This window comes from Chiroxiphia lanceolata, chromosome 9 (genome assembly GCF_009829145.1).
Source record: "Chiroxiphia lanceolata isolate bChiLan1 chromosome 9, bChiLan1.pri, whole genome shotgun sequence".
In the NCBI taxonomy this organism is placed as follows: domain Eukaryota; kingdom Metazoa; phylum Chordata; class Aves; order Passeriformes; family Pipridae; genus Chiroxiphia; species Chiroxiphia lanceolata.
This window is the reverse complement of record NC_045645.1, coordinates 10,763,157-10,833,565: the sequence shown is the minus strand read 5'-3', so window position 1 is coordinate 10,833,565 and position 70,409 is coordinate 10,763,157. Positions and strand designations below refer to the sequence as shown.

The window sequence follows — 70,409 nt, the reverse complement described above, 5'->3', positions numbered from 1 at the left end:
GAGGCTGATTAAAAAAAAAAAAAGGAACTATTCTGCCTGCCTTCAAGTAAATTGTGTATGTACATATCTTTTTTTATTTTATTTTATGAAAGTTGATTAATGTCAATAAACTACTTCATGACTTTGTAAGTTATTTTTATGTTGTTTATTTGGGCACTGCCCAGTATTGTTTGTAAATAAGAGGCTTTTTTTTAGCACTCTGAGTTTACCATTTGTAATAAAGTATAATTTTTTAATGTTTCTGTTTCTGGAAAAAATTCTAGAAGGTTCTATTATATTTAAGAAAAAATAAAATAATTAAAATGTATTTCCCCCTCACACTTTTTTTTTTTGCTAGTGGCTGAGTTGGGAAAATGCCTTTTGTGCTGGGCTCTGAAGGGTAGGGATTGTGCTGAACTTGCTGTCTAACTCCAGACATGTCCTGGAGAAAGTGAGAGGAGATGGGGAAAAGCCAGATCGTGGTCACTAAAACAATACAACTTTTTGGGTTGTCCTGGAGTTTTATTTCCCAATTGTAGCCTGAGTGCCTTGGCTGCCACATTCCCAGGCCCAGTTCAGACAGCTGACTGACTTCAGGCAGGGTTGGAGAAGGGTAGAAAGCCAGGGAATGAAACTGTTCCATAACTGGAGCAACTGGCTACTTGATCTGACATGCTTTTTATTAAATTAATGCCCTCAAGAAGATAAGGCAAGCAGTTGTACTTCAAAAAAAATGCTGTATGCTTCAAAATAAAAATATTCACCTTTATTCCTGTGTTTTTTCCCAGGTGGGAGGTGATCCTTGTTTGTTAATATTTATGGCAATGCTGTCAGCAGTAAAATAATTTTATAGCCCTTCCCCTGTCTCTAAATCCTTTCCCTTTTGGGTGTTACTCTGGGTTCTAAACTTTTTGGCAATAGAAAAGCTGGGAAAACTGAACTTAGTGGGAAATAAAAAGAGCAACTTGTTGAAAAACAGCAACTCCTGTTGCTTGTTTCCAGCAACTTGCTGAAAACAGCAACTTCTCTAGCACTTCCCAGGGATTTTTTATAGTGTAATCTTAGTTTTTAGTACAATGACAATATACAGATATAGCTTAGAAACCTGCTACGTTGCTTGAGAGGGGGAGGGTGTGGAACAGTTTTATACCAGGATTTTCAATATGGTACCCAATTCATTTAATTTAATAAACATATTTAAAGGAGACCAGATGTTTTCCTGCTTGCTGTTCGAAGCCTAACAGCTAGGAGGAAGTAGATGATACGAAAAGACAGCCAGAAAATATTAGAAATTCATTGTTCTCAAGCAGGTATTATTCTAAGGAAAAAACACTTTTTTCCTTAGAAGATGAATAAGCGTAATTTTAATTGAAGTGACAGTGTTGCTTAAGGTCACTTCACAAGATGACTAGATAATTTTATATATATACATACCTTTACTGTTATCAAAATGATACCCTGAACCTTGCAACTACTGTGGGTCAGTTCTTTACAGGAAGCATAGAAGTATCTTCCCTTTAACTTTTTTTCCTTGAAAACTGTATACATTTTATCACAAGGGGTTGTTTTAATGTTCAAAATATGGTAATCACCTTCCACATCCCAATCCAAGTGTCAAGGTAGGCACTGCTGGGCTGGTGTTTGCTGCTGTCAGAGGAATACAACTGTAACAACACCAACCAAACAAAGGGTTACTAGGAGGATTCTGGAGTTTGCCAAGAGTACATTTTGCTGATGTCAGCAACCCGGAAGGTAAGTTGATTTTGACCATATGTAGGAATAGACAGCAGAGGGATAATACACAGCACTGCTGGGTGTGGTTTTACTGGGATTTAGCAAGTGCCAACTAGCAAAATAAGCAGGGCAAGGAGATTAATTACCTGCAAAGGTGCATGTTTAACTCTCAGCAGCACTGGGTTATGGAATAGATGTTACTAGCAAGCATTCTGCTTAATCACCTAATTACGTAAAAAATAAATACATTATATAAAATACTATGTTAATTAAACACAGCTGAGTGACAGTCTGCTCCACCCTGCCCTCATACACACACAGACATTGCAGTTGTGTGTTTGCTCCCAAGGGTGACATTCTGTAGCAAGGGCAAAAAAGTCCCTGAGCAATGGTTGGTTCCCGGGACACAAGCAGTTGGTGGCCAGTCAGAGAATCTCCCAAGCAAGGTGGGGTTTAGTGCCAGTTGTGCAGTTTCACAGGAGACCAGGAGCAATTTAAGATGAACCTTTTCTTTGGTCCCACACCAAAACTGAGGATCAGGCCTAGGATAGGGCAAAGTAAGTTTATATTCCCTCCACCTCCATGTGTTTTGTAAACAGCGTGGTGGGCCGGGAGCCTGTTGCTATCTGGTTCACTTCAGCCCAGATTAGAATCCAGCACTCTCAGGATATTAGCAGATCACTCTGTGATCAATACCCACAAGGGCAATGAAAGCCCTGCCTGCCTTTATATGTGGTGAAATGCAAAGTTTTAACGCTTACTGAACTGCCAAGATTTAAATTGCCTAATGCACTGTGGGCCTTACTTCTATAAGGAATAGTCAGTTCTCTCTGAGATTCAGAGAGAAACTCTTTTTGTTGCCCCAGCTGTACTCACAAGGGAATATTTTGCAAATAACAGCATTGTGAACATGTATTTTGTTTGGCTGTGAGTGTTGTCAACGGATTCAGGAAGTGAAGTCAGAAAAAGGCAGGGTTTCAAACAGGGCAGGCTGCACAGAAATGCCTGGGCAAAGAGCCTCTAATCAGAACAACATGTTTGGGACACAGAATATTAATTAGAATTTAGGTCTCTATTGAAACCAACAAAACCCTCACACTTCTATCGCATGAACAGAAGTGAGCTACAAAGGGGGGTTTGACAACCATTACTCACTGTACCATTTTAAATCCAAAGTACTTGTCATTATAGGAATAACAGCAAAATCTAACCTATTCTACAGTGGGACAGAGTTACACACCAGCCAGTTTCAATCTCAGAACACAGAAGTTACTTGTATGTACTTCTATGTACTCCTACTTCTATGTACTCCTACATATCTGTAGGTCTAAAAAATACCAACCTCAAAACAGAGCACTTTAAATACCAGCCTAAGGCAGCACATGCCCATTCAACAGTGAAGTCAGGACCAAGAGATGCCTTAGCTGTCTTTATTTTATAGGAAGCTGTCAGGAAATCCAGACAATATCCCTCCAAACCTGTGTGAAAAATGACTGGCAATTCTGTCCCACGCAGAAGTCTAAGAAATCCATTACAATAATTACTTTCTGAAAAAGCAGCTTGGGCTGGGACAAGCTCGGGTGCTGCTGGAGAACCCCACGCTGTGCTGTGTGCCATGGCCAGGAAAGTACAAGGCAGAACTGAAAAACCCCCACTTATCTTTAATATCAAGCCTAGTCCTTTATCTGTTCTCCACCTCTTCCTCCCTACTCCTATTCCCAAGATTTTGGTGTACCAGCATGGAGTTACTCACATCAAGAACTAAAACCAGTTCAGGTAAAGCTGGCTAAGTAAAACAAAAAAAGTTGCAAACATCAAGAGTGAACACCAAATATTGCTAACAGGCAGCTGGACAGCAAGGAAATAATATTGGAAATTACCATATACACAAACCCATCGTGAAACAGAATATACCTTCGGAACATCTGGCATTAGGGACAGGGAAGGAAGGTGGTATTAGCTTTGCAAGGAAAGGAAACTTCCAAGATGCAGATGGTTTGCTTTTTGGGAAGAAAATTCTTCCAGAGAAGTGCTTGTTCCTTAGAATTACATGCTCTGCCAATGCCAGACCTGCACCCAAGGGCTGGTGGCAACCCTAATTCTACACATCCACATCAATGGTGACACGCACAGTATAAGGTGTCCCCTGAACAGAGAATGTGCCTCTCACAAAGAAAACTTGTAGAAAGTCATCATATAATTCACCATGAAAGCCTCTGACTACTGAAACACTTCTGGAGTGGTTTTGCACAGCAGGGCCCTCTTTTCCAATTCTGCACATTATTCCTTGCAGGACATTTTTGTTAAGAAACAATGGAACTACAAAAATCAAATTAGACTTTCATCAAGGTCCCTTCTGTCCTTGAATATTCTGAAACACTAGAAGCACAGTTACAATGGGGAAGAATGGCGTTTTAAAAAGTTAATTAAATATTGAAAACACTGCTAATTTTTTTAGTTATAGAGTAACAACAGACATGGGGAAAACAAAACAAAAATCTAATTCAGAAAAATGAGTGAGTGACCTATTTTTGAAATCTTTTACAAAACTTGATAGGTCATGACTGACCTGATTAATCCAAATCTCTATAAAACACCTAGAAACTAACTCTGTAAACAAAAGTGGAGGAAGAACTAATATTTATTTTCCTCAGCCTCACAGTTATTTTCTGGTTTGAGTCTTACATTCTCCAAGCAATCTTCAAGTTGAATCCTTAAACAAAAGTACCAGCAACTTGCTGGAAATTCCTCTGAACTGTGAACTTTATTCCTTATTCTCTTTTAAATTAAAGCCCATTCCTGTGAAACCTGGCAGCATAATAACACCAAAGATGTGGGAAACAGGATACAATTCCAGCAGATGGAGCTCAAAAGCAAACAGTCCTGGAAGCAGCTGCACAGATGCCTGGAAGACGAGCCTCTGCTCAGGTGGTGGAGTAGCCAAAAAAGACTTCAGATGAAACCTGTTATCATGTACGTGTAGTAAAACCAGAATAATGTTACCACCTTCCCTGAATTCTTAAAATAGTCACTGGCATGGATAGGGAGATCCTACATCATTTTAGTAACAGAATATCCAGTTATTTCAGGGGACACTGAGTGTTCAAACAAAGCATCCATGGTTATTTTTCTGAACTCTCATCCCCAGGGATAAATTAGCTGGTGTGGCTTTTAGATGACTGCTGTTATCACACCTTTGTGTCCCAGATAACAAGCCACGAAAACTTGCACCATGCAGGGATTATCCAATACATGTCACTGCTCAAACTCACAGCCTTTCTTTCACACAGCACTTGTATTGAGAAGAGATAACTGAAGGAGTTGTGAATCTCTGCTGAATGGGTCACTGGTAGGTTTAAAAGCAGGGCCTGCCTAGTTCAAGTGATGCAATTCTCCAAGTGTGCCTGCAAATCAAAGCACCTTGGCAACAATGGAAAGATCATTTTCATTTGTGTCCAAAAGTAGTTCTAGAACTTTTAAGAGTAGAGAGAATTGTGAGCTGCTGCATCCACCTTGTGAGCTCTGCTGGTTGTTTTATTTTCAGCTTGGAAAGTGAGACTTAAAAATCCACAACACTTTACAGACACAGCTCAAGAGTTTAACTCCTGACATCTAACGAAGTGAGCTGGCTCAGGAGGCACCACAGGTTCTCCCTATGGCTCACAGAAAAGCACAGGCCTCTCCAGGGTGATTTGGATAAAGTAAACTGCTAAGAGAAGTGCCTGGGCCCCAGCAGGCTGCTTTTTTCAACTTAGGAGCCTCCAGTCAGGATGAAACCAGGGAGTAACGATTACCTGATTAGAATCAGAGACACTCCCTTTCACTAAACAGAGAAGTTCTGCAAACATCCACCACGTGTTTGTGATGAACAATTTCCCTATGCAAAGTTGTACTCTCCTGCAACCCATACATAATGTACACTCTTTTTTCCCTATCCAAATACTATGGTTCCCCCAAACATTAACTGTTCAAAATTCCTCACAAGAAGTCATTAAAAACAAGGCTTACTATGAACCCTCCAGTGGTGTCTCAGAGCCCAATCAAGATATGATCTTTATCACGTTAATAATCACCAAGTGTCTGACCCAAATACCTGACGGGGAGAAGAAGAACTCAAATTCTCCAGGCAAAATCCATCTCCGGTTTTCTTGTTTGGCTTTGCTATCATACAGACTGTTCCCTCTGCTTCCTGACTGAACCAGGTAAAGTATTTATAAGTACATATATTCTAATCAGTTAACAAAGTGCTTTAATATGCAGAATTACATAAAGACTATGTAAAACCATACAGTAATACAGCTGAATTCAGGACTGGCACTACAAGAGCTTACAGTTAATCTCCAGCCAGGTTACCAACCAAAGCCGAACCTTGGGAAGTTAACAGCAAATTTCCTTCTTTAGCTGATGGATTGTAAGGAGATTTTAGTGCTCTTTGCCCAGGTCCCTCCTCCTTGAAGCAGAAATTTCTAACCAGTATCTCTCCAGTGCAGCACTTGCAGGGAGCAGCACAGTTTCCAGGAGTGTGACCTGTGCAAAAGCAAAGCAGCGACTTTCCTCTGGGCAGATGGGTCTGTGCTTTTAATACATCAGCTCGGTTAGAGACTTCTGGATTTTATTTTCCACTTCTGCACTCCAAAAACCACCTAAGCTTAGTATATTTAGGGAAGTGCCCCTGACTACACTTCACAACTACTGACAGCTTTTGCTTCCGTGTAATTTTGCAGAAGTAACAATAAATTTGACCACTTTGGTTGTTTCTCAAAACACTAACAGTTACCGAAAAACATAGCATGAGTCCTAAAGATGCTGAATATCCCAGCTTTGGAAATCAGGCCACTGATAAATATTGGAAAGAAAACATGCTTAAAAACCATTGTATTTTTTTATGCTGGGAAATGGGGATGTCAGAATTTCCAGACCAGAAAGAAAGAAAGGAAGAAAGAAAATGCACAAGGGCAAAACATTTTGTACCAGGAGTCTTTTTTTTTTTTTTTCTTATCTTAGCCTCAGACTAAACTTTTATTTTCATAGGAAGGTTACAGAGCTCCAGCTCTTTCAAAGGGATGGTTTCAAACTGGTACACAAATATACACAGTTTTACTTTTTGATACAACTTGGGGCCTCGCTGCAGGACCTCAGGAAGCTTTAGCTGTGGTGCCTTATGAAGTTTCCAAGGAAGCAGTTCAGGTTTCTGTGCCAGTTTCGGGACTGCAGGAGTTAAAGCATTTGGCCACTACTGCTACAAGGGCTGCTGCTGCCAGGTGAGCACCCACAGATCCTCCTCCTGGCCTTAGGGAGCTCTGCTTTGATGTGTATAAGCATTTTTTTTATACAGTGCCAGCCTGAGCAGCCACCTTTTCCCTCTTCCTTTGCTTCTTCTTTTCTGCTCCCTCACTTGTGCTGGTAGTGCTTTTTGGAATATTGCAGGATACTTATTTTAACCTGCATTGCTTCCCTTATTCTGTAAACTACAGAGCTCTATGAAGACCAGAAATGATGGGGGGCAACAAGGGAGGTGGAACATAAATGCAGGTACAGGCAGTGGGGATGTGGCATCTGCTGAAAGAAATGCTGACGACTGCCACAGGCAATCTCCAAACTGCCACAGACCGAGGCAGAACTCCTAAATTCATCCTTCCCAATTTAACTTACAGCACAAAAATGCCCAAGCAGATTTTGCACCAGTTTTACTCCAATTAATTTGAATTCACACTTTTGGTTAAACAAGCTCAACTTTCCATATGGACAAAGCCATAAAACGTGGTTTGACTTTCACAGGGAACATTTTTCATGCACCCATTAACTTGAACAAGAACTGTGAGACCTTACTGTACCTGCTTATGAAACTGTTTTTGCAAGATGACTAACTTTATGCATATATATTTTAAATTATTTAAGAGGGCAGTGAGGTTATTATCCAAAGCCTTATAAATGGAATTTCTTGCACGTGTTCCTGATATTGGCTTCCATGTCTGTTTTGAATTTACTTACAAAATACTCTACCACACCCACAATTAATTTCAAGCTGTTTCCTTGGCCCCCTCTGTTCACTGCATTATCATTCTTATGTGCAGAAACTGCTTCTGTGTTTTCCCTGGACAGGAAATGCCAGGCTGGCAACACGAGAAAGGGTTGGATTTTAGCTAAATGTTAATGTTTATTGCTGTGGGTTGAATGTGGCAACTTGGTTAAGGAAATGCTCTCCCAGTCAGGCTCCGTAACACCTATTTGCTACTACTAAAGCCAGTTACAGTTCCAATCAAACTCTAGAGGTAACAGTGACAACATGTGGTGACAAAAGCAACAAAGTAATAAGATCAGGGAAGGAAAGGTCTTATGAAGTTACTCTTTTCCTGTTACAAACAGCCCAATTCCCAAGCTGTTGCCAATTAGGAACACCGGCAGCTCAGTTGCAGAAGTGTGGGCACTGTAGTCCCACCTGATTTTCTGTAGCCTTTCTAATGGTGCTCTCTCCTGAAATTTAGTTCTCAGTGTTTTGGCACATCTAAGAAGGAAAAGCTCACATTTATCCCCTTGGGAACATCCCACCAGAACATCCATGGAAGCAGTGCCACCCATCTCACCCTTCCTGCCCCTTCAGGAGGGTCTGACTTCTACACTGGGTCTGGTGACCCAGGGGAATCAGGAAGAAATAAAACTCTTTTTCTTTACAACTGTGTAGAAACAGGAACAAGCGAGACCCAGCAATCACCATACAGAAATCAACCCAGATTCCTCAGTGTTCCTGGGGTTCAGCTGATACCACTTCAGCCACCAGCACAATCAGTGATGAATTTCAGTTCTAATTCCACCTACAGCTTTACATGAGGAGCTGCTTCTTAGTCCCACACGTGATTTTCCATAAGTGCTGGTTGAGATCTACAGTGCAGAAGTGCTGAACTTAATTCTCCTTCTTCCAGGCACTCCATGTCTTGGCTTAAAAAACAAAACCCAAATGCCCCAAACCAAACAACTGTGTCTTGGCCTAAACCCTCCCTCTGGTTTGGATGTTCAGAATAATACTGACTTCACAGAGATTTACTGTCTGATTTCAATGAGTCTATGAGTTAAAAAAAAAAAAAAGTTTTTTAAGTACAGGTTGAAAACAAACAGAAAATCTCCATGTAGCCAGGAAAAATTGCCACTTTTTCCTTACAACGAAAAATGATTATTTGTAATGATGGAGCTCCAAAAAATCTATGAATGGCTCTTGCAACTCATGAGAAGAGTCAGAATAAAAGCAGAGCTCTCAAATACTGAGAATTTTTAATCGCTTTCTATTTCCTTTATGGACATCCATCAGCATTTGCAGTCTAAAGCCCCTCACATACGAACAGTGATAAATTGAAATGTATTTTGATTTGTTTCTTAAACTGTATTAAACTATGTTTAAGTACTGCTGTATTTTGAGCTAAAACTGGAGTACTGTGATTCACCACATTAAAAAAAAGCTGTGATTCTTTAAGTCCATTTGCTAAGTCCATACCTAACATCACAAGCCTCATCCCAATGTTGAATTTAGCTATTATTTGATACTTTATGCTCTGAGATTCCTTCCTTAAATCTGAAGCTTTAATTTAAGCCAGCTGTTCCACAATAACTCAACATGTGTGGGATTTTCTCACTAAATGAAAATGATAACTAGGACCTTTTTTATTTTTAAAGATATATTATGTCCATTGAGAAATGGCCCCTTTGAAATAAAGGCAAGGAAACTGTCGAAGTTGGTTCACCCCTGGAATGTGGAAATGATCCTGTGCAACACAGCTGGGTTGGTGCTGTTATTGCCTTGACTGTGTTATGGTTTAATGTGCAAACTTACGTTGGCTTTTTTAGCTTTCCATTTTTACTGACTTATACAGTTTCACGTATAATACACACAATATAATATTCTAAACAAATATTTCTATTCAAATTATTTTTCTTCTGATTAGCAAACACTAAAGACCATTTGTGTTCATGAGGGAAGGTGTATACATGTACATCTGTACTGTAGAATGCTACTGGTTTAGTACTAAAATACAGACAATTTTAGCATCGAAATACATCAGTTTTCAATACCATTTTGATCACAAGAAAATGGGAAATGGCCTCTAGAAAAAAAAGCCCTGCCATACCAGAGGCAATGGCAGGTAGAGGGTTAAAATCAGTGCAGTATTTAAGAGTAACAGAATGTTTCCCTGCGAACTCCTTCTATGGTGTGATCCAGGGGAAGGTCCAACTTAAGTGCTGGATGTTCATACAGGATTTCCTCTGACTAATGCTGTCAGCATTCAAAACTTTGAATTTAAAATGTGGGTGTTCTGCACAGATAGGAAATTTACCATTTACAATTTCTAAATCGAAAATGAATGGAAATGACTCTGATTTTCGGATTCCTTTGCTGTACGTGGAACGACAGCAGAAAATAAGGAAGTCACTCAGTGGCATATGCTGGGACTGCCTGCCAAGCTTTTACACAAGCCTTTTATATCTGGATGGGATTCACAGGAAGCTTGTACAGGAAGGCCTTTTCCTTCCTTATTTTTGAAAAGCTTTGTTGGATTGAAATTATGCCAGTGAGTAAAAGAGGGGAAGGGGGAACAAACCACCATCCCGGTGGTTTTGGCGCCAGTCCATACAAAACTGAAAGTCACATCTAGACAACGTTAATGCAACCTGTTGTAAAATAAACTAACAAAACCAACTCTGCAGAGCATAAGGGATGTTTAATAGTTTCTGATTTAAAAGATTCAAAAAGAAAAAAAATAATGCAAGAACTAAACCAAACAGTATGGAAAATGCAAATCTGAGATGGAATCTGCTACAATTAAGCTAAATTTGCCAATATTTCTAGCAAACATGCCATGGCCACATACACACTCTACAGGTTTGCTCTAAATTCTACTGCAAGCTCTGGCTGCCTCAGATAATGTTTAAATAGAGGTATTTTATTGAATTAAACATGAAGTCACTAATAGCACTTGAGCTGTCACTACAATATCCCTTCTATTGACTTCTTAATGTCACGTTTATCCCATTTTCATGACAAAAATATTAACTTTTAATTGAAACTAAGCTTTCCCTCTGTCTTGTGACACAAGGGAAAAAGAAGGTTGATTCTAGCTATTAAAAATCACTATTCCTTCCTTAATCTGTGTCTTCTAAAATCCCTAGTGAGCATATTACTGCTCTGTGTACTATTATACCTACTGAGCCAAAGATTTTGCTTCACTGGGAAGCATGTAATACAAAAATATACCTACAGGTGGACTTCAGTGGGTCTAGATGCATCCTCAGCATCTACCACATCACCTGGCAGGAGTCCCACAAGTCTCAGAGAACTCAATTTAACCCTGAGAGTCTTATAAACCCAGAACTGCAATTTAGGCAAGGAGGAAAAAATACCCCAAACCAACCAACAAATATAGAAACAAACAAACAAACAACACCAACACCACCACCACCCCCAAACTTTAAAAACTTTCTCAAATAGGGAATGCTTCAACTGCACAGTTAAGGAGACTGGATTTGTAAATGAGTGGGTTGATGACAGAGGGATAATGGTGGAGGAGGAGACTCAAAAATGCATAAGGTAGCAAAATTCAAAGGATGAAGAGGAAAGTAGTGCATGGACAGTGGAAGACATCAAAAGCATTAGGAGGGAAGACTGAAAAGATGCAGCTCTTGTAAAGACTGTTGGGGGAAGTGTGCAGTTCTCTGCCACTGCACAGCAGAACCAAACATTCAAATTATGAAAGCTATTATTAAAAAAAAAAAAAGGATGCTGGAATAATGATTCAAACTTGTGCCTTGTCCACAGAGTAGCTCCAGCACAGGTACCCCCTCTGTGTACCCATATTGTGAGAAAAGGCATTCCCAGGGAAAACAAAATCCATACTGGTGTGTTTGCATTGCTCCTGTGACCAAAACTCTGTGCAGCAAATATTTCTCTGCTCACAGTGCAGACTAGAGGAGCAAGGAATAAGAGAGTCAGGAATGGGAATGGAGAAGTCTGAAATGAAAGCTCTGGTTCAGATGAGACTGCACATGATCTGCAGAGCAATGGAAACTGAGGGGGCAGCCAGGTCATGCCTTTCCCCTGCTGCATGAATCACCCTTTGAATGGAAATTTGAGTAGGAAGACATAATGGCTTGGGAACAAAGGGAGCTGCTGGAATATCACAGGTGCAGCCCAACAGAGAAGGATGTTTTGGGACGTGCCAAGGAAAGCAAACACCGTGAATCTGGAGGAGTTGTCAGGACTTTGTGATTTGGGGAGCTCTCCAAATCAACAAGGGTGCTTCTCGTGGAGTCAAAGAGACAGGAGTGGAGCTGAGGTCCAGATTCAGTGCTCCAATTAATCAATTCCTTAATGCTAAAGCAGAATTCAGAATTCAGAAATGATAGGAGGTGCTGATGTCCTGCTAAAGTTTCCAGGAGTCAGACTTGTACTGCACCGAGGCACCTCCCTGCAGTGGTGGATGTGTAAGTATATACTTTGCTGAACTGGAACTAAAGTGAGGTGCAGGAATCCAGATCCTGACATATAAGACACATTCTGGGGGAGCCAAAACAGTCAAAGCCAGAGGATTCAAACAGAAGAGAGGGGGAACTGTCAGAACTGGGAAAGGGAGATAACATGGGAAAGAATCAACTCTAAATGCCCCAGAAAACCTTCCAGTAATGAGAAATACTGTGAAACTGAGCAACAGGTACTCACTAAAATACAGAATTACAGGCAAACTAAAACACTAATATGAAAGAAACAATTCCATACCCATGACTTTCTAGCACTGCTATACCAGGAAAGTCAAACCTCATTTTGATATACAACAAACATAGAGTGAATGTAACTGAAAATCCAAGATGATTATAACTAGTTGATCAGGTTGGAATACAACAAATGTTAATAACCAGAATAAATAAATAAATAAATAAGTGCTTCTCTTTTTCCTGGAGAAGGAAGGAAAAATACCATGTGTTTTCTAAAATGTGGTCACAAGGAAGCCCCTTGAATAATCTGAATTGTCTAAAGACTGAGATAATGCTATAGATAGAACAGTGAAGATACTGGTGATAGATTTGTGTAATCACTAAGAACCAAATTCTGCTTGTGTACTGCTGTAAATTCAGAATAGTAGTCCACAAAGCAAAGCAAATTTGGCCAAAAGGCTTCTGTGGGAGTGCAGTGGCACTGCCATCCCCAGCTCCTGGGGACAATGCTGCCAGTAAGGTGAGCCCATGGGGTATAGGGGGTTTGAGGAGGATCCTGGTCTTCAACAGCTACAGAACTTCCATAAAGCATTTTCCTCTGTAAGATTTCACTGACAAAGTTTCTGTTCCTGACTCAAAACCACAAGGGCTTGTTTGGTTCAAAAGAGCAAAAAAAAATCTGCCCATTTTGGAGAAAAACCCTGGCCCTCTCTCCATTTGGTTCTGTTGATCCTCGAAGCTGCCTCAGCATTTGGTAACTCAATACTTTCACATCATTTACATTTTCTTCTAATGATAGGAGGGCTCGTGTTTTGCCATAACTGCTTTCTGTCAGCCTTGATCTGGAAGGACACATTTAAAGCTCTAAAATTATAAGATAAAAATCATGACACTGATACAACTTCAAGCCAGTTAACTGGAAAATGGTAACTCCTTATTAGTAAAATCAGTATTAATTTCCATGTTTAGTCAATAGATTGACAACCAAAATAGTTCTTAAATTTAAATTAAGCTTGTGACAGTACAGACTTCTGCAGAATAAATATGTATAGAAACAAATAACTAGTAATACTTATCCCTTAAACACAAAAATTGTAATATTTCTTTTTTTAACTTTGTATTATGAAAATTGCTAAATAACTAAAGATGTATTTCATCACATCACAACTAACATTTTTTTTGCGTCTTTCAAACCAACTTTTATTTATTTACTATGTTCTGAAACAAAAACATTGCTTTTCTTTAGCTCTGTGAAGCTAAAATAGAAACGTTTTTTTTTCTTCTGCCTCCACTATGTAGCTTTTCAGAAAACTACTTGGCAAGTAATTCCACGAAGAACTTTGGAAAAATACTTAAATTTAATTATTCAAAAACTTGAATGGCAAAAAAATAGTTTCTAAGTAGTTTGGTCACTCTTCTTAAATTCACTGATATATTCATGGTTAACTGGAAGACAATCCTAATCCTCACTTTGGTGAGTTTTGTTCTTTAAGCCTCATTCCTGCAGCCGGATCCAGCCCTCCTGCTCTGTGGGCATTTCCAGCCATCAGGGGCACTTTGCAGGTGTGTGTTATCCACTCACAGTCACCCCAGGTTGGCAACTTAATAAAAGTACATGTCAACCTTTGGAAAAAAGAACAGTTTGCAATGCAGGGGGGCAGGACAACGCGATCTTCGTTTGGTTATGCCTGAGGAAACAGCACTACAGGGTTGGGATAAGGCTGTGACTTGCTTTGGAAATGGAATGAAATACCTGAGCTGTTACACCAGCTGTTGCATTGTCAGTACCTGGCCAGCATCCCTGAGCAGTGGACACATCCAGGAAGCTGTGCCTTCTGTAGGTCACTGCTTCCAGCCCCATGCCTGGCACAGGCCCCACAGCGGGGGCTCTGTCCTGCCAAGGAGCCGCAGGAGGAGCAGAGTCAGACACAGAACACGAGGCTGAGCAGCTCAGCTTTCCCCTCCTCAGCAGCCCCACTCAGGCCCCCTGATCCACATGTCCTGCATGTGCCAGTTCCACTCAGGGGATGGCACTTTCCTAGGGAACACCTCCCATCTAAATACCAGCCAGGGCAGAGGTTGCTCAGCCCCAGGAAGGCCCCAAGCCTGCTCTCTACAGAAATATGACCAACACAAACTGATCGCTCAGCACCAAAGCTCCCCTTCTGACTTGCCTAATTTACTGCACTTCATCTTTAGGCAAAACTAAGCACCACATTTTGCCTCTTGCAGACATTCTGACTAGTCAGCCTCTCCTCCAATGTTATAATAAGTCAAGCTCACTCTAATCATCACCATGAGCACTTGTAGCACTGCTGTTTCTCAATCCAGCTATACCTAAATATAGTTCGACCTCAACCAGCTCAGCCACACTCAGATTCCTGGTTATCCAAAACAAAGCTTTATTCGTGAGCCATGTTTAATAAGGAAAATGCCTTGATTACCCGGAGATATTTCTCCATCCCTCATCATGTCTGGATAATGCAGTTGGCTTTATTATCTCTTTCAGACTGGTTATTCCACAGCGAGATACGCTCCCAATAACCAGCTCGGCGAGAGCCTCGGTGGAGGAAGGGTGACCTCTGCAGGTGCCTCACGTCCCTTCTCAGTCCCTCTAACCACACTCGAGGTGTCCTTTGGGTTGCTTTCATCTTGGAGAAATTAAAATAGAGAAAATGAAACGTATATTTGATGATGACATGGCAACATAAAATAAGCCAGAAAACACGGGCCCGCGTTAATTTAAGAAATAAATGTTCATCGCTGAGAAGTCAGAAAACAATACTTCAAAGGACAGAAACTTCAAAGCACTCTATAACTTCAAAGCACTGCTCCAACAGTAATAAACACTGAGGACATGTCTGTGAGGTAGAAAAAAAATTTCCTTTTTTAATGCTTGTGTAAACAGGGCACAGGGATTAAGGGATTGGCCCAAGGACACAAGTTGGTGGCAAAACTGAGATTGCACATCAGAAATAACTGGCTCAAGTCTCCCAGGAACAGCTGGATTGAAACAGTTCCCTCCATGGCCACTCAATCAGCAGAGGCAAAAACTGAGATCTTTCCTATCAGTAGCATCACCTGTCCTTCAAATCTGTAAATTTAGCAAAGCCAATCATTTGCTTTTTAAAATAACCTAATAAATAACCTTTTAGAATAACCTAACAACCCAGTCCTTGAATACATAAAGCTAAAAAAGGACAGCAAAATAAAAGAGGTCTGTGACGTACTCAGCAAGAACAACACCTTGTTCCTCAGACAACAAATAAATACAAAAAATAATAAAGAAGGCCAAGGATTGGCATCTTCCTCTCTCCAACTTACTTCTTTTCTTAGATCTTCTGTAATATTAAATTTTGCTGGTTTGATTTTTAATGCAGAGCTTCCTGCTGATCCCACACATTTGTGCCCTCATGTACCTAATTACAGGAGAAGAGGTGTGGAACCTTAATATTTTTCCCTTCTCTAAAACATTTACGTGTCAAATAAAGTGAGTTAGTAAGTTAAAAAGATACAAACAAAAAAGCATCCTTCAAATAGCCAATTCTGAACCTCTTTGTGAAGTCATTGTTGGAACAAAGGCTTAATTCTATAAGTAGTTAGAATAGTAATTAAAAAATAAGGGTTTTTAAAACATAATTTCTAAAAATGAATTCATACAATAAGCTTCCAAAATTTTCTCGCCAACTGTGATTCCTGTTAAAGACAGAATTTTCTCCTGAGTCACATATTTATAATGAGGAACTTTTTTTTAAAAAAAAAAATGCATAATTATATTTTGAAGACTGTGATTTGCATCTCATAGCACGTCATTTGCTGCTTATTACTTTCCCAAAATAAAGTCCCACAGTGGCTCTGAAAGAGATGGTGCCTGCAAATATTGTTCAAATGTTCCTCCTCAAGGCCAGCAAGGAGAACTGCACCCTTCCATCTGTACTAGAACCACTTCTCACAGAAAATTCTGTATTCAGAACCCCGGGAAATTACTGCCCTACTAACAGACTCTTAAAGAATATCACCATCTCTTTTTGTAAATTTTTTTCAGGAGTTCTAAAAATTCTTGTGCCACCTCTATTAACAGCACTGCTCAGCACTCAACGTTTTCCACTGCCACAACTCACAACTTTCCTGTGGAGGTGATAAGTATTGTTATCTCTGTTTGGCATGGGAAGAATAACAATGACAACAAGTAGATCCCATTTCCCCAAATGTTAAGTAAAGACTAATTTACTCAAGGCACAGATAGATCTTCCGTACTTTACTAAGTGAAATCTGAAGACTAAATAATTTTCAGATCCCAGACTGAGTCACTGGCAGATTTGGGAACAAAATTCAGTCCTCCTGACTCCCTACAATCTACCATGGTTTTCCATGTTATGAATTAACAATCATTAACTAAATGACAAAGGTTTTGCTATGCTTGGTGTAGTGCCCTTCTTTGCATTTCAGAGGAATTACTGGGCTCTTAAATTGGCTGTCAAATTTGCTGACTTGATACCTGGCTGGCTTTCAAAATACATATTAAAAGTCTTGCCTTTCCTGGCTATTTCTTCAATACAACTTTTTTTTTTTTTTAATAGAATAAATTTTGCGATCTCACTTATAAAATTAAAGTCAACAGAAAAAAATTACAAATCTTATCAGTCACACTGTACCCCCTTACTAAAGAGAATACATGCAAAGGCAGCAGGGCCCAGCAGGAAGGGCACTGAACTAAGAAACTGATGCCAAAAATTCCCATTTCCTTAAAGAATGTCATGCTTTCAGCTTCTGGGATCATTTTACTTCTAGGTCTTCCAGCACTCTGTAATCTCAGTTTCTCTCTCAATTGGTTTCAAAATGTGTACTTAATTATTACTTTGTGTCCTTATCTCCATAAGGATTTTTAACACCAATAAATTAAATTAATTACAGCTAGATTCCAAGGTCCTATCCATATGGAAGACTCTACAAGTGCACAGATTCTAAGCTCTAATTATCCTTTAAGTATTGCACACTGAATCACATGCCTTGATCCACCTCATGTAACAGAATTAACTTCCAGACAGACTCTGGGTTAGAGCAGCAATGACAAGATAATTGGCCTTTAAGTTAAATACACCCCACAGACTGCAGTTGTAGCTCATACTAGAAAGGCTGGATCACTTCTTATAATCAGCTGCTTATACAGTTTATTTTTTTTATCTTGGTCTTCATGCTTTTATTTCATTCCTTTATAGGATTTTCACCTCCACAGCTGGCAGTGTGGACTCTCACATCAGATCATACCAGAGGTGTGGCAACAGTAACTATGCCCTCAACTTTCTTTTGTCCTGTCTAATCGACTGGTCATTTAGGGACCTACAAAAACCAGCTTGGCCAGAGGAACAGAGAAACTCGACAAACAAATATCTTCTATTCAAACATCAGATTCACAAAAGCTTTTTTTTTTATTCCTAATTACATGTAAAAAATCTGAAAGAAGATTCCAACTGGAATATCTTTACATATCACAGACTTCTGTTATTAAACTGCACTCGTTGCTAAGGAAGAAGAGAGGAGATCAAAGGACTTCTAACAACTAGAAACCCAAAGGTGAGGGAGTTTCGATTTCTTTCTCATTCTTTAAAGATTTATCTCTGAACTACAACAGTTGTTGTTCATAGTTCAGTGAAAAGAAAGAAACTATGTGAGCCTGCCTTGCTACTTCCTATTTACCTTCCCACAACACCTCAATTCACTCTTTGATTAGCAGCAGGATGGTGCAGTCAAGCACCCTGTTTTCGAACCCATATGCAATCCAGGTCCTGAGGACTAAAAAGGAAGAGCTGGTGGAAGGCATAAAGGACCCAGACCAGCTCCTGCACTGGCTCACAGACAATGGGATTTTTACTCCAGAAAAAAAGATGGTCATGAGTTTCTACAGGACACGAACAGAAAAGAACTCTTGGATTTTAGACATACTCATTTCCCAAGGTGAACGAGGCTGCAGGGGCTTTTTTACCCATGTTTAAAGCAAGTGGAGCCAAGACTTTACAGCAAGATAAGAAAATACGTTGGTGAAGTAAAGGAAAGCGTTAGAGATGCCAGAAGACAATTGGTTGGGTATTTATTTGAGAAAGATAAGGTTTGGCTTGAAAATAGCAGTGAACAGCACCAGGGGAAAAAAGACAGTCCTGGAAGAATAAAGCATAAATGGGCTACTAAGAAGAAAGGAAAAGAAACTCAACTTCCAAGGACAGCAAAGCCTAGAAAAGATGGTGCTGCTGCTGACATCTTTGCTGCAGTTGCCAAAGGCTCTCTCTCCAAGTTAGAGAACACACTCAGAGATAATGATATCGTTGCGCTGAGCTCTGCCAGTGGAACACTTCTGCAGGTTGCAGCTGCTCATGGACAGCCACTGATTGTGGAATATTTGATCAGCAAAGGTGCAAAGACAGCTGTGAAGGACAGGAAAAGGAGAACAGCCCTGCACAGGGCTGCTGAGAGAGGCCATGGTGATGCAGTCAAAGTGCTTCTCCGGGGTGGTGCTTCTATGCACAGTTTGGACATGGAAGGCAAGACATCCCTTCGTTTGGGTGCAGAAAATAACCACTGTCACATACTGAAGATGCTCCTGAAAGAAGAGGCAAGAAGGTGCAGGAACCAGCACAGCTTTTTGCACGTGGCAGCTCTTAAAGATGAGAGCAGTCTGACCAAAATGCTTTTAGAGGCTGGTGCCCACCCCCCCGATGGGAAGGATGAGAGAGGACAGACTGCTCTCAGTTACGCTGTTTCTCAGGGGTCTGAGCATACTTGGAACTCAAAAAAAAAAGCCCCAGTCTTAAACATACTGTAGATGACAGCCTCTAGTATAAATCAAGACTTATGAAAAAAGAAAAGATAGGAGATAACTTTTCATATATTTGTGAATATCAGCCTGTTTGGACAGCTTAGTTAAGCACTGTTTAAGCAAGGTATTCCTAAGAATATAACAATTATTAACTATTTTTCTTTCTATCTTTCATGCTACCATTTGTCTAGATTTTGCTTTTTCAAGTAGAGATAACAAAACCCATCACATTTGCTCTTTATTAATTTCACTTACAAACTCACTCCAGCACAAAGAGGAAATGTTCAGAATAAAAAGGTTGCAACAGACTTAATTGATTCAAAATATTTGCATTGAGATGACAATACAAATATGAACAGAAACACTTTTTTGAGTGGACGGTAATGATAACCAACTCTTCCCTTTGGTATATTATTTAAAGCCCAGCTACCACAAACACCAAAATATTTCTTGTGAAACGAAACAGAGATTTAAGAATGCATGGGAACAAAACTGTGATTTTTTGACCCACACAACACCCTGTGCTGTCATCTCTAGATGAAGGAACAGACATGACCACATGCTTGAAGGACAAAGGGATGTATGGCCTGTGCAGGCCTCCAGAATCACAGAATTTATGTAGGGTGGAAAAGACCTCCAAGATCATCAACCTTTGATCACCATGTCAAACAGACCAGAGCTCTGAATGCCACATCCAGTCGTTCCTTGAACACCTCCATGGGCAGGGACTCCACCACCTCCCTGGACAGCCTGTTCCAATGCCTGACCACCTTATCCGTGAAGAATTTTCCCCTAATATACAATCTAAACCTCCCCTGGCACAACTTAAGGCCATTTCCTCTCATCCTGTCCCTTGTTCCCTGGGAGCAGAGCCTGATCCCCCAGCTGGCTTCACCCTCCTGTCAGGGAGTTGCAGAGAGCGAGAAGGTCCCCCCTCAGCCTCTTTTTCTCCAGGCTGAGCCCCCCCAGATGCTCTCGATGTTCCAGACCCTTCCCCAGCTCTGGACTCTCTCCAGCCCCTCCATGTCCTTCTCGCAGTGAGGCGCCCAGACCCGCACCCAGCACTCGAGGTGCCCCTCACCAGGGCGGGCTCCGGTTCCAGGCTCCCGCTGTCGCATCCCGCGCTGCCCCTCAGCCCCTGCCTGACCGTCACCCCTTCACTCACAGCCCGGACGTGACCCTCAGAGCCCGGCCACGCTCCGTCAGTTCCCGGCCATGTCCCCTCACAGCCCGGCCTTGTCCCTCAGTTCTCGGTCGTGTCCCCTCACACGCCGGCCATGTCCCCTCAGCCCAGCCATGTCCCCTCACAGCCCGGCCATGTCCCTCAGCTGGGCCATGTCCCCTCACAGCCCGGCCATGTCCCCTCAGCGCATCCATGCCCCCTTACAGCCCGGCCATGTCCCTCAGTTCTCGGCCATGTCCCCTCACAGCCCGGCCATGTCCCCTCACAGCCAGGCCATGTCACTCAGCTGGACCATGTCCCCTCACAGCCCGGCCATGTCCCCTCACAGCCCGGCCATGTCCCCTCAGTGCATCCATGTCCCCTCAGCGCATCCATGCCCCCTTACAGCCCGGCCCTGTCCCTCAGCTTCCCGCCCGCTCCGACCGCCCTGCGCTCCGCCTACCCCAGCGCCATGTCCGGCTCCGCCCGGCCGCTCCTCCGCGCTCCGTGCCCGCCCATCGCCGCCGTCGGGCCGCCCCTTCCCGCGATAGCGCCGTCCCGGTGTCATGGCGGCGGCGGAGGAGCCCGAGGTGGACATCGAGGGGGACCCGGGGGCCCCGCCGGGGTGAGTGAGGGTCCCGCGGGGCTCCGGGAGCGCGGCCCGTCCCCCTGCGCCGGGCGGGGGTCGCGGGGGGCGGCCGCTCCTGAGGGGGCGGCCCTGGCCGGGCGCTTCCCGCCGCTCCGGGGAGAGACCTTGGAGTGTCATGGAGTGCCTGTGGAGAGGGGGCAGCGCCGGTGTGGAGCATCGTCAGGCAGGGCAGAGGGAACGGGGCTGTGGGAGCGCTGGTGTGAGGAGAACACGGAACTGCTGCCAAGGGATCCCCCGGAGCTCGGAACAGCGCCCGGAGGCTGCTGGGAGAATCCTTAAAAATACACATGGGGAAGGTGCTGGGTTGTGTAACTGTGTTCGAGAACTGGCGGAGGCAGAGAGGGTCAGAGAGCTGAACGCCGGGAGGGAGGTGCAAAAAACAGAGTCATAGAATCATAGAATGTGAAGGGGTTGGAATGAACCTTAAAGATCATCCAGTTCTACTCCTGCCGTGGGCAGGGACACTTCCCACTAGACCAGGTTGCTCAAGGCTTTATCCAAGCTAGCTTTGAACACTGCCCGGGATGGGGCATCTGAACCTTTTCTGGGCAACCTGTGCCAGTGTCTCACCAACCTCACAGGAAAATATTTCTTCACGATATTTAACGTAAATTTCCCCTCTTTCAGTCTGTACCCATTACTCCCTGTCCTGTCACTACAGTTCCTGATGGAGAATCCCTCTCCACCTTCCCTGTAGGCCCCTTCAGGTACTCTGAGGCTGCTGTGAGGTGTCCACACAACCTTCTTTTCTCCAGGTCGAACAGCCCCAAGTTTCCCAGCCTGTCTCCATAGGGGAGGTGCTCCAGTCTTCTCACCAACTTCACGGCCTCCTCTGGATTTGCTCCAACAGTTCCACGTCCTCCTTATGTTGGGGACCCCAGAGCTGGATGCAACACTCTGGGTGGGATCACAAGAGCAGAGCAGAGGAGCAGAATCACCTTCAACCTGCTGGTCGTGGTCCTTTGGATGCAACCCAGGGTTGAGTTGGCTTTCTGGGCTTCAGCAAATTCATGGATAAGGGATGGTGAAGTGGGCAGAGACTGTAACACCTCAAATGGAGCACCTGCAGGTGCTGGAAGAGAGCAAGAGGTTTGTAGCGGAGACTTGCTGTCCTAGAGCAGCACCTGCCACTGCTGCACACAGGCTGCTGGGCAAAGGGGGTGTTGATCCCACCCTGTCCTTGATGTGCTCCAAAAGAAGCAGGAGTTGTGTAGGCTTCTGACTGTACATGGAGATTTATTCTTTATCCTATAAAGAGATGTTTGAGGTGCTGGCACAAAGCATTTCAGAATAGTAAATGAGTTTAAATTAGTAGCACTGCAGGGGATATAGGGCTAATTAGTCATTAGAACTGTCTGAATGCTCTGGAAGTAAATATTTTTTTAAACAAGTAATTACTTGTGTTACTAAGCAGATTTTATGCTGCATGAAAATGAAAGGAAGTTGATCAATGATGTTAATCAGTGACAGATCACTAATAAGTAGTTATTTACAGAAAAGATCGAACATAAACTGAATTAATTCTGTAAGAGTACTAGATTAGATAGTGGGAAGAAATTCTTCCCTGTGAGGGTGATGAGGCCCTGGCACAGGTTGCCCAGAGAAGCTGTGGCTGCCCCATCCCTGGAAATATCCAAGGCCAGGTTGGATGGGGCTTGGAACAACCTGGTCTGGTGGAAGGTGTCCCTGCCAATGAGGTAATCATTAAGGTCCCTTCCAACCCAAACCATTCCATGATAAAATCAGCCCTGTACAATTAACCCTTGTGTAAATATGAGCTTTCCTTGGCAGGAAAACAAGTTTGTCTTTACAAGAAGGTGTTTTTACCATATTGGGGGAAACGTGTAGAAATGTTAAGTGGAGATAATAGAACTCAATGACACTTTTAATATTAAACTACAATTGTCTTGCACACTGGAATCTCTTTCAGAGATCATGAAAACCCAGCATCAAGCCTGCTGCAGGATCACTATCTCGATTCATCTTGGAGAACTGGCAACAGTCTTGTAAGTATTTTTTAAATGAGTGGTGCTTTTAGCAAGGTTATCACAGCTGCTGTGTGTTCTTCCCTCCATGTACATGCTCTTTAGGTTTTTAACCAGGGCTTTTTCCTTACTTTTAGAAAGTGTTATATATTTATTCTGGGGAATTCAGATATTAAAACACAGTTGTGTTGTTTGCAGCCCTGGACATTGGACAGCAGCATTAGTGAAGAAAACAGGGCTGTCATTGAGAAGATGTTGCTGGAAGAAGAGTATCCTTTTGCTGATTTGGTTTCATGTTTTCCTGTAGGAAAACAGAAAACTTCCTATTTCCAAAGGAACTGCACTAATCTTTTCCTGTTAAGACGACTGAAGCCCTGCCACCTTGTAGGTGGATTGAAGAAATACTGCTGCAGAAACTGCAGTGTTTGTTTCTACAACTGGGTAATTCTGAACCAGTATAATTTATATGATTTTTAGAATTCTCACATGTACAAATATCTCTGATGCTTTAAAAAGTTACTTAGCAACTACTTCAGGTATTATTTATCTAATAAATCACTTTCTGAAAAAATATGGCTCAACCAAAAGGAAGTGGAGAAAAGGTCTGTAAAAAGGTAAGATGTGCTTGGGAAAAATTAGATGAGAAGAAATGAAAAGTTCTCCTAAAGTAGGGTTATTTGCTGAGATATGCAACAGCATCACAATCGCTAATTTTTATTTTCACTCTGTTTTTTATTTGCAGCCCTCATAAGAAAACTGGAAAAGTCATGTACGTACATTTTAATGATTGAGTTGCATTTTTAAACGTGGTGTCTGGTTTAAGTTAAGTTACTAGAAACTATTTTAAAAAAAAAAAAGAAGTTACAGTTCCTTAGTTCCTTTTGTTTGGCTGTGCAAAATTATGTAAGATACCTTTCAACAGGAAGAAATACTGTGTATAATAATAGCCCTATGGTAAAATAGGGGGGTGGGGGTTTCTTTTGTTGCACAGTGGTCCTTATGAAAAAAAAAATTGTTAATTCTAGTTGGCTTTTTTAACTGAACTTTTCTGTTTGCTGCTTTTATTTATTTCTGTACCGTTAGTCACTGATGAATATTGAGTTGCCTTGAACCTTCCTTTGTGGTGGGGAAGCTGATTCTCCTTATTTTATTTATCATGTTTATGAACTCATGTTTAAAACAATACTTTGAGTTTTACCAAAGTAGTTCCCCTGTCAGAAAGTACCTTGAGTTACTGGGATTGGAGGATTAAATGTTTTTGGGAAAGCACCAACTTTTGCTTCCTGCTTTCCCAGGGTCCGGTCACCTGCAAAACCACCTGGCTGCTCCCTGAAGTGGACATTGGAGGAAAAAGAGCTGTTTGAACAAGGACTGGTGAGTTTGTTTATAGATGTAATATTTTTAATTGAATTCATTAGTTTCTTCTAAATAAGAGAGTAGTTAATATGAATAAGCACGATATGGTTCTTCTAAGGCTTCTCCTTTTTTTTCTTCTAATGTGTTAAAAGTAATTGCCATCTACCAAGAGTGTGATGATAACCCAAAATGGTTTTCTTTACCAGATTTTGTTCATGTGAGGCTGATTACAATTTGAGAGCACAAAATACCTCAAATACTCAGCGTTATGAGTTGCACAGTCACAATACTGTTCTTAACTATGGGAAGTGTAGTGTGTTTTTAAGGCAAATAAAGTGAAATCCTTTAACTACTGTTGTAAGGTCTTCAGAGATTATATGTAATATAATGTAATAGGGTTTGCTTGCCAAGCACAGACTCATTTCAGTAGGATTCCTTGGGATAGCAGGCAGCATAATTTACAGAGTGCCTGAAGAGGGTGAAGAAGATGCTCTAGTTAAGAAGAATAACAATAGCTCTTACTGTTGGATGCCATTTTCTTTCTGGTAGAACATGAATAGTGAGGTTCTTTACTATGGGTTTGCTGTACTGTTTGTGCATTTAAGTGAAGAACTGAGGTTTTAAACTCTCTTGGCACGTGAAGTGCAATGTCTGGAATGTCAGAGTTTGGGTGACTTCAGTGTGCTTTGTTGTGTCAGGTGAAATTTGGCCGCCGGTGGACAAAAATCGCCAAGTTGATCGGGAGTCGAACTGTCCTACAAGTCAAGAGCTACGCTCGGCAGTACTTTAGGAACAAGGTAAATGGAGGATCTCTGGAGCTGGCAAAAAGGCTGTTTGCCAAAGGTGTTGCATGTATAGCTTGCTTTTAATCTGTCCTTTCAGGGCACTTGCTGGCAAAGCACATACCCTGTTTATTCCCATATTCAGAAAAGTGGAATATGCTTATTTGCAGATTTAAAATAATTCAGACCTGATTTCAAATTCATAGAATAACCTGTATTTTTATTGCTGGTATAACTAAACAAAAAATGTAGTATAATTGTGGCCTCTTACACTGTTTGTCATTAGTACGAAAATTATTTTCCACTACACAGCTGCCCTTGCTGTGTGTTGTAGTTTTAGCCTTAACCTCACTTGAGATTTCGGGGACATTTAGGAAGAGATAACTATCCTCTAGGATTTTGTGACTGGAAATGCATGTTAATTTACACTTGGGCTAAAGTATACCTTTAATGCTGTGCCAAAGTCAGTTGCAGTGGATTAAACTGTATTAAAAGGGTAAGATAAGGAAGAAATGCTTCAGAATATCCGCTGTTCAAATGAAATAGTTCTGATTATTTGGGAGGCAGATGGGATTGTTTTGTTTTTCCCTTCTTAAAGTATTTGATATTTTCCTAAGGCAAAAAATGGTGATTCTGAAAAAGAAGAGCAAAGTCAGCGTGGGAGCAGTGTTCCCATGGAAGATGGGATAAGGGCGGAAACTGGAAATTTGAGAGGCCGTGCAGACCCTAATCTGAATGCAGTGAAAATTGAAAAGCTGTCAGATGATGAAGAGGTAGACATAACTGATGACATGGATGAGCTACTCTCTCCTACCTTCCAGCAAGAAACTGGAAAATCTGAATTATCTGTTATTCCAAAAAGTCCAGTTGAAGAAACAAAAGGAATGGAACACGGTTTGTCATCTGCTGGACACAGTTCTGCAATCGCTTCGCCTAGAGAAGATCCTCAGCAGACCAGGCAGGATACAGTGGATGCCTTGGTATTTCCTGCTGTGGCAGCAACGTGTTCCCAGCACCTGAATGGTGATAAATCTTTGAGTTTAGATTTCCAGCAGTACAATAATTATACTGAGAAAGCTGAACAAGGAGGAGCAGTAACATCTCTTGGTGCTGGACAAGCAACTGCTCAGGAGCCCAGTGAGGAGCAAAGAAACCCAGCTGACAATGGATTGCTTTTTCCTTCTCCCTGCCAAGCAGATGAAGATCATCAAGAAGAAGCAGAGGAGCTGAAGCCCCCTGATCAAGAAGTGGAGGTTGACAGGAGCATCATTCTGGAAGAGGAAAAGCAGGCTATTCCCGAGTTCTTTGAAGGGCGCCAGGCCAAAACACCAGAGCGTTACTTGAAAATCAGGAATTATATTTTGGATCAATGGTAAGATGCATTGATTTCTTTTACTGAAATAAGTGATTAAGGTGTCCTGGTTTGTTGTGGTTAAAACACTACTTAGTACTAACAGCTTCTGAAAAGAGTAAAATTATTGTATGGTAGCTTGCCAGTGAACAGCATTCATTATTAATGCTTCTTTTGCATCTTCCCATTTTTTTCCTGGCATTCTGGAAACTAAGCAATGAAAATACTTTGAAGCATTATGAAAATTAGTGTCCTGTATCAGAACAAGCTGCATGCATTTGGGTTATGTTATTTTCTTCCAACTTTTGCCATCCTATATGTAAGAAGGGTTTTAATAAGTGGTTCCTCAAAATAAATAACTGGTGACATTAACTCTGTGATGAGGTCTGCAGCACTGGGGCACTGCCCTTACAGAAGGGCAGCAAGAAGTCTGTGCTGGAACAAATGATGCTGAGCAAAAGAATGCCTCAAAGTAAGTATCAATTTGGAGTAGTGCTTGCACACTTGAATATTTTATATTCCATCTCTAAAGAACTGGTGTAAGGAACCCCAGGGATTTGTGGCAGCAGGCTCAAGATACAGTTTGTCTTGTTGCCATTTTGGTTTGTGTGGTCACTCTGTTGCTTAGCTTGCTTTTAAGTAGAAATAATTACTGAGTTTAACTCAGGCTCCACTCAGTTGTCTTGTGCACTGGCAGCTTGTTGTGGGTGAAAGAAAGACTAAAGTTCCATGTTCAGGGGAGTGTTGAACTGAAAAGGTTCAGTGTCAGTTTAAAAGGAAGCAATAAGTGCATAGAGAGTGAAAACAGGACCTCAATTAAAGTCACACAATTCCTTCCTCCCTCCCATGATTTGTTCTGCTGTCTGACAACGTGCTGGATTTGATTTTAGGGAGAGATGTAAACCCAAGTACCTGAACAAGACCTCGGTGCGTCCGGGCCTGAAGAACTGCGGTGACGTCAACTGCATTGGCCGGATCCACACGTACCTGGAACTCATAGGGGCCATTAACTTCGGCTGTGGTAGGGATATTTCTGTGGGAACCAATAAATAGCCTCTTTTGGGGTAATGCTGAAGGACTGCCTAACGTTAGGGTGCACTGCTCTCCCAGGGGATACACAACTATCCTTGCTAGGAAGGACTTTCTGAGCAGATTGTCTCATAACCTTGGAAAATCTGGAGGAGTTTGTAACCTGCTTACAGGACTATGGATTTTTGGTTTTACACAAAACCTTTTTATTTTTTCTTTATTTTTTTTGCCTTCCCTCATGTTTAACCATACATGAGCTGGTGGACTGATTGTTTTGTTTTGTGCTTTTCTGTGTGTCTAGTGTTGGATTATTTTCTTTTTCCTGATAACCCACTGTATCTGAAATTCTGCCCTCTTTCCTTATAAGACAAGATTCAAGTTATTGTTACTTTTCCCACACTGAATGATAACTGTTTCCTGAATAAGCATCAATGTCTTCATCCTCAGGGCTAGTTTTTAAACGATTCAAATGTTAAAATCAGGTGATATTTAAAGTGTATATACACCTGGAACTTGGTGTTGGTTTAGAGTCTCTGGATGGATTTTGGTCCAAAGCTGAATGACAGTCACCTGAGAGAGGACCAATGTCTTGCAAATACCTTTTGTCTGAAGTAAAGTTATTTAAAATAACAGAATTATAACCAACAAGAGATGTCTCTTTACTCTAGGGGTTTTTTTGTTGCCTTTTTCCACGATGGCATTTGCCGTTCCCGCTCACCCCTGTCCTCCTGTCTGCGTAGCAGTGCTGAGTGTCTCCGTGCTTTGCTGACCTGCAGTGTCTCCCTTGTGTCTCCTGCAGAGCAGGCCGTGTACAACCGGCCCCAGGCAGCCGACAGGACGCGCTCCCGGGAAGGCAAGGACACGGTGGAAGCCTATCAGCTCGCACAGCGCCTGCAGTCCATGGTGCGGCCTGAGGGGGAGCCGGGGGGCAGCACGAACGGGGAAAGGCTGTCCAGCTTTCATAGTGAAGTGTTTTGCAGTGGGTGATTAAGTTGCTTGCATTTTAACTGTTAAATATAGTAGGATATGGCTTACTGAGAGCTTTATGCACACAATTAAGTGCAGTAGTAACTACATGAATTACCAAGGCTTGCCAGAGTAAATTTTCGTGTTCACTTGTAATACAGTGTTTTTAAGTACTTCACAGCAAAATACATCAGTTGATGAGAGGAAACACAAAATCAATCCCACTAAAAATGTAATAAATTGAAATATAAAGAGCTGTAGCATCCACTGGATGTAAACATCCTGGTTTTATAGTTTTGTGTATTGTCTGAGCTAGAATTCAGAGCTGGATAACAGTGCCCTGTTGCTGTCAGGGGTGCTGAGCTTCCTCGGAACACCAACAGGCTTTACTGCCTTAAAATGCAAAAACTCCACAGATGATATTTCATGACAGTCTACAGAACTGTAGGGTGTTGGTAACATCCCTGTGGCAGTACCCTTTTGGACACTGTCCTTGGGGCTGCCCAGCTGAAGTAAATGCAGTTTTTGGGGGGTGAGAGCCCTGACTCTTGGTGATTTCTTGCCACAGCGCACAAGAAGGCGGCGAGTGCGAGACCCCTGGGGAAACTGGTGTGATGCCAAGGATTTGGAAGGACAGACATTTGAGGTGACCCTCCTGTGTTTTTAACTTTCCTTAGTTTTGGCTGATTGCTGGCAGATGGTGTTGCATCAAACAGACAAGGGAACAGTTGTGTCATAGGGACTTAACCTCTCTTGTGGAAGCAGTAATTTGAAAGTAATGCAGCAGCTGCTACATCTTTGTGCTGCTGATAAATAAAGTTGGTGTTTGCACAGGGGTTTTATGCCCCTAAAGCTCTTTGCCTTGTCTTGTAGGAGATTTCATGATCCACTGCTTTTGAGTTAACTGCCTAAAAGCAAATGGTAAGGGATGAGAGAATACCATTTAAATGTTATTTTTTCGGTCGTATATGGTTTCTTTGTGCTCATTATGCAGGTGATAATGAGTTCCTAATATTAATTCTGCTACTAGCAATATCCCCAGAAATTCTGTGGTTTATGAAGTGCTTTAAAAATTCATACAAGTTTAAATATTTTATAGGAGAATTGGAGAGAAAATACTTGTCCATTCCTACAATTTCAGATTATATGAAAAGTGAAGAACATCTATTTTTCTTGTGTAGAAAACCTTCTTAATTTGCAACCTTTAGTAATTACCTGTAACAATTACTTCCATAATACTATTTTTGATTAACTGTGATTAATAATTCACACACTTCTTGCAAAATACATATCTGGATGGAAAAAAAGTTTGAAAACACTCATCCCTAAAGAGGGGTTGTGATAAGTTCTGAGCGTGGTTTGTACTGGCAGATTATCACACTTGGATTTACACCTGATGTGGGCTGTGATTTTACTGAATTTGATTGATTTCATATGAGAATTGTCTCATCAGGCATCTTGTGGGCTTGGTCTCTGATTGTCACTCCTTCCACACTGCCTGGTTCATGGCTATTGCCTCTGCCATCAGTAGTTCTGTAACACACAAATTTTATCAAGAGGACAGTGATATCAAGAATTTATTTTGGGCTGGTTTTGCAATCACTGCTGAAGCAGCACTTCAGACATTAAGACATTCCTTTTTTTGTTAAACCCTCTTAGCATCTCTCAGCTGAAGAATTAGCAAGAAGGAGAGAGGAAGAAAAACTGAAACCTGCAATATCTTCCAAAGGTTCGAGACAACCCAAAAGGTATTACTGGATGTGCATCGTGTTCAAACACAGATCTGCCAGAGATTGAACAAATGTCTTGTGTCAGGCTGGAAAGGTGCAAAGCATTAGCATGTGTCACAGTTTGAAACAGCCTGGATGCATTTCACATGTTTCCTGTTGCAATTCACGAGTGTGGGGAGTGATGTTTCTCTATTTGGTGGAAGTCATCCTAGTGTGGGATGAGAAAATCCAGTGAAGAACACAAGGTTATTCTTCCTCAGCCAAGGTGACAGTGGGAAAGTTGAAAAGTTTCCTGACTGTCCTACATCTTTAGAGAAATTTTCTTTCATTTTATAGTTCCTTTGATCCCTTTCAGCTGATACCCTGCTGTCTGTTCACGGAGGAAAAGCAGGTATGTACCTCTGAGGGAATTACCAAGAAGGCTTCATTACTTGGGTTACTTTTCTTATACTCATTATTGTCTTTATCATTTCAGGAACCTTTTAAGGTGAAAGTGTCTTCTGAAGCACTTCTAGTAATGGATTTGGTGAGGATTCAGTTTTGTCTTTCAAAAAGCTATGATGTCTGTGTTGTGGGGATTTTTTTAAATGAAGTCTTCTTCTCAGGAAGACTGAGAAATACAGTAATGTTTTTGTTCACCTAGAGGTGAGAACCTAGTATTAAATAAAGCCCCTAAAGATGAATACTTTTTATATTGTGCTTACTGTACAACTATTTACCTTCTAGAAAAATGAATAAGAGTTTTACTGCTTTACTGCTTACTACTCTCTGTAGCACTTCAAATTTAATTTGCATAAAGCTACTTTCTGACAGTCTGTCCTTCTGAGATCTATGGCTTCATTTTCTACCAGTCTGGCAATGGATTTTGTGTTTACAAAGCAAAATGTGGGGATTTTTTTAGGAACAACAGGTTGTACCAAAATTGTGCAGTTGTTCAGAAGTGCCCAGGCTGCATCTATGGACGTGTTACACCCTTGCACTTCATCCCTGGTGTGTTTATAATAAGCAAATTTAATCTTTTCTGTTTGCTTTAAAAGGAAACAATGGGGTTTTGAGAGGTTTTAGATGTTTTGAGTTTTCCTTCTAAATGTCGTTGAGAAGCTACTGACTTGAGTGCAGGGCAAAACAAAGAGAAATTACACAACTTGGACTTCCATACTTGTTTAATCTCATTTCTTTCATACCTGTTTGATCTTCCAGCACTCTCATGTGTCTCTGGCAGAAGTGATAGGGCTTCTGGGTGGAAGGTACTCTGAAGCTGATAAAATTGTGGAAGTAAGTGTTTGTCTTTTTACATTTTCTCTAAAATATTAAAACTGATATGATAATAGATATAATTTGAATAAATGTAACTGTTATTTCTGAAGGGCAACTAATTAAATATATGAAATCTAAGTTAAGTACCGCAGTCTTGAAATGTTAGAGTTATGTTCAATTGTGAAGAAATTATGAGGAAGATCTGGTAAATTATTCTTAAAATTCTGTTTCTGAAGTCTTATGTAACTGATGGAGGTTTGTTGCATTTATCCATCTGGAGGTTTCTTTACCAGGTGTGTGCAGCAGAGCCCTGCAACAGCCTCAGCACAGGCCTGCAGTGCGAGATGGATCCGGTGTCCCAGACACAGGCCTCGGAAACACTGGCTGCCAGAGGATTCCAGGTCATTGGATGGTACCATTCCCACCCAGCCTTCGATCCCAACCCCTCCATACGAGACATTGACACTCAAGCCAAATACCAGGTACAGCAAAAACATACAAAGAGCAAAAAACACCCCCAGGCCCAAAGCCTCCGTGGTATTTACAGTGGTAGTACATATTATTGCTCTAATCTTAACTCAGCCATAAATGACATAAATGCTGGGGTTTAGATTTCAGCATCCTCTTCTGAAAAAGGTTGGATTTTTATATATGGATTTTTTTGTGTTTTTTTTTTGTTTTTTAGAGCTATTTCTCCAGGGGAGGTGCCATGTTCATCGGAATGATCATAAGCCCTTACAACCGAAATAATCCCCTGCCATATTCCCAGATCACCTGTCTGGTCATTAGTGATGAGATCAGTGCTGATGGTTCCTACCGTAAGTACGTCTATTTGATCCTTTTCCTTTTGGATACTGAGGGGAAAAATGTCTGCTTTTGAACTTGAGAAATAGGTATTTATGTATTTGTATTGGTAAGGTGATGGTACTGTACAAATGGTGTAATTTCTATTGGTCACGTGCTGGACAAACCCAGGAATTTCACTGAAAGAGTGATCCTGAAAGTTGTCCCTGCTGTCATGACAAGAATATACAAATATAGATAGATAGAAGATTGTTCTTTTGTGCTAGTATTTTTCACAATCTGTGAAAGAAGTGAAAGGTTTGGGACAAGAGTCACTGTTATTCACATGCAGAATCCTTATGAACAGCTGAGAAACTGTTTCACATGTACAGCATGGGCTTTACTGCATTGCAACATTCTGAACAGATCCTCTGCCCGAGGAAACAGAAGTAAATAGCAAAGAATTGGCTGCTACAGTGGCCAAAAATCCTTAATTTTCGACTATGTGCCATTCTGAAGGTCAAAGGATCAAATTTGCTAGGAAAGCTGAAAGGGTGTGCTGGCAGGAACCCCAACCTAAGGGGTTTCATTAAAAATGTCACTGGCATTTCATGAAAACGGGATCCTTTCCTTTCTTGAACAGTTAATAACACAGCATATAAAATTCATGGTATTTCCAGTGATGATCAGATCTTCTGCTCTTTCCCTGACATTCATTTGAGGAAAATTCCCCTGATAACAGAAGATGGTTCTCATAGCTGCCCGTTCTCTCTCCTCCTCCCTCCCTCTATTTATAAAGTTCTGATTTTTGCATCCCCACTCCAAGGTTTCCAGTTCTCTTGGCACAGCAGTAGCTGAGGCCATGTGAGCCAACAGTTCTCCCTGTTTTTTCCTGTGGAAGTAAGCAGAGGAGACCATCTGCCTGGAGACTCACTGCACAGTCCTGGGGGAAGTGGAGCAGTGGCCACATCTGTGCACTAATTCCTGTTTACCACACTGATTGTCCTGTGATTTTATCCTCATTCCCCACACATCCCGTCCTTGCGGAGGAATTAAATTACTGACAAACTTCATTGCCCTTAGAAGACTTTTTTGTAGTCACTTTTTCTGTCTGAGAAGATTCCATATTTCTGTTTAGCTCCTGAAATCAAGGTTTTACTAAATGGCATCTCCTCGGGCTCTTTGGAAATGACTTCCTGAAATTCACACTCTCTTTCTTTCTCCCTGATTTTTGATAACTGAATTGTTAACCTGCAAATAATTTTCTTACTAAATTCCTCTTCCCCCACCTGCAATAAACCAGAAGATTTTCTTCCTTTCAGAGCCAAATTCCTCTGAAATAGTGAACAATACTCATCAGCAGCCCCTTCAGACATAAAAAACAAACCTTTTTTTGTTCACTTAATAATCACCTAAATCTTAGAGAGATTTGCCGCTACAAAAGTGGTACTAAACACTCAATTCATTTTTCTCTTTCTCTATTTTTTGTAGATTTCTGTGTCCTTTCTTATGGCCTGGGGAATTGGTGAGGGCAGGGAGGAAAACAGATTTGTTCCTACTCCCACCACAATTAAATTTGGAATCCAAAACACGTCATCCTTTTGCTTTAACCTCCTTAATGTTGTCAAGTAACAGAACCACAGGCTTCTGCAGTCAGTGATAAACAGGAACAGTTATGGGGAGGGAAGGGATTGCATCTAAAACTGAAAAGAGAAAGAAAGCAGTGGAGTGCACTAGAAACACTGAATGATGATGTTCCATTGACTGCAGGCCTGCCCTACAAATTCGAAGTGCAGCAGATGTTGGAGGAGCCTCAGTGGGAATTAGTATTTGAAAAAACAAGGTGGATAATTGAGAAGTACAGATTTTGCCACAGGTATGTGTTTACTGCTGTTACAAACAGCCAGTTAGGAATTGTTGTATGTTTGTTATTGTTTCAGTCAAGACCTGTGGCTCCTTTCTCCAGCATTCCTGTTTGTTTTTCTTCCAACAGCAGCGTCCCCATGGATAAAATTTTTCATAGGGATTCTGACCTGACTTGTTTGCAGAAAGTAAGTTTTCTTTTTTAATGTTGAATGTTTTTTTTAAATGCAAATCTGGCCACCTGAAGTTACATTTTTTACAAATCAGAGATGGAAATTAATGGCAATAAATTACTTCTGTGGCACAGCATACACAGTGAAAATAAGGATCCTCCTTTGAGAGAGGTGGGAATGTGTTATGTGCAGGCACCAAGTTTGACCCTCAGTTTGGAGAAGATTTAATGGCAAATCATTTGTACACAATAATTGCCCACGTTGAATTCTTTTGTTTCCTCTCATGACTTTGCTTATAAACAGTGTGAATCTAAAATTGAGTTGGTAAAATGCTCTGGAATTCAGCTGTTGTGTGTAGCTGGTTTTAAAAAATTGGATTTAAATCACCTGTGTTTTCCTGTGTCACTGTTCTTTTTAAAGTTGTATTGCACACTTGAACAATTTTTTTAGTGTTAATTCTAAATAAAAATCCCTTTCTAATAAAAAATGAAAAAAAAGTCAGGAAAAATTTCAATTTTAACAAAATGTTCTTTTGTTTTGACCAGCTTTTGGAGTGCATGAGGAAGACTTTGGGCAAGGTAACAAACTGCCTCATTGCTGAAGAGTTCTTGACTCAGATAGAAAACTTATTCCTTTCCACATACAAGAGTGAGGAGAAGGGCAATGCTGAAGGAAGTGAGAAGGAATGTTCACACCAATTGCCACTGTGATGGCTTTGGCAAACCAAAGTGATGGAATTTGGATGTTATTTTTTGATTTCTCTCCTTCCTCCTCATTATGTCAACTCTTTCAGAACTGTTATCCACCTCAGTAGTGACTGTTACAGAATCCAGTGTCATCTTATCTTGGTGGTTTAAAGATACTTTGGAAGCTCTTTGTGTGTGTGACCCCAGTGCCCAAGGGAGGCTCAGGCTAACGAGGGATGCAGCATTAATTGAGTGACCAACACTGCTGCTCTGGGAGAAGGACACCTGTCAGGAATACTGTGCATCCATCTTCAAGGAGAGTTTGTCCTCTCTCAAGTCTTTCAGTTTGGGAATTTTCTCTCAATGTTGTCTCCAGGTACCCATCTAACTCAGGATGAATTAATGTTTAGAGGGTGTAAGTTTGAATGAATTCACAGAAGAGAAACTTAACTGAAATGAGAACTTTGTAGCTCCAGCTCTCCTGGTATCCAGCCTGAAGTTTTATTCAGTTGTAGCAAAATACATCACCTGATTTCTTTGCTTTATTACTGTTTTTCCCCATTTATCCTGATGGTCAAGTAGCTTTTTGGCACATTCTTTGCCATCTTGTTTCTGTATTGGGGAGGAAAAGCTGGCAAGTTTTCATGACTTCTCAGTAGTGCCTGTGCTTGTTTCCAGTGGAAATGCAACCTTTCTGACCTTCCATTCTATGGGGAGGTTTTACCTTGTTCTCCAGATCCTTGCCGTTTGTCCATTTGGAATTGCCACTGTTTCCTGTGGAAACACGAGCTCTGGGTTGATGGCAAACTGGGGGCAACGAGCAGAAAAGTATTTGTGTTTGTAAAGAAAGAATCCCAGCTTTTATATTCAGAGTCTTCTCAGTTTAATAAGAAAACACTGGTTTATATCAGTTTCTCGGTTATGATTTCTTACAGGTGTATATTGAGATAAATCAGTCACAGATTGATCTTGATTGGAGAAGTTTCCTGATTGCAACTTGGAAATGTTTCGTGAGCTGTATCACTGTGACTCTTTATAGAAAAAATGTGTTTTAAATTTTGCTTTCTAAGGAAACTTGACTTGTCTACAGGTATTTACATAGGTTTATCTTGAGCAAAGTTTCTCAGAGAGGTCTAAAATGTATTTGAAAACCTGAAACAAGACGTCGAGTTTATATCTAGAGGGGAGAGAATGGGCTCAATTTTTATTTTAAGAAAAAATATGTGTGTATATATATCTAGTTCTGCATAACATAAATGGAATTTTAAGATTTTATATGTTTCAGCTTTTGGTTTATATAGAATTTGAAAAGCTTTAAAATCATAGAGCTGCATCCCAAGGAGGGAAGCCCTTCACAGGAAGTTGATGTTACGGTTTTTACCATGAAATGTCAGACTCTTTCTGTCACTGAGGGGAAGGTGCAGAACCTGATCAAAGGAAAATGGGAGCTCTTGATACTCAGTGATTTTCCCACATTCAAGAGCTGTGGACTCAAAAGTACTGGTGGATGTTCTGTGCTCTCTTCTGTGTCCAGATCTGCAGGTACAGAGCTTTGGGTCCCACTACTGTGTGTGATTTACCACTGGTGCACCCATCTGTGTCCAGTGTGTTGGCTCAGTCTGCACTTACTCTAAACTGTCATCTTTGGGACTTCCTCACTCCCAATACTACATGGATTTCTGTATTCCTAGTTAAACTACACTCTGAGTGGGAAGGCATTCCTGACAGCTCAGCTGTGGGTGCTGTGCAGTACATGGTGTTGGGTTCAGTTTTCCATAGGTTCTCTAGGAAGTCCCCCAGGATCAATGTACACAGACAGCTGTAATTTGTGCTGGTTGGTAGCAGGAGAATTCTGAACCCCTGTGTAGCATCAGTATGAAGCAGATCCTGTTCACTGTCCTCATAGGGTCTATTCCCAGCCCTTTAAGGATGGATCAGGATTACCCAAGCAGTGGTAACTGTGCTGGCTGCTTCTCTCTGTATTGATAGCAATGAACTAAAGTAACACAGTTGTATCAATTGGATTTAACTGAGATGTTATATAAGGAAGTTCTGAGTGACACACACTTTTGAAGTGGTTTGTCTCTGGGAAGAGGACATGGTGCAGGACCGAGCCTTTGGCATGCACAGAGACTCCAAATTTTCTGAGTTTGTGAGCAGGGTGGTGTGGAGAAAATACAATGCTGCTACCATTGAGATCCAGTCTTGCACACAGAATTGTATGGGAATTGGAAAGAGCACAGTTGTGATGCTGAGTAATGATTTTGTTGGCAGGAGCTGCGGTAAGAAAATAACTAAACTGCTTTTCAGCATTTAGTTGGTCTGAGTGGTTAATAAGGAGAGTTTGGAAGTTGCAGGCTTCCCAGGAGGTAAAAATGTGTTTTACTAATGTGCCAGTTCTGCTACCAAACACATATCAGGCATGAAAATTCTTTATTATAAAGCTTTTTTTTCCCCATCCAGGCTTTGTTTCAGTGCACTTGTGAGGACTAATCCACTGTTCCTTTCTGTAGGTCCACTGTTACACCCTGCCAAGCTGTTGCTCAGGAGATGAGGAATGGTTGAGTAGTGAGTAGAATGATACAGTTAAAACTGAAATTCGAGTTTAAAATAGGAAGAAACAAATTAAAAACAAACAGGCAACCACAAAAAAACCCAAACAACCCCCCAAGATGTCACTTCTGCAAATATCCTTGAAGGGCATTTGTTGGCTGAATTATGTTTTGCTCTCTCAGTTTCCAGCAGTGCTGCTTCACAGGACACAGATCTTGTGTACAAAGAGGAGGGAACATCTCTATTTTTATGTTTTTAAAATAAGTAATTTTCCAAGAACAATTCAGGTGAGGAAAATGAACAAACCCCAAAACCAAACAGGAAGTTAACACTGTTGCCATTGATGTTAAGTACTGTTTTTCATTTGCTTGCTTCTCTGCTATTCCTGACTGATGACAGAGAAGAGTCTGCTAATAAAGACTGTGTATGCAATGCCCTGAAAGATGTGTCCCTGTTTGTGATGGCTCCTTGCCTCCCGAGCACCAGCTCTGGAATTGCTTTATTCCAAGTCGGTGGCAATAACCAAGTGAGTGAACGACGTCCGGCTCCACCAGAGGGAGCTTTGTCACAGCTCACACAGGAAAGGTTTGGAGCTCAGAGCAAAGCTGTTCTGTCCAGTGCATGTAAACTGCTGGCCAACGAGGACATCCCGGGGCAGGAGCTGTACCTGGGGGTGGAGTTGTCCCCTTCAGTTCTTACACACCCTCTGCTTTAGTCTCCTTCAGAAATGATCCAGTGATGCTCATGGCAGGGATGGAGGCCAGTATTTTCCACACGCGTTTCAGAGAGTCCTGGCTGTAGGATGGATCACTGGGTACACAGTATAAGGGATTTGTTTGCATGGACAACCCCAGTGATCCTGGAGATGCCCACAGATGCCTTTCACCAGCCGTGTTCCTACCCCAGATCTGATCCAAGTGTGTTGGTTCCAGCTCCATGAGCCAGGCTGACTCTGGCTCTGCTGCAGAAACTGGCTCTGCTGTGCAGTGCTGAGCCCTGAGACGGGGTGTGGAGGGAGAAGAGACACCGTGGAGGTGGACAGTGCACCCCAAAAGTGTGGTGTGGCACAGCTGTGCACCCCAACATCTGCACAGGGAGGGGAACGTGCTGTGCACCCCTGAGGAGGTGAGGGATGGGGGGGGACTTTATCCTCACAGAGCTGGCACATGGGAAGGAGCTGGTGGTTTAACATCCCATAATCATGTTTGATGCTGGACAAAGTATTTAATGGCCCAGATTAAAGCATTGGGGTTGTTTAATTGGAAATGTCTTGCTGTTTTACACAGACCTAGTGCCCTATTTTTATGAGATTTAGAAATGTGCTGAGAAATTGTTTCCATGGAAGCAGAGATCACTAAAGAAATAATGCACATTTCCTACAGGATTATTCCCTTTGCAGCCTGCTGTTCTAAATAATTAACTCTTTTACTGCTATTACAGCTTAGCATGGACTAAAAGAAATAATACTTTTTTTAGTGTCATAGAAGCATTACATAGCTATATAAATATATATAGGTATATAGATATTTCTAAAAACTCTTGTCTTTAAGCCTGTTCCTTCCTTATTTACAGAGGGGAAAATTCACCAGTAAAAAAAAAAAGTCAGTGGAAAAGTGCACTTTTATTCTGAATAATATTTCACATTTGACATTTGAATAATGTGAAATAAAGATATGAGGATACAGATGACCATTAAATGGATTTTGACTTAGAAGGAGGGATGTGAAATTAAAAAAAAGAAAAGGCAGATTATTGTAATGTAGGTAAATGAATGACTTAAAAATAGGAAAAGAGTTACTAAACTATTATCATCAATATGACAAACTGACTTAACCTGATAATTTTAATAATTTTAGCTATAGATCTCAGTTATTTCCTAAGAAAGTAACTATGTTATTTTTATGTGAAGGAATATCCAGGTTGTGTCCTTCTCTGGTGGCAGAGGGGATTTTCATTGTATTTACACCTGGAGCTCTGATTTTACACCTATTCTGAGTTATAAATACTCTCTGGCAGGCAGGGTCCTTCCCAGGGTTCAGGCAGACCCAATCCGTGAGTCCAAGGAGCCCAGCAGGCCTGGACTGGAAGCGGAGCAGCCTCAGGTCACCAGTAGGTGGGTAGAAGGAGCTGACTGCAGGTGGGTGTGAGAGCAGTGCACACACTGCTCTGTGGTCCCAAAATAGTGATTTATAAAGAGGCTGACAGGGCCTGACAAATCAGATGAATGGGACTCACTTAATGCAAACTGGAAAATGTGTTTCCACTGCTGCCAAAACACATGGAAATGGTAATTCAGGCTTTGTAGATCATTAAGACACTTGGGAGTTGCTGGAGTGTGTTGTGAAAGGCATTACTCAAAGTTCAGGTTGAAAATTTCTTAGAAACGACAAACAACTTTGTAAGAGTAACACAAGCACGGAAATCAGCATCCCTAGTGCTGCCTTGGGATGAGCATGTGCCAAAGGAAAGGGGGGAAGAGAAGCTTTCCGTGCTGGAAGATGAGGCTGCGCTCCTGTGCTCTCCAAGCAGAGGAGCAGCCATCAACCTCCTGAATTGGCAGCTGCTCCAGGCAGTAAACATCAAACTCCAAAAGCCTTTAGTTTATAAATCTGTGGAAGTAGAAAGTCCATAAGTGGTAAGAGTTTAGACAGTAGAAGGATAGGGGTGCTCTGTGATGAAAGATGCAGGAAAAACCACGACAGAAGTGGAGCAGTAGGATTTCTTCCAACAGAAATGGGAGAAACTCCTTAAACATCCATTTACGTGTAGTTCATGCAAACTCTAAAGAAGGAAAAGGGGAAGCTGCTTGTCTTTAATCCATAACAGAAGACCAAAGTAGGAGCTTGTCTTTTGTCTGTTCCCTGTCTTTGCTCAGCAAGGAGGAGGGAGAGGAGGCAGCTGGAGGCAGGTGCCGCTCCCTGAGAAATAGGATTTGGAGGTTTTTTCCTTTCCACAGGAATTTGTACAGTGACTGTTCTCAATTATGCTAGTTTAGTAAGAATGAATTTTTTGGTATAAGTGAATTTGGGAGTCAGTTACCTAAATATTTTAAATCAGTCCTACTTTAGAGGGTAAGAAAACTATTACAGTTGTCTATTTAATTTAACACAGAATGCTTTCACTCCTGCTGCAGGCCTGGCTCAGCTTGCTTAAATACTTAAATACTCTGTGGGGTTCTTACTGAAATTCAAATAATTGCCTCAGCATATTTGGGTTGTATTGCTGCTTTTCTGTTGGTAGACTTCTTTTAAAATGTGCTTTGCTTTTTGTTGTTGATAGTTTTTTTAAAGTTTCTGGAACTTTTTTAATCAACAAATAATTTCATAAACATTACTAAATAACCAAATAAGGTTGTGATAAGACACTCCACAGCACCAGAGGCTTTTATACAGAGTCATTTGTTAGGAAACATCCCAGGTGTTGTGTTGCTTCCAAGTGCAGAGATCCCAAGTTCCCGAGTTTGTATTCAGGCAGCACAGTGAGCTATTCCCACTTGTGCTCTTTAATAAGGGTCTGACACTCCTAGTCAGCAAAGATCCCTTGATCCCAACGCAAGTGTAAGTTAACCTTGGTGTTCTGCCCACATTCCAACTCTGGTAATAGCTTTCTGTCTACCTAAATTCCCTGGGCAATTTTAATGGGAGGAGATATTTTTCAGTGTTGTACAGCTTCACAGAAACACTACACAATGCTCCAGGACAAACTGAAAAAGAGCTTTATTCCAACAGAGCTGTGGGGGGAATTTAAGAGCAGAGAGTAATTACTGAAGCTGGAACTTGGCCAAGGCACTGCAACCGGACCCCTTTGCTACCTACTCATCTGCTGCATTCCTCATTTGGGAGGTCATATCCATGAGGAAGGACTTTTTAAAGAAAATAATGCTGATTGTTAAATGTTGATACATTGGCAGTTCCATTCTCTGTGCTGGGTATGGATGTCTAAATCCCATCCCTCCAACCTGCTTCTGTGCCCACTCCACCCGGACACTGCAGCTGGGTCTGCTCTTCTCTTCCCTGCATTAGTTTCAGTGTTACAAGTTTGTAATTCTAGTAATAATCAGGGAATGTGCTACTACAATTTAATGGCAAACCATTAAATATGCAGCCCTGGTTCTACTGAATGAATAGGACATCAAGGAAAAAGGGAAAGGTTTTGATTCTGCATAAACTCTTTCCATTTCCTCACTCTTGTTCACTTACCTGTTGGAAAACTTCAAGCTTTGGATACACAGAATGGGGCTGATGCATCCCTTTTCCCCAAAACAAGCTTTTTATGCAATTGCAGCAGCAGTATTAATACATTTACAAAGTTTTGGAGCAGGGTCTATAATTTATCAGGTGCCTTAAGACAACACATCCCAGCTGGTTGGTTGTCAGTCAGGAATATTCACTTGTACTCATAGAAGATGAAATGAGAATTTGAGATCTAGGCTGAATTTTCCCACGTCATAAGAAAATTCAGAACTTAGCCTAACTCCCCACGGTTTTGCAATCAGCCATTTATAAAACAGATTAAATTAAAAATCTAGAGCTGAGCAGCCCTCAGTGCTGAAGAAATGTGGGATGAGAATAAAAAGTTTTGGAGTACATTGCTTAACCACTTCTTGACTTGTGCAGAGCTGATCAAAGCCACGTGTTTGAGAGGCTGGAGCTGTCCTTCCATCGGGGATCATGGGATGTGCAGTCTTTTCTGGGGATCTACTGTGGCTTTCAACAGTCTTTTAAAATCACTGCATTTTTCTCTTTTCTGTCATGAGAAAAGAAATATTAATTTAAAAGTGTATGATGAGATTTTATATTAGAATATAAACATGTAGGCATAATTTTCATTAGGAGAGGCAAAAGTGACTGATTGTTGAAAACATCACAACAGGTAACAGTGTCTGCATCTTTTTTTGGGTCCTGCTTTTCTGAGATTGAGAAGAGAGGCTGTTGTGGTGCCATTCATGTTTTTATTAATCATGAAAGGACTGGCCCATGCAAGCCATGTGTTGTGGTCAGGTATTTCCTTGCTAGTCCTGAGCCTGCTGCTCGGGGACTGGCAATGCACCAGGGTCATTTAATAGGAGGGGGAAGGTGTCTGCAATTAATCAATAGAGTGGGAAGATTAATTGCAGCACTGAGCTCAGAGAACCTCTCCTTGGACTAGATCATTCTCTTGACTAAGGCTTTGTAAAGCTACTGTAGGATCTGGACTTGAATAAACCAAACAGACCCATTGCTCCTGCTGAGCACTCACTTCTCTCCTTGTCATGCCACCTCCCACACCACATCTCTTTTGCTCATGGTAGATGTTGTATTTTACTGTAACAGTCCATCATGTTCAGCCTGTTTGAATTTCTGACCACTCTTGATGTTCTCATTGAAAAGGAGACAATGAACCCCTTGGCAGCTTTCAATTTGAAAAATCAAAAAGTTTTTTATTATTCAAATTTAGAGATTTTTAACTCAGAAATTTCTAGTTCTCCTTTTCCTGATTACATCATCCTGTTTTAATTGCATGTTTTCTCACTGTATTTAAGTGATCAGGCTCTGTTCCCTTTGCAGTGGGTTCTGTGAGTGGTAGGAGAGGGTGCCCTTGTGCTGTTACCTCCCTGGGTTATTTAATGGAGGATATGCTTGCTGTAACCGTGCTAGAGCTGGCTGCTGCCTAAATTATGTTCTGCAATTCCAACTGCTGAAGGGGTGCCTTGGAAAGCTCAAATTAAACATAGGTAGAGAAAAAAAATTCTGTCTCTCTGCTACAGCTCTGAGGAGGTCAGTGCTGCCCTTCCTGTACAGCCCTGCTGCCCTTGTGCAACTGCACAAAGGGACTTCTGGCCTTCGCTTTTGACTCAAACTTCTTTAACCACTCCAGATCTGAGGACAGTGCCAGAAGCAATGCCAGCACTACAGCAAGGAAATGAAAGATAAGGATTAAAACCCTCTTAAACTCTGTTCTCTCTACTCCCCCTGGTAAATATATTCCTGCTTATATATCCAAATATGTATTCTCAAATTCTTTGACGCAAAATCCCTGTGTTAGTTTGTAACTGGTGTGAGTTGACAACTGTCTGCTCCACACCCACATTTAAAAGCACGCCCATTACTCTAGGTTGGAGCAGGGAAGCCCCAGGGGAAGCTTTGTGGCAGCAGATCCTCCACTGCTCTCACCAGCCTGCAGCTTCCAGCTCTTATCAGTGGTAAAATAGCCAAACCTGCCACTGGTTTGGAACAACAAAGACTCCTCTTCTTGTCTCATCCTCTCCCGCTTAAAGATAATCTCTTAGGGATGTTTAGACTGGAATTATGGCCAGATTAGGTTGATGATGTGAATTGTAATGCCTTCCTTGTAAACACTCCCGAGGCCACTCTTGTTTTGATGGTGAAACACTGCATGTCTGTGATGTTACTGACAACTGGCGACAAGATCCCCCCAATAGTCCTTAAAATGTTTAAACCTTGGAGGATCACCTTAGAGAAAGCCAAACCAATTTCTATTGCTTGTATATCAAAGCCAGTTTTTCAGAGAACAGTTAAAGAAATCACAGATTGGCCCTTCTTCCACTTCTCCTTAATTGGGCCAGTTAATGCCATTAAACAGATGTCTTCCTCGTGCAGGTATAATTATCCTTTCCAAAGCATTTCCACTGATTTGCCTCAGGCTTTTAAGCACTGCAATTACTCTCTCTCTTTTTTTTTTTTAATGCTAAAATTAATCTTAAGCCATTACAATTGCTATCAAAGCAGGAAAAATCAACTTCCTGAACTTTTGCAATTATTACTCAGCAGTTCTAACAAAATTCCTTCTACCAGGCCCTATCTAGTTAAAATTTCACCCATGCCAGGCAGCCTGACAAGATCCACATCTCATTTTCCTGATGATCCCTAGTCAGTCCCCGAGGGATAACACTCCAGCCCTACTCCAGTACACTCCAGTACCAATCAAGCACCACAGAAACAATTAGGGAGAGTTTGTATTATCTAAATGAAAGACTGAATTATGAAAATGTGAATTGCTAATTTTCCACTGAGGTTTTTCCATATGGGCCCAACAGTACTGGTGGCACCCAACCAGTCTGGTCTGTTGAGTTTTCTTTTTCCCCTCCCATCTTCACATGCTCTTTGCTGTTGTTGGAAATAAGATACTTTATAACTGTCTCAATTCTGAAGGACTTAAGCAAAATCTCTCAAGTACAGACAGTTAATTCATGCTCCCTTTTTTACTGTCACTCCAAATACATTTGGCATTTTAGACAGCAAGTAGAAGAATTCTGTGTTATTTACTCTTTTCACTGATGTTTTATGCAGGTCAGCTGCTTTGAAAGCAGTTTACAAATTATTTGCAGAATAAGAAGCGAGGAGAATAGAAATTAAGTGACAGATTCTCAGAATTCCTGCCAGTTTTGCAACTATTAAGCATCCAAGCTTTTCCTGAGTCTTGCATTAAAATGTTGTGAAATAGCAAGCAAAGAAAAGAGCACTCCTTATTTACAACCTCTTCACACATGTTTTGAAATTAAATTTGGTATTGAATTTTATAACAAGTGTTAGATAGTTTTGCAGTAAACTTCTGGTTGGGTCAGTAATGTCATCTTCTGGATTTTAAATCTACTTTTTTTTTTTTTTTAACATCAACAACATAGATAACAAGCAGAAATAGTTATTACCTATTCAATTCTTAACTAGGATCTACTAACTGGTGTCTCAGTGGGGAAGGGGAGGGCAAGAGACAGTTAGTACACAATAAAATAGGGGGATCAAGAGAGGAACTTCTAGTGAACAATATTTGGAAAAATCTTGGCATTTATGAGAAGTGTTGCCTGGGTGAGGTCCTGAGATTTCAAATGGCCAAACAGGCTAAGTGGCATTAACTCCAATTTCTGACTTGCAGAAGATGGTGGAGGGCATTGTTTCTGCCAAGGTTTTAGCTCAGTACCTGTGAGCAGAAATGAATTACACTGAAACTTGAATGACAAAGGCATCAATTAATACTTAGTTTTTCCTTGGATTTTTATAGAATTCAAATATTTTATTATTTTATATTAAGTTTTTTCATTTGCAGTTGAAAACTATATATTTTAACTGACATCTTTTAATAGTGATGAACAAAACTGGTACTAGGGACACTTCAGTACCAAATATCCAAATATACAGAAAAATAGCCTTTATTTTTAATTTAAACTGTTTTTCATTGCTTTTATTCGGTTTGACATTTGCTTGTGTGAATAATTTCATATATAAACAAAATCTCATTCAGTTCAGCACAACTACTTACATAGAGAGATAAAGAAATACTAATGGACACAACTACACAGGAAAACTGTACCTGGTAAAGTGGTAATTGTTTAACTGTACTTAGGAAATCACTTATGACCTCTAAGTAGGTCTTATGCAGTCTTAAGGCTTGAAAACTTGCTTTCTGGTCTTCTTCAGAAATGGGAACCACAGTCTTTTTTTCTAGGAGAGATGAGGTTTGTAAGTAAAATCTCAGCTACAAAACAAATCTTAACCTAGTCTCTTTATCACAGAATACTCTATTTTATTTTCTCAGGGAAAAAAAATGGTTATATGCATATAAACTCATTAAAATTCAAGAGAAGCCACGGTATAAATTACTAGTTAGAATGGTTTTTTTTCACAACATGTCTATTTAGAGAAAAACACTTTATAACTCTCCAATTGCTCAACTGTTTACCAGATTTTCATCTAAGATATATTTAGTGTTGGTATGTGATAGAGATATCCTATAATTACCTGTGCTGTATTTGCTGCTTGTCTCTTTGAAGTTTTAATTGTAAGTGATGCCACTTTAGAAAAGCAGAATGCAGAACACAACTTTTATCCCCATCCTTGCACACTCAGAACATCCATTGTGTTTAACAGGAATTTAGGCGAGTCAGGAATGCAGAAATAGCTCCTGTACCCTCTATGCAGACAGTTAAACAATGCGGTTGGAGAAACAAGTAATAGGAAAAAGAAATATGTCAAGAAATAATACATAACAATATGTTTTCAGCAGACTTGATATAAAGTGGAGACTCTAAGGTGGAAAAATGACATTTGCTCCAGAGAAGAAATGGTAGAAAGCCCTAATGCTTGGCTTAGGAATGGAGAATTCTAGATAAAGAAGACAAGAAGAGCAAGCAAATACAAAGTCTAATAAGGATATTAATGAGGGTTTCCATCTCAGTTCTTTATTTCTTGACAGCTGGGACACACACAAGCCTTAGGTTAGACAAAGTGCTTTTCTGCTGCTACAGCTCAGCTGGTTTTGTGATTGGAGCTGACAGTCACAAAAATGAATGCTGCGTTATTGACTGACAGATTTTACTCTTCATGCCTCTTATGCCAAAGGAGGCTGGGCAGGTCTTAAAGGAATTGTGTCTGATGAAAACAGATTTTCTACTTACCATTAAATGAAGTTTCTTTCTGGCCTGGACTCCAGTATCTGTTCACTACATATTTTCATAGGCAGTGGACATCAATGCTTAGAACTGTCACAGCAGAGGGCTCTGCAGATAAATAGGGATGGACTAATGAGTCTTAACAAACACTGGACAATACTTCACTGTGTTCACAGAGAGGATGTGACTGTGGAAGGCAAAGATTTGTGTTTCTTTTCACAACCACAGGGCCTCTGTTTACATGCAAAGCACCAAGACTTGTGTGTAGCCTGGGCTGCCCTGTCATTACCATACATCCCAGTACATCATTCTGGCTCCGGATGCTTATCCAGTCAGGACTCAGGGCTGTGAGGTTGTTGCCCTCAGAATTGGATTCGTAACCAGGTGTGCAACAAGCCAGTAATGACACACCAGAAAGAGATGCTGATTATTTATCTCAGAGCTGCACAAGGCTGGGTGCTCAGTGGTGTTCCGTGAATGAAGCACGGCCACTGGACTTTTCACACTACTATTTACAGGCAGAAATCCAGAGTTACTAAGTTTCCAAGCACAGCCCCTGTATTATGATTGATTAGGAATTTCCATACAAGCTACATAACCCCAGTGAACTTCTACACATGCTCAGGAGAAGGGTCTTGACCTGTAGGCATGATTTTTAGTACTATAATGAGTACAGTTCAGCTGTAGGATACATGGACTGTATTTTGCCAAGTTAGCAATGTGTGCGTAGACATACATCATCATCTTGATTTACTGCATCCTTGTAGCTTGTTAGTTCCTGGATGTCCTTAACTAGGGGATGCTGGCTGCTGCCTGTTCCGCTGATTTAGGCTCGAAAGCACACGAAGATCTTACACCAAAGAACACCCTGATTTATGGCAATTTTGATATACTAAATTTTTTGCAACAAGGTGACACCGCAACACCGCGGGCAAAGCCAGGGTTAAGGCGCTCAGCAGAGCGGGCTCCGCGCCTCACGAGGGGCAGCCCCGCTCCCCGCGCCCACACAAAATGGCGGCCGCCCCTGAGGGAAGCGGCGGCGGCGGCCCCGCCTGAGGGAAGGGACGCGGAGCCCGTCTCGCTTCCCGCCCTCCGCCCCGGTATCGACATCGTCTCCGCCGTCCGCCCCCTCCTCCTCCGCCTCCCGCGGTGGTGAGTAGGGGAGCCTGGTGCAGGAGGTCGTTCCCGCTCCCTGGGACTTGCAGCTGTGAGGCGGCCACAGCTCCCCCCGTCCCCGCCCGCCATTATGCCGGCGGGCGCCTCCGAGTGACGCATCTCCTTCTCCCCCCCCTCCCCTCCCGTCAGCCGCTGTCGCGATAGTCGCGGTTCCCCTCGGGGGGTCCGGGAGGGAGCGAAGGCCGCGGTCGGAGCCAGGGGATGAAAATGAGCGAGGGAGTGGCTGGGGCTTGTCCGTCCCAAGGCATTCCCATGTCCATGCCCGTGAGTCAGAGGATCCCGGCTGGCAGACACTTGGTTTCGTTGTGTTGAGTCATTTTGTTTCTAGGCCGGGAGCAAAGTACCAGCAACGTGCTCATAGATCCTGGTTTTCCTCATAGATAGGAATGACACCCGAGGGCAGCAGGGAAAGGTGACACGTGTCTTCCACAAGGGACACTGCAGTCACTCTGGACTGGTGGTACTAAAAGTGAAAGGGAAAAATAAATCACGCCTTGTTTCATTTTCAGTGATACTCGACAGGGATTTCCTTCACTGTCGGAAGGATTGGCATCTTGAAACTGCAACCGGGTGCACTTGTGACTGTGACCGTTTTGTGCAATGCAGCTGTTGGCAAACAAATACACAGTATCTGTTCAGGAGCAATGAAATAATGATTCAGAGTTTCGTGTTTGGGGGGGTTTCTTAGTGCCTCTCTGCTACTTTTTTTTCTTTGTTTCAGGGTAACCAGCCAAAGAAGTTATGAATATCATCTGTGGTTTAAAGCTGCCGGGCAGGAACTGTGTTTTCTCTCATTTGGCATCTTTGAGCAAGCAGGGGAAATGCAATAACCTCTCTAGGTCTTATACAGGATGGCCCCGAACTCACATCAACAGATTTAGATACCAAAGGCTGGATTTGAGTGGAAATACTAGAAACTGTTTTTTGACTGGAAACCCTGTCTGCCACAGAAACTTCATAAGTAAAGGACTGAAGTGTGTTTTGAATGTCCCAAATACAGGAGTATACAGGAATGCACACCACAGTTCGGGAGCATTTTGCGTCCAGTCTTCTCAGCCACAGGGGGAGAAGACCACATCCCTCCGGATCTGTTCCGCAGGGGAACTCCCACATCACTTTTCTGCTTGGAACGTTCACATCATCAGGTCTCTTCGCACATCACCATCATTTCAGGCTGCGCCAGTTCCTCTTTTCTGGATCATTGTTAAGCCAGCTCAGAAATTACTTGCCATCATTCTTGGCAGGTAAAATACTGTTACTTCGCTCTCAGTGCAAGACCCCATCATGCAAAGTGTGAGTTTGTGGAGGATGGCAGGTGTGTTTGTGGTATTGTTTGACTGACAGTTTGCTCAACAAGAAGGTTTTTTTCCATTTTCAGAGGTGTTAGGTGTATCTTTTGCTCTTTTCCTTCTCATTTACATGTGGTAGAGGAAGGTGAACCAACACACTGAGGGGCATTCCCTCTTCTCGTGTTCGAGGGAAGACATGGAGTGGAGTAGAAGCCAATTATAATATAACCTTCCATAAGCTGCTACATAGATGAAACTATAACAGAGAATACAGCACGGACAGACACTAACAAATTTCTTTTTAACAATGTCCTAAGTTAACACTATTTGTATCTTACAGGAGCATAAGAAATTGGTGGAAGGCACTTCCTCCTAATAAACGGGAACTGTTTAAAGAAAGTGCAAGAAAAAATAAATGGAAGATCCTCCTGGGTGTCAGTAGCTTAGGAGTTCTATTTATCATGTTTTATTTTACTCACTTGGAGGAGACACCCATCACTGGGCGTGCTCGACTGCTGGTGTTTGGGAAGGAGCATTTTAGGGAGCTGTCACAGATGGAATATGAGATGGTAAGATTTTAAAGAAAAAAAATTAGAATACTCTAGAACTGTTAATGCTTTTTTTCTTAGGTGATGAGATAACCCTATTAATGAGATGGGCAAACAAACCTTGTGGTGTCCTTGATAAGTCTTAAAGTTCACACTCAAAACCCTGCTGAGCCCCCCCCCATCTGTTACCTTCTCCTCTTGTTCCCATCCTTTTTAAGAGTTCCCTTTCCATCAAGGGCACATTAAAGCCACATGGCATGCATGTAACAAACATTTCTGTGTTACTGTAATTGAACAGAATTTCGTAAAAGAAATATGGAAATCTGGTAGGATCTTAGAAGAACAGGTGTATGCTGAGATTTGTCTCAGTTTCTGAGCTGATTGCAGCATTCTTTGGCACTTGTCCTCTCTTTGAAGCTGTCACTTTGTAAGGTAGTACTCTCTACCTGCATTCTGTTCTTTTTTTTATTTATTTGATTAGCTCATTATTCTTTAATTTCCTTCTTTTAAACTGCCTATTTAAACTGTCCAGAGCTAGTTTCTATAGCTTTGAGTTCTGTGTCTTCTTGCTCTAAAGTCAGTGAAACTTGATAAACCATATCCAAATGTCACTACAGTCCTTTCTCTCAGATATAAGTTAAGAACAGAACAAGTACAAGGATATTTTCAAAATACATATTTTGTATAAATTTGCCCACCTTACAAATTACAACAGGAATATTCAGATAGACAAAAATTACAAATTCAGATGGAAATTCAAGAGGGTATACAAAGGTTCTCTGAATCGTGATGCCAGGTTTAACTATGTTTAGGAAAATGCCAGATACAGGAGGCTGTAGCACCAAGTTTATGATATCTTATTTTTGATCTGTGATCAGTTTACTTTCTTTTAAGTTTATTATTCTTTTACTTGTGGGTCTGAAAGCCTGAACTCTAAGGTATTGGCTTTGGCTATATAAAAGAAAAATGTATTGAAACTTAGTTTTATCTAAGTTGTGTGTAGCCACTAAATTAGTTTACTCATTAGTCATTCACTGTGTGTTTGTTCTGCATGGCAATCAGTGAATTTTTTTTTTTTTCAGTGGATGGAGGAGTTCAAAAATCAAATGTTGCCTGAGACAGATGCAAGATACCAGGTTGTGGAGAGAGTTGTTGGGCATTTGTCTGAAAGCAATAAGGACATCCCAGAGGTCTCAGCACTCAAGTGGGTGATTCACGTGGTGGATGAACCAGGTGTAAATGCTTTTGTGCTTCCAGTAAGTTGAACACAATACAAACATTATTAATTATATCGAAACGGCATTTATGTGTCTTCCCCTTAATTTTTATTCACTTTTTGTTTACAGAATGGTCAAGTGTTTGTTTTCACTGGATTGCTCGATGCAGTTTCTGATATTCATCAGCTGTCATTTATTTTGGGACATGAAATAGCTCATGCTGTGCTGGAACATGCAGTAAGTTTTTAAAGAAAGTTGTCTGATATTCTTAAATTATTCTAATTAATTTAATTGTGATCATATTATACCAACCAAGTTTTCAGTGTGACTCTAACTAATGAAAAATGGAATTTGAAATGTCTGGTCTGCTACAGTAGATCCTTATTATTGGTGTAATAGTTAATAACTGTCAGAAGGCCTGTACTGGTCCCTGTTAGCACAAAGTCTGCCAGTGTTTTTTTCACAGCTGCACTGGTGGATTATGGCTCACTTTTAGCAGTCATGTAGGACTTGGTCTACCTCTCTTATAGCTCAGATGTAAAGAACTGGAGGTACTCAGCAACTCAGTTTGTTACTCCTGTACTTGTTAATACCTACAGAAGTGGATATACTTAAAAAATTATCCTAAAACCCATAGTGTTTTTATTATAGTTACACACTGGTTTAGAATGTCAAATTCTGGAATGTTTGGAGCTTGATTCTTGTGATTTTGGGTGAGCAACAGTTCACAATGTTTTTTCTTGGGCTCAGCTGAGCCAACTACCCCTTTGAACTTCTAAAAAATGCATTTCTCCTAGTAAAAAGAACTTCCCTTGTTTATGTGGAACCTGCGTCACCCAGCTGGCATAAAGAGAACTATTGCATGATCCCACTTGTAAGTGCTCAGATCAATTTGTTGCATCTCAAATAGAGCTCTGGAAAACAGAATAATTTCAGTTTATTTCTTCAGGATCTCTCAGATTCTGAAATGAAAGCAGTGCAGCAGAAAACCAAAGATAAATACATTATGTCTACTGTCCCCTGTTCCCATTAGGGATCCTGTCTCAGTGATGTCTGTCTCTTCTCAAATTAATGTAAAGAACAGTCTTTGAGGTCTCTTTATAGATTTTTCATTCCAACTGAGGTGTTTCTTGGCCTTTTTACTGAAGAACTCTCTGTATGTCATTCCCATCTTACCTCCAGCTTTGAGTCTCTCAAATAGGGTGATGGCCAGATGTGTTTGCTCCAGCTGTATTCCACAGCTGCTGTGGATTCCACACTGAAAGTACCTTGTATCCAACTGGATTTTTTTATTTGTTCAAGCAGGGAATCTTGTGCCCTGTTCCCGTGGCTACGTAGAAAAAACCCCAAAGCTGTGATTTTTAAAGTGTTTCCAAATTCTGTTGTGTTCTAAAGAAATGTCAGACTGTAAGGAATGAAAATGGGACAATCTCTGTTTGCAGGCAGAGAAAGCCAGCCTGGTGCACATCCTGGATTTTCTCTCCCTCATCTTTCTCACCATGATTTGGGCCATCTGTCCTCGGGATAGTTTGGCAGTTGTTGGCCAGTGGATTCAGAGCAAGTTGCAGGAGGTAAGATTGACATTTTGTATTATCCTCCCTGACTTCCTCGGAAAGACATTTTTAATCTTAATTTTAACGATAATTTTGAATCTTTCGCTACAGTAAATAATGTATTTGGGGAAAAAGGCAAGAGGAGAAATATAAGCAAAAACTAATGTTTGAGTATGTTATTGAAGGAAATACATTTTTAAAAATCTGATTCTGCTGTAGTTGGTACTGATTTTCATTTGTCATGGTGAAGAACTTTCGATCTCCCTACATGACTTGGTTGAGCTGCACAGGCTCCAGGTACCAGCTGCCAATTAAAGCAGATGATTATCTTTTAGGAATGTAACTTACCCTTTAAAGTTATGTGTGTTGAAATGCCATGCTTTTCTTTTACCTAGTAGTTAAATTGTTCCTAAAGCAAATAAAATATATGGAGTTCTTTAGATGTATTGTTAGTGGTAAGAATGGTTTCCAAGATTAAAAATTTGAGAATCTAAACACTCCTTAAGAGTGTTTAAATCATGCTATAGTAAAACTTACTGAAATAATCTTTTCAGCCAGCATATATTCCAACAAAGTAAAATTCAGAGGCTCTGTGGTGCCAATTTTCTTCCACAGTCTAATTTTCTCTCTGCCTTTGGACAGTTACTGATTCCTTTATTTTTTATAAAAATCTGTTTTTTAAAAATAAATTTTGCTTAGATCATAAAACTTGAATCTGAATTTAAGGGGAAGAGCTCTTTGATTACTTGGGCTTGATGCTTTCCCTGAGATTTCCCCATGAAATTAAACAGAACCAATCTGTTTTGGTAGCTCTTATGCTAATGAGGAGATATGTGGATTCTGAACATAAATTATCTCTAAGGAGCTGGGATATTTTGTACAAGTAGCTGAGAAACCAATACACTGATGAACACTGGCCAGCATTTTGAAGAGCTGAATTTGGCAAAGAACGAGTGTGAATCAATCCTGAGACTGCTCATAATTCAGACAGCAAGATTCCACTCCCTGTCAGCATCTCTTCTCCTGTCCTAGGCTAACTGCATGGATATTTGGGAATCATGGACTGGAGTTGTGCTTTAGGTTGCAAATGGAATCGGGGTTTAAGCTCATAGTCCTGGTGTGCTGTAAGAAACATGTCTCATGCTGTACAGCTGGGTTAAAAGGCTGATCCAGCTCATCTTCAGTAATATTGAAGTGATTAATACTTGCAGACCTTTCACCCCAGATGAGAAAGGTGCTGAATGGAAAATGTCATTTCTTTCAGTCACCCGGGAGTGCAGCGTCTGTTTGTTTTCTCCGTTCTACATTTGCCTCTTGTGCTTCCAGGAAAGTGAACCTTTCTGCAAACTTTCTCAGGATATTTCTTTTCCTCTCTTCCATAACCATATTTTGCTTTTTAAAGCCTTAGCCTCCTACTCTGTGAAAGGGTTATTTAAGCCACATTGCAGTACTTGCTTCTCTCTGTATATTTGTTTTTCTCTCATGTCCTAGAGGCTTAACTTTTTGACCTACTGACTATTGTGTATTTTTTCTTATTGACTCTAAGTAGTTCTTAGTGATTCTTTGTAGGTCTTTGGGCATGTGAGCTCCAGTTCTGCCTTTTCCCCAAAGGCTGGTGGGTTTGCTTTCCTTAATAAATTGTTAAGTTTCCTTGTGCTGTTCATCTATGGTTGTTCTTTAGTCATGTATTTCTGAACTGAAGCATGTTGGCTTTGTTATACAGTAGCTGTTATTTTATGTGGGAACTAAAGCTAGGAATTATTCTTGGAATAGCTCAAAGCATAGGTTTGAGTTTTGCTCATGTCCTGCACATAAATATGTACAGCTGCAGTCTCCACACTCCTTTCCTTGTCCACCTCACACCATCAGATTTGTATTCCACAGACAGCTCTGGTAACTGTTTGAAAACTCAAATCCCTCTTATTATGTCCAATTTCAGACAAGGATTTTAGATCAGTTTGTGGTTCTAATTTTTCATTCCAGCACATTCACAGTAGGTTTTTTAAATCATTTCATTTTTTCAGTAGCAGATGAATAGTAAGTACTGTGTGTGAGATGACTCTGGACTCTTTTTTTATGTAACCCATTTAATTTCCTTGTCTAAAAAATATTTAATAATTAAACAAATAGTTTGTTTGGCTAAGTGGGAAATGGTCCTTCAGGAATACATGACAGACCAGCCAGGGGCATCTTTGCTGTTTAGTGAACATATGTGCACCAGCAGACCTGGATTTTTGAGGCAGTAGAGGTATGTATTCCCCTTCCAGGAATGACTTTATCATCAGAGGATTTAAAAAATATTTTTATAATTGCAATATTTAAGATCTGTATAGAAACAAAGAATTTAGAAAGTGACCTCCTATAAGTGCTTACTTATCAACCAGAGTATTTGGCTTTAAAAAAAACCAGAGGATCAGCTTTGTTTGGCTTCTATTTTTGACCTAGTAAAGAAAAACTATCACTGCTACTTTGGAAAGAAGCAAAGAGTTACAGTTACCTTTCTGTGCTCAAGGGATTGCTCCCCTTCTTTGGTGCTCCTCCCTTCAAACTGGTTTGTGTTGCTTGGGTTTTGGTGGGGGTTTTTTCCCCTGAAACTTATAAGGATTTCTGCATGGAAACACTCGTGGCTACATTCCACACTGGGCACTGTTTGCCATACAGAATAGATGATACCAGGCTGAAAGGCAGTCATCAGAAAAGTTTAGGGACCCACTGGAATTTTTACCTACAGTTGCTACAACAAAAATCTTGGTGTCAATGAAAGAGTGAAGTGAAAAAATTCTAGTGTAAAGTTGGTATTGAGCCTTCAGTTGCTGCAAAATGGGACTGGCTGATGAGAGTGGCCTTGAAAATAAGTGTAATTTGAATTGATTTCCACTAAATACAGGATCAATGAGTTACATAGAATGGAATTAAAGATTACATTAAGAAAATTAATACTGATCACGTACAATGTGAACAAGATAGATAAACCCCTTTTCTTATGGGAAGGTTAGAAAGGCAGTTACAATGCTCCAGCTTTGTGCACATTCAAACCCAAAAATAGAGCTTTGATGTGCTTCTTTCCAGTTCATGTTTGACAGACCCTACAGCAGAACACTGGAGGCTGAGGCTGATAAAGTGGGACTTCAGTTTGCAGCAAAGGTAACTGGGATTGGTTGGTTTTATTGACAATGTTCTCAGTTTCTGTTTAAATTGAAGGGAGTTTCACACTTCGTACAGAGGTAAGCTGAGAATTTTTGAAGATCTGTAGATTTATGAAGTGGGGGGAAATAAAACAGTTTTTAGGGAAAGACAAAGTCACGCTGCCTAATTGCAGGTAATAAAATAGAAGTTTGTAAAGTTGCACATTAACTGCAACTTTAAAGTGTATTTTCTGTGTAGTTTATTACTATTAGAAGAAAAACCCACATATTTATAACAAGGAGAATGCTAAACCATAAGTTGGTTTTAATTGTGTGTAAAGATTTAAACATTTAGCCTAAATTCAGCCATAGGAACAGTGTAACTTTGCTAAAGTAAGACAAAAATTTGGCCAGAAGCTACTCAGCATTTTTCTCAGCATTTATTTTTTCAGTTACATTTTTTCCCCCCCTCTGGATTTTAATTCTATATTAAAGAAACTAAACAAACTTTTTGGTTTCTAGCAAAGTGCAATATAGAGCAAGGTGTCAGATAACAGTGTGAGCAGCACCATCTAGTGTTAATATTTCATAAGGAAAACTTCCTTTTCTTAATAATTATTTATGTTTCTTCAAGGAAGAGTTTTAAAATTAACTTTGATTTTGAGATTGAAACTGCATTTTTAATTTAAAGTCATTTAAGGGAGTAATACAATCTATAAAAAAACATAATTGCTGTGTTTGTGCTCAGTGTTTTGTGATACCAAAGATTTAGGGCCATACCAGAAAGAAATAAGCACAGCATTTCTCTGCTTGTGCAGGTAATCTTTTTTTTAATAATAATTTTAAGAAATAAATTCAAAGAATAAGGCAGCACTACTGTATTTCGGGGGGGGGGGGAAAGAAGTGATTTTCTTACCTTCTGACAACTTCTAGTCTTTTATTTTCTTAACAAATAGAAGTCAGTGTAAGAAATCATGTTATTTTTTTCTCCTTCACTTAAATGCAAAAATAAAGGAGTCTGTTAGTGATACACAAAAGCTATTCTGAAAGTTACTGTTCCATGACTTTCTGTGGTTAAATATATACTTCTGTGGAAAGAGTCAGGAATTCTGCAGAATTACTATTTTTATCTGTTATGGGTTACAGAGATCACCCCTGAAAAAAGCATGTAATCAGTTACAGAAATGCCTTTGCAGCTCATTTTTAGAGCTATTTAAGGATGAATTATTATCACTTACTATTTTTGACTCTAAACTTCTTCCTGTAAATTTGCCTATATCTGTGGAGATGATTTCTTCTTCTGCTGTACTTTATGTAGCAAATATAACTTAAAATTCACAGCTGAGGGTTTTTTTGAAGAACAAGTACATGCCAGAATTTGTGAACCTGTTTTTCTCCTGCATTGTCTAGTTCAGATATGTTTTTTTTAAGATCAGTGGAATTACACAGATGTTAAAAGGAACAGATCCAGTGTGTGTCTGCATGAGTTTTCATATTGTATTTAGCTATTTGCAGTAGGCTTTTCCTGTCAGGTGTGAGGAGGACCATCTAAACAGCCTTTAGAGACTTAAAATTTCATCATTCAGTATCTATTAGAGTGTGTATTTCTTAGATTAAAAATGCAGTGGTGTCCACATTTCCTCCCTGTTTTCAGGCCTGTGTGGATGTCCGAGCGAGCAGCGTGTTCTGGCAGCAGATGGAATTGGCAGAAACCATCCAAGGGCAGCCCAAGATCCCAGAGTGGCTTTCCACACACCCTTCCCATGAGAACAGAGCGGAGCATTTGGACCGCCTGATCCCCCAGGTGAGCAGAGCTGCAGGGAGCGTCCTTCCCACTTAGGGAGGTTTGATATTGGTTCAGGAGCTACTTTGGGATTGATTCACAATCTACACTTTTAGCACTGTGCTTATCTTTCTCTCCATCCTTCCAGAAATTCTCTGCTACAGAGCTCTCAACCTTAAAGGTTTTTTTTAAATGAGGAAAATTACGATAGCACAGATAAAATGTAATTACATTCCAGGTTTGTTTGGGTTTTTTTCTGATTTCTAATCAAAGTATAGTCTTTGCTTTTCAATGGCCTTCTGCTATGGATGTGACAGTGTCAGGATCTCAGCCACTCTTTCCTCTTTTTTTTTCCACTTTGGAAGCCAATTTTTAAGTTGGATCCCTAAACTGTGGTGAGTTCTCTTGCTTTTGTAGCTTTACCTAGGCTGTCAAATAGAGAGTGCTCCATCCTGCCCCCTCACTGCTGTGACACTGAACACACCTCGAGTAGCTGAGCTTCAGAAGGGTGTCAGATCCCCAGGAGAAGATTTCCTGAGAGCACATTAGCAAATTTTACTTCACTCCAAGAAACTTGAACTAATTCACACAATTTTCCATCAATCTGCAGCCTTTTCCTTGTGCTTTCTTTTGGATTTCCTCTCAGAGGAATGCCAAGTGGAAAGCTACTGGGGGATTATCTTAGTTTGGTGTGCTACTTGCTGATAGCTTAAGGACAGAGAACTTTTGAGGTTTAGTAATCTTAGTTTGTTTACTATTTCTTTAAATGTGAGTGTTTTAACTACAGAAAAATAAAATGGATTTTTTTACCTAGTTTTTTTTTTGTTAAAGCATCTCAAAAGCACCTCAAAATGACACTGTTTTTCAGCAGCTAAACTATGTTTGGAAATACTCTTTTTTATACCAACTAGTGATTTCTTTTTTTTTTTTTTTTTTAAATTCTCAGTCACCTAAAGTCTTTCTCAGTTCCAGACTGTAAAGACAGTTGAAGATGTATTGGCAGAGAGAGAACTAAAATGTTGAGGTGTTTGCTGACTTCAAAGGAGAAAGAAAGGTTTTCACGAATCCTTTGATGAGGATGAATACAGTAAATATTCTAAATGGTGGCATAAATCAAAGTCAGCATTAGGGGTAGGAGACTGGAGACTGGCTAGACTGAATATTTTAAATTAATATACACAAAGTCTGTACTTTGCAAAAGCAGGTTATAACTTTTTTAGATGGATTTTTAACACATTAGAGCAGCTGAATGGAAAATGATACTTGTTGTGGAGCCTTAGCTTTAGGTAGATTGAACATTAGGGCTTCAGGATTGCTTATTTTCATATAGTTGCTGACTGGTTTATAAAGAGGTAACAAAATAAATTAGTCCTTGTGTTCTGCACCTGGCCTGTTAAATAACTGAGCAGCTGTGTACAACTGTTATTTCTGCCTTATCTCTCATAGTTTAGCAGGTGGAGCAACTTCATTTTTTTATAGATACTCTCTCTTCCAAGAGCAAGGGAGGCTGGGAAGTTTTCTTCCAAAAGATAATTGAGGGGGACATGTTTTTGTTTGCCTTTTACCTTAAACATTCTTTGGAGTAGGATGAGAAAAAAGACTTCCTGTCTTTAGCAAGTTGACTAAGTAAGTGAGGTTGGCACTACAAATGTGGAATAAAGATGAAAGGAAGTGTGTAGAGGTGTTGTTGGAGGCTTCTTGTCTGAGGCATTGACTCCCTTCATCTGGGAACTGCTGCCTGGAGGCTGCACCTCAGGCATTTAAGGGAATCCCAGGGCATTATTGTTGTTCAATATCAGCATCTTTTGGTTCAGTTGTTCACATACTTAAAGCTTTTTAGAACAGTATTTTTACCATATGTCAATAGCCATTAGATATTCAGAGCCCAGGGAGAGAAGCCAGATTTCAAAAAAGGCCTTTTAATCTCTAGTATCATTCTGTGAAGAAACTGGTACTTCTTAAGACTCGGTATCAGATCCACGGTGAGCATTGTTGTGTTCATGTGCTGCTGGTTTTGAAGCTGAACTGGTTTTGGGGACAATACAATATCTATTATTAGACCAGCCACTGTAGCTGGGACAAATTGGGACAAGTTTTTGGACCTCTCGGGCCACGCTGATCTTTCTCTACAGACTTTAAGCAAGTTCACAATAAAATGTGACCGTATAAAGTGAGAGTTTTTCTTCAGGTAAGGAAATGTCACATCTCAGTGAGATGACTGAACATTCCCAGGAAATGTAAATTAAAGCAGGAGCATCACAGGGGTTCTCTTTATATGTAATTAGAAGACAGGGAACAAATCAAATGACCATTGAAGAACTTGCATCTGGTTTTGTGAGCAAGTTGGAACCTACAGCCAAGCTGAGGAACTGGTAAATAGTGAGCTATGAGCAGTTACAGAGTGGTGCTGTCCTGGAAATGAAATAAAGCAAATGAAAAAGATTTACCATGTTTTTAAAGCAGCTCCTCTTCAGGGAGAGCTTTGGATTTTAAACTAGGAAAACAGAATATACTCTTAAATAGGAAACTGAAATCTCTTAGAATTCCTGCCTGGAAGGTGGTGAGATACTCGATGAAGGCCTGTGCATTTGATTTTCAGAAAGAGAAATCTTAAAATGATTTTGTAATAGTGGGGAGGGTGCTTAGCGTTGCTCTGGAGAGAAAAATCACGGAATTGTAGTGCCAGAGAGAAGTTCCTGGATAACAGCACACTGAATAAAGCAGAAGGTTATCTACTGAGCCTTTCCTGTGACACAAAAATTCATCTTGACATGACATTTGATTTTTTTTTTGGCATCGTGTTGTTGGCTCAGATTCCATTTTTGATTCCCTGTAACTCACATTTCCCACTCTTCCTTGTAGAAATGCCATGGTGAGATCATTTAGAGACTAATATTAAGTTGGGATACATCAACTCCACTGCTTGTCTTGTTTGCTAGGTCAATTAACTTGTCAAAGAAAATGTAATTAATTTACTCTGGCAACACCTGTTCTTGTCAAATCCACCCTGGCTGTTTGTTACTTCTATTATTTTTTTGTGTAGCTTTTGATTATTGCTCAATCTGCTGCCTTGTGGATATGGAAGATACATTTATTTTGCTTTCTTTTCAAAAATGGGTTGGTATATTTGCCCTTTGCTTATGATATGGAGATTATTTCAGATAGTTCTAGTACTAGAATATGTTAATTAAGCCCTATCAATGTGAAAACAAGAATAAAAACCACTGACCTGCACTTCTATCCTCCCCATAAAATTGTTAAATATTTTGTCACAGTTTTTTCTTTCTGTGCCAATGGCAGTGAAAGAAGTATTAGCATTATATATAAGCTGCTTTTCTTCTTTATCAAGTAAAGTCTATCAGTTCTTTTAATCATCTTTTACTGCTGTTTCATTAATACTGTAAGGGCTCAAGATGCAGCAGGTAGCCTGGTGTCTGTGACAATGTGAAGGATTAATGCTGGGAACTAAAAATTCCTTATTTCTGTATTTGTCTCCTGGTAGGCTTTACAAGAAAGTGATAGGATGAGGCAGATACCCCTAATTCTTATGCCTTCCCTGCTCCCAGCACGTTGCAGGAGGTGACTGTGATTGTATTGATAAGAAAAACAGCTTCACCTGTGATACTTTCCAAGCAATAGCTTGGATATTTGATCTGGGATCTCCTGAACCAGTGAGCAGGCAGGGGGTCTTTATTGTGAGCAGCAGTGCTGTGCTCTTGAGGTTAACCTGGAAAGAACAGCATTAAAATCCTCTTGCTTCCCAGGTGAATCTTCATACTCACTCCAGCTAGTTAACCTTGGCTCATCCTGTCTCATTTACTGAGAAAGCTCTTCAGTAAAAACAGTCAATAAAACATGTTCTTATTATAATATCAATATACATGTGCTTCACTGGGAATGCTTTTAATTGTACTCTGGTTACCCAGACTGTCAAAACCCAATCTATTCGAGCAATATTAAATTACCAGATTTGAAGTTGCCAGTGATTTTGGAAATGCAGACACCTGACCACGTTGAGCTGGTTTATCTTTCAGGAGAAATGATGTTTTAAGCTCCTCAGCCTGTAATTGGCATTTTAATGATGTAAAAATGTTGACTCTGAAGTGCTGGTTTTCACCTTTGCTGTCGTGACTTTACTATTTTAGGTAAGTGAAGCCATGGAAGTAGGCCAGGCACTGTATAGCCAGGAAAACACAGAGATACAAAATTGCCAAATTAGCTTAAAAGAGGATTAGTTTGTCCTTTCCAGGATGCAGCCTAAATCTTTGTATTTCCATTTGCCTTGAATAACACTGCTTGACATTAATGCAGTCTTGCAGCAGCTTATGTTCTAGGGGAGAACAAGAGAAAACTCTTGGTTTGTCATAAATGTCAGTTTAGAAATTAGTTGGTCACTGAAGCAGAAGAGTGTTCACAGTATAGTTACATTTGGTGACTATGTAGAAGATCATGCTGTAGAAAAACAAGCTGTGAAAGCTTTATTCATATTTTTAAAAGTTAGACAAGAGTAATATTTCATGCCTAATCCAGACTTGTGTATCCATTAATTTAAATGTTACATTTCACCAAGAAATGGCTGGAGAGACTCTTGCTACATTCCTGGAATGTGTCTTTTTCCAAAACCAGTTGTTAAATTTAAAATATGTTTGGTTCTAGGCATTTACAGCAAACTCTATCAGTTTACTTTAGTAAAGTTAGGGAGAAATAGGTTTTGAAACCTCTTTATACAAAGAAATAGAAGCTCTGCACTTCTATTTTAAAATCTACTGTAGTAAGATGTTTCCAGTGTCTCCTGTGGAAGAATAGCAGAGTGTTTCAAAATGATGGGCAAATGCTTATGCATACCTGTGCTGGAATATTTGATTTGTTACCTCAGCCAAAGCTAGTGATTATAAAACAGATTAAAAATTTCTGCTCTGTTCAAAGTGCAATTCTAGGAGTGCTGGGAAAACTGTTACTTTCTTCCTCCTCTTTAATCCATCTGGAAGGAATGACTTGACCCACACTTTCTGCTGAGAGTCCTGAGTCCTGGCTGGGATGCACCTGGATACAACTCAGGCCAGGTCTGGCCATTACTTTTCAAGAATCCATGATCATAAAGTGAAGTGGAATAAAATGTGCATTTGAACTTGTTTTCCCATGAAAGGATTAAAACCAAAGCAGGATGTAAATCTGCCCACGGTTTTATGCTGTTAATTGAGGCCAAGATAAAGGTCTGTGTACAACCCCTGCATCAGTTACGTGCCACACACACCAGGAGCTGCCTGTTTGTGTGGTCTAATTAATGCATGTTCAGGTTTATTACAATGAACACCAACTTCAGCATCCTTTAAACCAGCTGACTTTTTACAAGTTGATACCAGTTTCTCCACAGTGCCTTTGAGACATGAGATTCATCCATTGTCACACCTTCATTCCCCACAGCACAGGATGATCTGGGGGGAATGTGCCTGTGCTAATGAATTTTGTCTCTCTGGGGAATTCTTTGGCTCTCTTGTGCCTCTGCTTTCTTATCTGTAAAATGGAAGCAATGGCACTTACTCAGTGAGCCTAAAGTTTGGTCTCTTAGTACTAATCTTTTTATTCAGGTAAATTTTTACATTCCAGAGATGTTATTTTCTCCTAATACTTGGAAGCTGTGTATCCAAATAGTTCTTAGAGATGAGATCACTTGTGTAACTGGACCTTAACTATACTGATGAACTGTCTCTGTGCCAAACACTTAAATGTCCATTATGTTATTGGAGATTTTTCCCTGCTTTTTTGAGTCATGCAGCTATATATAGTTACATCAATAATAGAACATACCTGATGAAGTAAATAATTCAGAGACCTTTTTTTCCTGATGCAGTCATTTTCATTTACGTGGAAATATAAATATAAAAATTTTAAGCTGAGAAGCAATAATAGCTGTGGGCTAGATACACCCTCACTTAATTAGGTGGATTTCCTGCTGGGATTCTTCTTCTTTCTGAGGCATTTTAGAATGTGGATTGATTCAACATTTTTCTTCAAAGTAACCTGAAAGGGTTACACAAAGTTCAATTTACCTGTGAATGTAAATTAAAAGGTAAAAGGTACTGATGTGCACAAGTATCACACAAAACAGTTAGAGAGCTTCCCATCTATTTATGCTGTGCCTTTTACAGTATCCATCCTTGGAGACACTGGGAGAAAATCATTTCATTCTTCATTCTTCATTTTCCCCATTGTTTTACCACATTGCTACATTTCTTTCTTCACAGGAGTTCTTGGTTTCTGTTGGAAAGTTGTTCAGTAACAACGCGGGCTCGGCATTACACTCACTAAGCTTTATGTGCAAATGCAAACCTTGTGGAAAGCCAAGTCACTGACTGAAACCTTTTTTGTTTTTCCTGTTTAAATGAGCTTGATTTGTTTTCCTATGTGTTCACAGGCTCTTAAAATAAGAGAGAGCTGCAATTGCCCATCTCTTTCTGGACCAGATCCTCGCCTTATTTTCAAACTTAACATGCAACATCTCCTGGAATCGTCTAAAGATCGAGAAGCCCCAAATTCTACAAAGCAAGATCCCTCAAAGCCAAAACCAGACTTTGCTCACACTCAAAAAGTGGAAGAGATGCCTGTAACTTTTGCAGTTAAACCTACAAACTAATGACAATGATTTTCCCTTTTTATGGAGCTGGTGGTCCCTGAAGGTCTGTCTTATAACATAAATTTGTCTTTGAACCATAAAGGAGATGTAGCCACTCGGGTTCTCCATTCTTTTTATGTGATCCCTCACTCAAAGCAATAAGGAACCATGCCCACACAAGAAGAGCAGTGTGTTGGAGCAGAAAGTTTCTTATTCATTAAGAGTTACTAAAATAAATCACTTCTCAGGGGAAAGATAATCTCATACAATCCAGTGCCACAGTGTAATTTTCAGCTTTATCAGGCTCACCTTGATCAGAGGACAGATGAGCCAGAAGCGTCCCTAAAGCAGAGGGAAAAGTACAATTTTCATCACTTAAGTTGTCTGGTTTATCTTGCCATAATTTGGGTTAGATCTACTCAGCTTCATTTGAGAAATAATGAGGAGAGCTCACTGCCTGCTCCACATCCAGGCTGTTTAAAAATATTAAGCTGAGAAGTGATAATAGCTGTGGGCTAGATACACCCCCACTTAATTAGGTGGATTTACTGCTGGGATTTTTCTTCTTTCTGAGGCATTTTAGAATGTGGATTGATTCAACATTTTTCTTCAAAGTAACCTGAAAGGATTGCACGAAGTTCAGTTTAAAAAAAAAAGGAGTTAAATAATTTTCAAGGGAGTCTTTCTTTTGAAAGAAGCACTGAAAGAACCACAGTCTGTAGCACTAGGATGCTTTGCAAGGATGGCTGTTGTCTTTTTTTAAATGATCAGGGTGCCTCATCAAAGAGCAGTTTTGCTGCAACAACATTTAATTTGGATATATCCATTTGGATAGAAACGATTGCTGATGTGGAACATATTATGTAGTAAGACAAATATAAGATTTTTTGACTGCACAGCTTTTGCAGCTGTATCCTGTAAAAGGTGACTTCTCTTCAGGAAGCTGGCATCTAATGCTGAGCATCCCTCCCTCCCCAGTCCCCCTGAAGCCACACTTTTTATGCCCTGGAGGCCAGTATGCACAGTGTAGGTAAAGCTCTGTCTTTCAGGATGGGCCACTGTGACCCAGTGTGGTCATCTCTGTTTGAGTTGTTTGAGCTGTCCTTGCTTTGCAGTTGGTGAAAATACTGAAATGTCCATCTTGCAGGAAGGTGTAGAAAGAGGTGACAGTGAATGAAAATAAAAAAGGGAAATCCTGTTCCTCCAGTTCTTAAGATCTATTACTTATTTGGATCAAAACTTGTTACTTGGATCAAAACAAAAATCTCATTCATATGTGGTAGGGTCTTACATGAAGGAAACATTAAAAATGTTTTCCAGTACATCCTATTTTGAAACAGTCTTTTTCTGTATGGAGAAGGGAAGACTTTATCATATTTCTTCAATTAAATCAGAATGCAAGCTTTGAAAAAGGAACACCCCCCCTCTTTCAGTGCTATCAGTGAATATAGTTGGGAGAACAGATTGTGAAAGAAGTAATTCTTTCTCTGACTTCAGTCCATGAAGCTGGGTCCTCTGAGAAACACCAGCAACTCCCTTATCTCTATTCAGAGGTAAGTTGATGTCTCTGTAATGTTGATGAGTCTAGGGCTGATTGTATAGGTTTAGATTGGCTGCATATTGCTTACAAGCTGGTTTTAAATCTCTGCTCAGCACTGCTGGCAGGAGGCAGAAGGTCCAGCCTGACCATTATTCATCCATCCATTCTTATTCTTCATGACAGGACTTTTTGTAGCAGGCATTCAGTGATGTGTTGCAGCATTTGGACATTGTCACCTGAAGGTAAACAGAAAAATACACCATTTAGATTTCCCTGTGGACCTCAGAGTTTATCCTGCAGCACCAAAACCCCAACGCTGCTGCCTCTCTCTCGCTCCAGTGTCAGAGCTTGTTTTGTTATCCAGGGCTCCTGCTTGACATGCAACTGGATGCTTGTGTCTGTTAGGAATGAGGAGAACATACTAGAGTTTTACAGCTTTCAAGATGAAGTATGAAACTACACACATTTAATATTTCTCCTCTCTGCTTTAAGTGACTGAAGTACAGCAGTGGATACAGCAGCTTGAGATACAGAGAGAGATTTTAAAAAATTTGGAAGTAGATAGTTTTGTAACCATGATCATGGTGATGTGAGAGAAAAGGTTCCAAGGGAAGGGTAATTGCTTATACTGACAAAAGGATTATGTACTTTTTCGAATTGTGGTGGTCTAATAAAACATATTTCTCTCCTTACAAACACACACACATGAGTCAGGCCTCTAAACTAGAACACTCTAGTTTTAAATACAGTTTAAATGGTTTTAAATGTATAATTTTAAATCCAGTGTGTGATGTTGAAAATTTCAGGTTTTACTTTACGTTCTGAATTTTCCTTAATACTTTTCTCAAGTGCTTTTGAAGGGTTTATTCTTCCTGCTTCTCTCATGTCCAACACAGAAAATGCCTTAAATTCATCTGCCTCTTGGAGGACACTTTGTTTAAAATTCTTACTGAATATTTTATTGCATCTGCCTATATTGCTAAAGTATTTTCTTTCTTGAACAGAGAAACTACAAAAATATTGCTTTCCAAAGGTTTGGGAAGTCATAGTAAAAATTGCACTTTTAAATGATAATTTTCTGTGTGCATATATAATTATGTAATATGTTAATATATAAGCTATAATCTGTTATCAGATTATTAATCAGAAAAATTATACTTTCAAAATATATCCCTTAGGAAAATGCTCTGGTTGCAAGCTTCTGATGATCTGTAGAAACTTTTCATTACAGTTGTGTAACTTAAGATGTCACAGGAAAAGTAGATCTAGAAGTGTTGTTGAAGGAACTCAGTACTTGAAAGTCACGTCATAGAAGAGGGAGAATAGTGGCTAAAGTGAAAAAAGGTGAGAAAGACCAGTAAAAATGCATCTGCATTTCCAGCTCCAGTACTTGGTGCTGTACTTTGCAGCTTCCTGCTGAAAGAGTAAATATATGGTACAAATTCCACTCAATCTCTTGATTGCTGTAGTGGAGTGTTGAGAGATTTTGTAAGCCAGGAATGTGCATTCAAGGCAGTCCTGCAATAAAAATGGCTCCTTATAACTTTTTGGTTTGTCATGTTTACTCTTTTTTTCTTGTTTTGTTTTTTTCTTTATTTTTTTTTTTTAACTTGAAATACCTGAGTGCCAGGAAAGCAAAGCAAACAGCTGTTAGAATGCTCTTTGTTCTTGAATTCTGTTTGTAGTCACTAAGAGAGAACAATCCTGCAAGCTTGATGCTTTTTTCATATATTATGTAGGCTGCCACAGCTTTTCTTTCAGTCTGGTGTTTGTATCTCCATACCCCTGGTTGAAAAACTATTTTCAGTGTATTAGTCTGTGTAAGCTGTTTTACAGCCATCTACATTCTCTCTGCTGAAAGTCCTTTTTGTTTTCCAGGTCTTGGGAGTATTTGACGGGGGAGCAGGATGATCACAAAGTGTGGTTCGTGGTAGAGGTGGCAGCATAAGACTTTCCTGTCCCAGTATAGCATGTTTTCTTTAGCTTCTCAATCCATATTGCAGAGTGTGGGTTAAACACCTCCAGGAAGGACTGATATTAAAAACTTGTGTTTCTAGATCACTCGAAGCCCCTCAAAAATACTGTTTTTTCCATAATACCTCTGTAGGTGATCCTTGTAACAGTTGGAGATACCGAGGCTCAGTGAGATTTTAGTTTTAGCAGAGCTCAGCAGAAGTCGGTGAAAAAATCTTATGAAAAAATTGTTCCTTAGCTTACTTACATTGTCATGTCTGTGTGTGTCTAACAGAATCCTCACAACAAATTGAACTGATGGGCTGTCAGTGATTGCTACAATTTGTCTCCTTTCTATGTGTATCTGCAGAGGTTGGATGTACCTCTTTACGACTAAGATACAGTTTTTTGTTCTTGATGTGGTTATTTCTTAACTGCTTTCTCTTAGGTACAAACCCGTTGTTGTTTGCTCGCTGCCCGTCATCATTAAGGAGCTGATGCTTCAATCTGTTGATGTGGTGGTTATTTGATCTCTAAAAAAAGTTTAGTGTTATTTAATCTCTAAAAAAAGTTTAGTCTCGAATTCGTGGTTCCACTGCAAAACCAGGGTTTGCTGGGTATCTGTGGTCTCGTCAGCTAAAGAGAAAGCCAATAAAAGTTGGCTGCTGTTCTTCCTTTCCTGTGCCCAGCCCCACCTTTTCCTTGTGCTGCAGGCTGAAGCAGCAAGGGCTGCTGAGAGAGGGATCAGGATAAGCAGGAAAGGCTCTGAACTGAGCCGAGGACGAGACGGGCTGGAATGTTGTGCCTGTGATAACTTTATTGCTGGGGTTGACAATTGTTGGCAGGTCTGTAAAGAGAACTGACTGAGTGTCTCTGGTGTCGCTGCTGCTGCCTACACACATTGCAGCCATCCAGTAAATGTGCTGTTTGATCTCCTGGAGCCTGGGGCTATGTGCCAAACACAGGCCTAGCAGATATTCCTGGCTCTGCTGTTCTGGCTGTGCTGGTTCAAGGCTGCTGCTCCTGGTACGAGCCGGGGGCTCTTGCCCTGATTTATGAACGGGTGCAGAGAATTGTTATCTCCAGCACATAAATTCATTATAACTATTAAACTGAGGTGAAATTGAACCTGTTGACCTGGAAGTGAATGGCTCCATAACATTTCATTAATCCTTTGAGATGTTTAATTCCTGCTAATTTGATATTTCAGATATGATCTCCTCCACAGATATAATGGCTTAATTAGTATACATTACATGATGTCTCATCACACTGCAGCGTGTACAGTATTTATCCACTAAAAAGTAATTCAGTAGAACTCAATTGTAATACATTGACTAGAGCATAAAAGTTGAAAAGGATATGTGCAGTAGTTATTATATTTTAAACATAAACATTTTTCAAGCAGCCTTCTGTTTGTTGATATCGATCACCTTCTAAAAATGATGCTCCTAAACCTTTTGTTACAGCTTACTATAATATTTCCATTTAAAATGGGATTCTGACAATATTGGATTAATTAACAACCATCACCAACATTTGGTGGGACAACAGTTGACAGAAATCTGATGTGTAACTTAGTCACCTGTATAATATCCTTAATACAGTCTTTCATATTGTTGGAGACCAGCAAAACAGATGTGAAAATGGAGTTTGAAGAACAACTTTCTATTTTCTATGGTTGTCTTCTATATCTTAATTTGATAAAGCCACTGTTGACTGACAGCACTCTTTGGTGATATCTACCAAAGAAATTTATTTTGTAGCATTCAGCCTACAAATCATTTTACTGAAGTCACCTGTTTCAGAGCACACAGTTTCACGAGGCAGTTCAGAACAGTGGTGCAAGTTGGGACTGCAGGGAACACGCAAAGAGAAAGGTAATAAGTCTTTGGAACCTGGTCATTTTGCTGCTGCCTTCCTGTGGGAAGTCAGTGGAGGCACAGATGTGAAGAAACTCTGATAGCTCATCAGTTCATTTAGCAAGTTGAAATAAAAATTTTGCTTGTGGCATGTGCTGCATGATCTGACCAGTGAACTTTTTCCTTCAGCTTTCAGTCTCATGTGGATTTTCACAGGAAAAATAGCTGTTAGAACTGTACTGGGACATTTTGTAGACAGCCTTGTGGCCATTCAGTCTTTTGTTTGTAGGGTCAGGTACAAAGACTTTTTCAAAGGGAGTTCCATCAAAATGGTACAGCCTGTTCTCACAAGATGTCATGACCACTGCTCTCCAGCTTTTCTTAGGTTCTTATCATGCCTTCCCTACACAATCCAATGCAGAAAATTTGCCAGGTGCCACAGAAATTGGATGAGCAAACCAACAGTTCAGCATCAAGTCAGTGAGAAAAAAGGGTGTGACATGATCCATGCATAAGCAACAGAAACTACTGAAGACTTGATAATAGGGAGCTCTGAAGTTCTTGTGCCAGTTTCATGGCAGGTTCTTCACAGCCTCAAATACCACTTTAGATCTTTTCAAATTTGGGTTGAGATCAACCCAAGAGACCACAAAAGATGCAAAAATCTGCTAGAAAAGTGGTACCTCTCAACTCCTTTGCTGCCTCTTTTCTAGAATTGCATTTGGATATTTGACTCAAGTGTCAAATAAAATATTTCCCCCAAGATGTTAAAGGATGTTTTTTCATTTGGATATTGAAGTTGGTTTTGTTTTGTCAGGTCA

At 40.5% G+C, this 70,409-nt stretch overlaps 3 protein-coding genes and 1 long non-coding RNA gene across 11 annotated transcripts in view; 3 read left to right on the top strand and 1 right to left on the bottom strand.

Annotated features, from left to right (window-relative positions):
- Positions 1-305, top strand: part of JUN (Jun proto-oncogene, AP-1 transcription factor subunit) — a 2,000-nt gene extending 1,695 nt beyond the window's left edge. The window contains exon 1 of the mRNA XM_032697029.1: positions 1-305. This exon is cut by the window's left edge and continues 1,695 nt beyond it. The gene's annotated coding sequence lies outside the window, so the exon portion shown is untranslated.
- A 20,571-nt stretch (positions 306-20,876) lies between these two features.
- MYSM1 (Myb like, SWIRM and MPN domains 1) lies at positions 20,877-37,986 on the top strand. 3 transcript variants are annotated; one of them, XR_004358649.1, is made up of 20 exons: positions 20,877-21,006; positions 22,961-23,036; positions 23,214-23,284; positions 23,552-23,629; positions 23,758-23,784; positions 24,311-24,389; positions 25,070-25,168; positions 25,771-26,525; positions 27,395-27,525; positions 28,333-28,436; positions 29,068-29,145; positions 30,159-30,247; positions 30,566-30,620; positions 30,705-30,755; positions 31,430-31,504; positions 31,767-31,968; positions 32,172-32,304; positions 34,040-34,145; positions 34,263-34,320; positions 34,851-34,976. XR_004358649.1 is itself a non-coding variant. In XM_032697024.1 (20 exons), the coding sequence occupies exons 1-20, from the start codon at positions 20,948-20,950 to the stop codon at positions 35,013-35,015; spliced, it is 2,478 nt and encodes an 825-aa protein (XP_032552915.1). In that variant the 5' UTR covers positions 20,877-20,947; the 3' UTR covers positions 35,016-37,986. The 3 variants fall into 3 exon arrangements, 2 of the variants coding, with proteins under 2 accessions (XP_032552915.1, XP_032552916.1); XM_032697024.1 differs by having other exon boundaries at positions 31,780-31,968; positions 34,851-37,986; XM_032697025.1 differs by lacking the exon at positions 20,877-21,006 and adding an exon at positions 21,169-21,326 and having other exon boundaries at positions 31,780-31,968; positions 34,851-37,986.
- Positions 37,987-41,700: 3,714 nt separating this feature from the next.
- On the bottom strand, positions 41,701-48,193 carry LOC116791230. Of its 4 annotated transcripts, none has more exons than XR_004358653.1 (3): positions 46,936-48,193; positions 45,852-46,808; positions 41,701-42,290 (listed from the first exon to the last, which is right to left on the bottom strand). It is a non-coding gene; the product is annotated as an uncharacterized LOC116791230 (long non-coding RNA). The 4 variants fall into 4 exon arrangements; XR_004358652.1 differs by lacking the exon at positions 41,701-42,290 and having other exon boundaries at positions 45,856-45,982; positions 46,280-46,808; XR_004358651.1 differs by lacking the exon at positions 41,701-42,290 and having other exon boundaries at positions 45,856-46,451.
- On the top strand, positions 47,920-67,320 carry OMA1 (OMA1 zinc metallopeptidase). Of its 3 annotated transcripts, XR_004358650.1 has the most exons (10): positions 47,920-48,081; positions 48,827-49,349; positions 49,735-49,963; positions 51,025-51,198; positions 51,289-51,396; positions 52,602-52,730; positions 55,782-55,856; positions 57,492-57,641; positions 64,036-65,786; positions 65,957-67,320. XR_004358650.1 is itself a non-coding variant. In XM_032697027.1 (9 exons), exons 2-9 carry the CDS (start codon positions 48,847-48,849, stop codon positions 64,252-64,254), a joined length of 1,587 nt encoding a protein of 528 aa, XP_032552918.1. In that variant the 5' UTR covers positions 47,920-48,081; positions 48,827-48,846; the 3' UTR covers positions 64,255-67,320. The 3 variants fall into 3 exon arrangements, 2 of the variants coding, with proteins under 2 accessions (XP_032552918.1, XP_032552919.1); XM_032697027.1 differs by having other exon boundaries at positions 64,036-67,320; XM_032697028.1 differs by lacking the exon at positions 47,920-48,081 and adding an exon at positions 48,174-48,369 and having other exon boundaries at positions 64,036-67,320.
- Positions 67,321-70,409: the final 3,089 nt, after the last annotated feature.

Bases quoted from the DNA above. Each gene is read 5' to 3' on its own strand.
- MYSM1 (XM_032697024.1), top strand. From the start codon at position 20,948: ATGGCGGCGGCGGAGGAGCCCGAGGTGGACATCGAGGGGGACCCGGGG. The intron at 26,526-27,394 runs GTAAGATGCATT...ATTTGATTTTAG, and splicing joins AATTATATTTTGGATCAATG to GGAGAGATGTAAACCCAAGT. The intron at 34,146-34,262 runs GTATGTGTTTAC...TTCTTCCAACAG, and splicing joins AAGTACAGATTTTGCCACAG to CAGCGTCCCCATGGATAAAA.
- OMA1 (XM_032697027.1), top strand. From the start codon at position 48,847: ATGAATATCATCTGTGGTTTAAAGCTGCCGGGCAGGAACTGTGTTTTC. The intron at 52,731-55,781 runs GTAAGATTGACA...GCTTCTTTCCAG, and splicing joins TTCAGAGCAAGTTGCAGGAG to TTCATGTTTGACAGACCCTA. The intron at 55,857-57,491 runs GTAACTGGGATT...CCCTGTTTTCAG, and splicing joins GACTTCAGTTTGCAGCAAAG to GCCTGTGTGGATGTCCGAGC.